The following is a 60,948-nucleotide window of genomic DNA, read 5'->3' as shown; positions in this document are numbered from 1 at the left end:
GATGGTTAGGTCAATGATGACACAAGCAAACCTGCCTATATCATATTAGGGGATGTACTTTTGACTGCCGTCTACATTCTTAATTGAGTGCCCTTTAAATGAGTACCTTCCACCCCATACGAATTATGGACAAGTGAGAAACCCAATTTGAGTAACTTGTAGCCATGAGATTCAACTAGTTTAGATCATGAAACTTCTCATAAATATGGAAAGTTAGGCCCTAAATGAAAGAATTGTATCTTTAAAAGGTACCCAGAACACTCTAAAGGGTATGCGCTAGTAGGTGGAAAAACTAATGGAAGTGTGATCGAGATTGAGTGATGAGATGTAGATTTCATAGAGGATGAGTTTCTAAGTAGGGCTGAGGTTTATAGGAGTTTGGAACTCCATGAAATTGTGGGTCAAGAGGAAGGCACTTCAAGTGCTCTAGTTGAAAATGAGGAAGAAATTCCTCAAGCTTCTACAAATTGTGAGTGAGTTGTCTCCAAGTGGGAACACACCACTTGTTAATCAACCACAACAATCATAGCCTTGTAGAAGCACATGTGAAAGTATTCTTTGTCGTCGTTTTGAGATTGAAATGGAAGCTTTCATGGTAGCTCCACAAGATGATGATGAGCTTTGAAAAATTCATGAGACTCTCTCACCCTCTACTAAAGATGAGTAGATGAAAGTATTAAATGATGAAATATAGTCTATGAGGACCAACCAGGTCTGGGATCTGGTAGATCTACCATCAGGGCACAAGGCCATTAGGAATAAATGAGTTTTAAAGATCAAGCGCAAGTCGGACGGATCAATAGAAAGCTACAAAACTCACTTTGTGGCGAAATGATATACCTAACAAGAGGGTATAGACTATGATGAAACCTTCTCACCAATGGTGTGGCTTGTCTTGATTTGTCTCGATTTGCCTGATTCTAGCCATAGTAGCGTACATGGATTTGGAACTTTGCCAAATGGACGTTAAGACAATATTTCTCGAAGGAGAACTAGATAAAGAGATTTATATAGATCAACCCATGGGCTTTATAGTCAAAGTTCAAGAGCGCAAAGTGCGCAAGCTTAAATGATCTATATATGACCTAAAGCAATAATCTAGACAATGATATTTCTTTAGCTAGAAATGACAAAGAATTGATAATTGCCACAAAAGAGTGTTTATCCTTCAATTTTGAGATGAAAGATATGGGTGAAGCACAACACATTTTGGGAGTTAAGATCTACAGAGATCGATCAAAAAGACTTTTGTGTTTGTCCCAACAAACTTACATAAAGAAAGTTCTCGAGCGCTTCCAAATGTGTGAATGTAAACCCATGACACCTTTATTGCTAGAGGCGAAAGCTTGTCCCAAGATATGTGTGCTAAGACTCAAAGTGAAATGGAAAAAATGGCTTGTGTGCCTTTATACAAATGCTAAGGGTAGCCTAATGTATTTAATGATGTGTACTGAGCCAGACATATGCTATGCAGTTGGCTTGGTGAGTAGATTCCAATCTAACTCCGAACTGACTCACTGGAAAGCAATCAAGAGGATTATAAGATATCTTAAGGGAACTGCGGACTATGTGTTGTGCTATCAGGGTTTGGATTTACAGTAAAGAGGTTACAATGATGCTGATTGGGGTGGTGACTTAGATGAACACAAATCAACCACTGGGTTTTTTTTTTTCTGCTCAACAATGACACCATTACGTGGAGTAGTAAGAAATAATCCTGTATAGCTTTATCCAACATGGAGGCAGAGTACATAACTTGTTCAACAGAAGTTCTAGAAGATATTTGTTTACGAAGGTTCCTCAAGCATATAGAAATCGGCACAGATACTTCAAATCTAGTGACTATATTCTACGACAACATGGAAGCTCTCGTATATGCTAAGGACTCAAAGTATCATGGAAGAATCATACACACATATATATCAAATATCACTACATGAGACACATGGTAGTGCAAAAGGAAGTGGTCCTGAAACACATTTCTACGAGTTGCATGGTTGTTGATTCCCTAACAAAGCCTATAGCAAGAGATGATTTTGTGGCTCATGTTAGTGATTTAAGACTGTGCAGATTGTGAATGTAATTTATGTTTCTGTTGATGTTGAGATGTAAAGTTTCATTTAGGATATGCATATAATACGATTTTATTTAGTTCTTGTCTTTATCATATAAGGTGAGGTGAATTGGTTGACAAAAAAATATGTTACCTTAGTGGGAGCTAAGATGAGATCTATTGTATTGAGAGGTCCCTGCATGAATATCCCACAATCTATGTAGCTTGTGGCTAGCCAGATGCGAGACCCTCTTTGGCGTCTTGGAGGCGAGCAAATGGAGGGAGTCGGGCTTAAGGATCAATGATACTAACATCTGTATGGTATTGATATAGAAATATGCTCTTAGAGAAAGAAAAATATACCATAACATGTATTTCATAATACATGTGCTTATTCGACCAAATGATGAAGTGAGTAAATGGATTCATTTTTTCAAAAGATAGAGGTTGTGATGTCTGTTACTTTGGCATGCTGTCTATGACTATGATTGATACAGTCTAAAGAGATATTGCTGGGAAAGCGGTTCGACCAAAGTTGAATGACGTGAGGGCAAAGAAAAGACTATTCGACATTGTATCTTTGATGGAATTTGCTTATGTCAAACTATGACTCTACATTTTGGTAGGGACTAAGGTTGTGAACACATCAAAATGATTTAGAGGTGGTCAATCATTGTTCTAAGTCTTTTTTTTTTAAAACTCAAAAGATTTCAAAATGCTTCATCTGATGCGATCGATTAGTCTAGAGCATGACAAGACACTTTAGGGAAGTTAAGATATGCCAGATTCCACCAATGCAAGTATACAAATGGAACTATTGCTAGGGCATCCCATGCTCTGTTATTTTTTTTTAAAAAAAAGAGTGAAGTACACCATTTCACTAGCCTTTTACATAGGGGTGTAAGTTATTCAGTCCAGACCGGAAAACCCGACCAGATGGATTGGTTCAATCCCAATCGAATCGAACCAATCCATATATACTTTAGAATTTCAGTTTTTGGTCTGGTCCCGGGCTGTATTTTTTTGGACTGGACTGGACCAACCGAAGTATATATATATATTTTAAATAATATAATATTTATATAAGTTAATTATGTAATTTTCATCTGACTTATCACCATTGACCATATGTATTTAGAGTTTGGATGATATTACATTTTTCAATACTATTTTCTCTATTTTTTATTTTTAACTTTATTACGATGATTGCTAATTATCATGGATGGATAAGCATAATTTTGATAATTTCTTCAACTTTTTTTAAGCTATTTTCAAGTGCAAATAAAGATAAATAGTTGACATTCAAAAGTGCAAGCATTGTGGGCTTTTTGGTATTGATGGGCCAAAAATAGTCAAAATACCCATAAGAAGTGATTTTGGGCTTCTTGTATATTTGGCCTAATTTACACGGACTCAGACCAATAGCTAACGGTCTAGTCCGATATATAAGGGTAATTGGTCTGAAACCAAAACTTTTGGTTTGTGACGCTTCTGGACCGAACTGATTACACCCACTACTTTTATCTCACGCCTTTCCCTTCTCCTTCCTCACCTTTTCTTCTTCCTCTGATATTTTTTTGCTCTTTCTTTAGCCAAAACCCACATCTTCAATGACCCCCCCTCTCTCTCTCTCTCAACTATGGCGAGGAGCTCAAGTGTTTTTTGGCGCCAACTTCCATGACAAGGTTAGTGCCGCCGATCGAAACAACGCAAATTTCTCTTATAAATAGGCACAAATTGAAGCAAACAAGTTACACTAGTTCTCTATTCTCATTTCTTGTTCTCAACTTGGATCTCTCTCTCTCTCTCTCTCTCTCCCTCTCTTTCTTCACGTTCTGGTATTCTCCTTCCTAATTAGACCCTATTAATAAGACTGATGGAAGCCGCTGTATATTTTGTTTAGAATATTAATTTCCTATCTTTGGGGTATGTAGTTTTGTCTCTAATTAATAAGATTGAGTAGAAATTTGAAACTTGTTCTATGCATGTTTTAAACAAATGCCTTATATATATGTTTTCTGGCAGAGAATGTCACGCTTCTTTTGATTTCTAAACGATATGTATGTTTAATTCGTTCTCCTTTCAATTTCGGAAAGTATTGAAGTTGGTTTTAGTGTTGTATTTAGTATCCCATTTCCACATATATATATTATTTGCACCGGTGGAATTACGACTAAGTTGTAACAAGTCTTCATTGAAAAAGGATGCTAATGGGTGTTGAGTAAATATGTTGAAGTTGTTAGAATTTATAGTTATAGTCTGGTTAATGATTAGATCTTGTGATTTATAATGTGAAAAAAAAACTATTTTGAAATGGGAAAGTCGAGTTTCATCTAGCTAGGCTATATAATATCCTTGAGCATATGGTAACAAATTGAAAAACCATGTTGTCTTGATTGATGTTTAAATCACTGATTATTGTTGTATTGTTGACTTGTTATGGAGAGGTGATTTTTAGAATCTAACTATTTAGGAAATGCAAGGTGTTATTTCAGAAAATGAATTTATTTTGATAATTAGTCTTAGGACTATGCATTATTATAGTTTATGGAATAATTTCAAAAGGGTGTATTTGGGCTATTGCATAAATGTGTTGCAACCTCAAATTAGTTCTTTAAATACACCGATGTTAGATTCTTGTGAACTTTGAACAAGTCTGAAAAAGCAGTGGTTTTCCCAATCACTACACCTAGAGGGGGGGTGAATAGGTGTAGACACCAAATTTGTTGGTCTTTACAAATTTATAAACAAACAAACAGTTAATCAGATAACACAAATAATCAACACAATGATTTTGGTCACGAAGTGGAAACTCATTTGAAGAACGTCTTCAAAATCTAAAACCACTCCGGGTGTAAGCCACCACCTAAAATCCACTATAGAAAAAGTTTATTACAACCAATTTAGAGACACTCACAAAACCTTTGTAGTTCCTAAACTTGGCTTGCAACATCATGAGTGACCCACTCGATCTCTACACGCATATAGTGTCGAAACTCCGATCTTTCTATAGCATCCCACGAGAACCTCTCGATCTCTGCATCAACAGCAGCTCCGGAAACCTTCCGGCCAAACAAAACGTCCACTTCAATGGACTTTGAATAATATTTGATCTTGAGTGTAGTGTGGTGGAGATGTGTTTGTCCAAGAGAGATTCAACAATGTGGAAAAGTGTCTCTCTATGGCTCTTGAGGCAACTAGGGTTTTTACTCTATTTCTCCACACCAAAAGAACAGAAATAACTTGTTCTATTTATAGTCCCAGCAAGACACGGCGTTCAAAATTAGGTTGTCTTGAACATTGGCTCGAGCAAGGTGTCGAGCGAAGGTTGAGAGCACGTTGTCTTCTGAAACTGCTCGAGCAAGATGTCGAGCGCACATCGAGCGAACCTCTCTGGATGAGTTCTGCTCGAGCGCCACGTCGAGGTCAAATTGAGCAAACCTATCTAGATGGGTTCTGCTCGAGCATTATGTCGAGCGCACCTTGAGCGAACCTCTCTGGATAGATTCTGCTCGAGCGCCACGCCGAGCGCACCTTGAGCGAACTACTCTGGATGGGTTCTGCTCGAGCACCATGTCGAGCGCACCTTGAGCGAACCACTCTGGATGGGTTCTGCTCGAGCGCCACGTCTAGCTCACCTTGAGCGAACCTCTCTGTATGGTTCCGCTCGAGCGCTGCGTCGAGCGCACATCGAGCGAATCACTCTATATTGGTTCCGCTCGAGCGTTGAGTCGAGCGCACGTCGAGCGAACCTCTCTGGAAGGTCCCGCTCGAGCGCCAGTCGAGCGCCAATCGAGCCATGTTGAGCACACTTCAATCTTTTTCATATTACACTGCTTCAACACTTGTTACAACTCAATTTTACACAGGTTTTCACAAGAATATGCCAATCAACTAATTTTTCCCTCAACAATCTCCCCCTTTGGCATTTCTGTGACAAAACCTCTAACCTATACATAGGACCTAATCCTGACACACCCCAAATAGGATTCCCATGATTTAGACAAAATCTTGAACATGTTGAGAAATTTCTGCAAACACTTAGCAAACGGTTAAACGAACCACCAAAAATATGCAAGAAATAATCTCATAAGCATAAACAATGTTAGTTGCATAGTTTTCATAAAAAAAACTTTTCATTAAGAAATTAATCAGACATTGAGTTCAAGAGACAAACAATAGCAGCATGCAATTAACAACAAAAGCTGCTCCCCCACAAAAACAATGTGATACTATTACTAACAAAACAAAAACTGCCCTTACAGCTTTCTTGCTACTCTCCCTATATCTATACCACTCTCCCTGAATATGTACTACTCCCCCTTTTTGTCAGGACAAGCCAAGGGTCTCAAGTATCACCATGAGGCTGACTGCCATCATCATCAAAGTGCTCCTCTATATCCTTGAAGCGTTGAGTCACAAGCTGCTGCAGGCTGTTAACTTTAGCATCAAGGCTATCAAACCGTGCATCAAATCGGGCTTCAAGACGGGCAAGGTACTCAACGACCTGCTGAAGGCTGGGCTCGGTCAAACCAGGTGCCGATGTGGATGGTACCGAGCTATGTGGCTGTGAGCTTGAAGGCCGAGAGCTCGATGGCTGAGAAGAGGGTGGTGGAGGATGCTCAACATCCAGAGGTTGAGGGGCAATGTGAGCCCGACTCAATTGCATGGTCCTACGACCAATAGGAGCTTTAAGAGAGACTCTAGGCTCATGTGGAAGAAGCGCAACTGACCGAGAGAGGGCTAACCTAGTGATGAGGCAAGCGAAAGGCAAACTAGTCCGTGTTTTAGGGGAATTAAAAGCCTCAAGCATAACCCGGCACAGATGACTCCCCAGGTCTATGGAGACATCGTTGATCAGTGCATACAAAAGAGTGGCACGGTCAAGACCCACATCACTCTGATGACCAGTAGGATAGAGATTTGTAAGGACTATCCTACTGAGAATGAGAAAATCAGGTGGAAAACGTGCCGTTAGAATGGGTGACTTACCATCCCAACTAGAAAATGGACCAATTAGACACTCAACAATGACTGACGGACTAGGAGGGGAAGTCCGTGTATAGGGATACACAGGATTTGCCACACGCGGGGCATTTAGCAAGTCCGCTAACATGCCCGGAGTCACTCGGAAGACAATGTTCCGGAGACTAACATCAAAAGAGCCATCATCAGAGATGGCATGAGTGTTGGAGTAAAACTCCTTAACCAACTCCATAGAAGGAGTGGTTGACCAGTGGTCAAGGCCAGCCACTGGCGAGACTCAAAAATATGTGGGATAATAGTCTCAGAAAGCTCACCGAGGGTGACTACCCACTCGACAATAGGAGAACGGTTAGAAAAGTTCTGAGCGTAGAGTTCTCTTGCACGAGCATCGTGGAAAAGTGCTTGAGCGGGGGCAGGAGGATTTTGGCGTGGACGAACACGTCGAGACATGCTTTTGGCTATGGACATAATCAGTGACCGTTAGACAAGACTAAAGGAAAAGTGAAATGTCCAATGCATGTCTAAAATGCCCAATGCATGATTCAAACCAATGTATACTTTGCCAAAATTAGGTTATAAAAACCCATTTCAAAATCAAGGCATGAATGTTGTCAAAAACTATTTTAACATGCACAATGCACATGCCCAATATCATAATTTAACAGCCCATTTCACTACCCAACAAAATAAAATTTCAAGGTTGGGTTTTAAAAAACCCAATGGAAGTCCCATGACCCTCCTAACACTAGGATAGACATGAAATGAGTATGGGAACAATGTTATGTTGATGCATGATGAAAATGAGAAACCAAACCTCATTGAGGCATTTCACCGAACACTTGGTGTGCATCCAAGTAAAAACCAAATGAAAAACTCCTAGGGAGTTCCATGATCCTCCTCAATACAAGAGTGAGAGAATCATTCTCTACACCCAAATAATAATCAACAAACACCCCAAAAGAAATTCTCCATTTCGAAATCCAAAACAAAAACCCTAATTTCTTAAATACATGTTTATGGAAATGCATGATGGAAATGGAAAATAAAAAAACCAAAATGATTGAGAAGAAGTAAGGATGAGAGACTTACCGTGATTAAAAATGGATTTCTTGAGAGAAATCAAGTGAAATGCACAGGGAGATCAAAGAGGAGAAGTCGCACGAAGTGGGAAGAGAAAAAGTCGCAGAGGAGAGAAACGGGCTGGGGAAAAGAAAGTGAAGCGGGGGTTTTGAAAACACTTTCGCTCAAGCGTAGTTTAAGTTCGCTCGAGCGGAGGACCAAAATTTTCAATCTCTGCTTAAATCAGTGTGATCCAACTATTAATGGAGTCAATTTTCAAATCATAAGTACATGTCAAATGTAGAAGAGCATCATATCCTCAAAAACACGCAGGTAGTAAAAGCAAAGTACCACAAGTAATAAAGACAGGCGTGTTAACAGGGTCCTTGCTCAATCAAGAAATTTCAACCGAAAGGTGTGAGCGGGGTTGGGCTGTACAAGAAACCATAAGTGTTTGAGAAGCTCTTCCAAGGCGCAGAAAGTCAAACCAAATGCTGCTAGAACCTGGGTTCTTCTGTTTGATTACTTGTATCAATATCAAGATATTTGTTTTCCCCCCCTTTTTTTATTTTATTTTATTTGCAACAACATTCCTTTTTCTTTTCAATGATATACATTATCATCTCTTTTCCTTTTTCTTTGCACAAGGGAACAATAATTTGCAACAACATCCTTTTTTTTTTAAATGATATGCACTATCATCTCTTTTTCTTTTTCTTTTCACAAGGGAACAATAATGAGGTTGTCTAGCCCGGGGTCAATTCTGTGTGTAGGTAGAGCTTCCTAACACTTTTGATTGCCTCCCCAAAACTCACAGTGGTGAAACGTCGATTGACTAAGTAGGGAGTGAAGTGTGTGATGCTAGTCACAAATTACAAAAGATACACGTTTCAAATCTTTGTAAGCCATAGATATATGATACAATTCTCAAAAGACGCATGCACCTAGATTTTTAGAATTAACAGCACCAACAACTAATATCACAACCATGGAGTGCATGTATAGGCAGCAATAACAAAAATGAAATAAGAAAATGAATAACCACAAAACAATAAAAAATAAATGCATGTTACGCATGTTTCAACCCTCAGGTCAATGCACAAATACCAATAACCTTTCTAAGTAATTCAAACCGAAGCCCATCCAAGGGTTTAGTAAAAAGGTCGGCTAGTTGGTGTTCGGTGGGAATGTACTCAAGAGTCACAACATGTGTTTCTACCAGCTCTCGAATAAGATGATGTCTAATGTCAATGTGCTTGGTCCTAGAGTGCTGGACAGGATTTTTTGAAATGTTTATGGCACTGGTATTGTTACAATAAATGCTCATCACACCTTGAGTAATGCCATAATCACATAGCATTTGCTTCATCCACAACAATTGTGTGCAACAGCTGCCTGCAGCAATATATTCAGCCTCAGCCGTGGACAGCGATATGGAGTTTTGTTTCTTGCTCATCCAGGCAACAAGGTTTGTGCCAACATAGAAACATCCACCAGAAGTGCTTTTCCTGTCATCTGCATTACCTGCCCAATCAGCATCTGAATAGCTTGCAAGCTCAGTATTAGAGTCTCTAGAATACCAGATCCTATAATTGACTGTCTCATTTACATAGCGAAGTATGTGTTTGACAGCTACCAAATGAGATTCCTTGGGATTGGCTTGAAATCTAGCACAAACACCAACACTAAAAGCAATGTCAGGCCTACTTGCAGTGAGATATAGTAGACTCCCAATTATGCTCCTATATAGGGATTGCTCAACATTCTTGCCTGACCCATCAGTGCTAAGCTTAACACTCGTGCTCATGGGGTTCTGGCATGACTTTTCCCATCTAATCCGAATTTTTTGATTAATTCCTTTGCATATTTGGATTGAGATATCAACAACCCATTATCTAACTGTTTCACTTGGAGTCCTAAGAAAAAGGTTAGTTCACCTACCATGCTCATTTCAAATTCATTTTTCATTTCTTCAGCAAATTCAAGAGCTAGGGCATCAATAGTTGATCCAAATACAATGTCATCCACATAGATTTGAGCAACTGTTATGTCTTTTCCAACTTTTCTGATGAACAGTGTTCTGTCAACACTTCCTCTCAGAAAATTGTGATCTTCTAGATACGAAGTCAGCCTCTCATACCAAGCTCTAGGAGCTTGTTTCAAACCATACAAGGCTTTCTTCAACCTATAGACATGATTAGGATATTTTGGATCATAGAAGCCCTTTGGTTGTTCGACGTATACTTCTTCTTGGAGGATCCCATTCAGAAAGGCACTCTTGACATCCATTTGATACAGCTTAAAACACATGTGGCATGCAATGCTTAACAATATCCGGATAGATTCAAGTCTGGCAACTGGAGCAAAGGTCTCGTCAAAGTCTATTCCTTCCATCTGGGCCTACCTTTGAGCAACCAATCTTGCTTTATTTCTCACTATTGTACCATTCTCATCCGACTTATTCTTAAAAATCCACTTAGTGCCCACCACATTGTGATTCTCTGGTCTTGGCAACAAATACCACACATTGTTCCTCACAAATTGGTTTATTTCTTCATGTATAGCATTCAACCAATTCTCATCATTTAAGGCTTCTTTGACTCTTTTTGGTTCAATTTGTGAGATGTAGCTTGAGTAAGCCAATAGATTTATCACTTTCCTCCTCAGCCTCATCCCTTCATTTATGTTTCCTATGATGTTATCCTGAGGATGATTTAACTTTACTCTTGAAGAAGGCTCCTTTTGGTTACTCACCTTTTCATTTGAAGAAGTCTCTAAGTTCTCATTTAGTGTACCACAATCTTCTTGTCCAGTCTCACTCGGTGGGTGAGTTGGCTCTTCCTTGTTCAACTCCTCTCCAGGAGCATCGTTCACCACTACATTTATAGACTCCATGACGGTTTGGGTGCGTAGATTGTAGCTCCTATAAGCACGACTGTTTCTGGAATATCCAAGAAATATCCCCTCATCACTCTTAGGGTCAAACTTAGCTAAGTTTTCCCTATCTCTCAAAATGTAGCATTTACTTCCAAACACCCAGAAGTATTTCACATTAGGTTTCTTTCCTTTCCACATCTCATATGGTGTTTTGGAAGTGCTTGGTCGTGGATAGACTCTATTCACAATATGACATGCCGTGTTCACAGCCTCTGCCCAGAAGTGAGTAGGAACATTTTTACTGTGTATCATGACTCGTGCCATTTCTTGAATAACTCTGTTCTTCCTTTCGACCACTCCGTTTTGTTGTGGAGTGATAGGGGCAGAAAATTCTTAACAGATACCTTCTTCATCACAGAAACTCTCAAGATTTGAGTTTTCAAACTCTCTTCCATGATCACTCCTAATTCTGACTATTGTTTTCCCTTGCTCATTCTGAAGTTTCTTGCACAGAGTTCTAATCACATTAGGAGCTTCACCTTTTTCTCTCAGAAATTCTACCCAAGAGTATCTGGTGAAATCATCTACCATTACCAGTATGTATTTCTTTCCCCCCAGGCTCTCAGTTCTAGAGGGTCCCATAAGATCAATGTGTAACAACTCTAATGGTCGTTCGGTCAGGATAGTCGTTGTTTTCTTGTGAGATGTTCTAACTTGTTTTCCCAACTGACATTACCCACACATAGGAGTCTCTACTTTACCCAGCTCAGGCAATCCTACCACCATCTCTTTCTTGTCAATCTTAGACAGGTTTTTGTGATTCACATGTCCAAGTCTTTGATGCCAGAGGTCAGTAGCCTCACTCTTAGCACTATTGCAACTATACTGAGGTCTAGGGCGATGCCATAACAATTATCGGAGGTCCTTGTTCCCTGCATCATGCAATTTTCATTATTATCTGAAACAATGCACATATCTTTTGAAAAACGGACTTCTGAACCATTGTCACACATTTGGCTTATACTGAGGAGATTTGCTTTTAATCCATCAACAAACAGGACTTCTCTCAAGACGGGCAGTCCAGGTATTTCAATCTCACCCCTTCCTAATATGTTAGCTTTTCCACCATCTCCAAATGTTACTGTTCCACACTTGTACTCTTCAACCGTTTTAAATAGGCTTTTATCACCTGACATGTGGCGAGAACATCCACTATCAAGGTACCATATATAAGTATCTCTTGTCTTAAGAGCAATGTGTGCCACATGGCACTTGTGTCTTTCTCTCGTTCTGACCCACATGTTTCTAACTTTTGGAGAGCTGCCCTTTTGCTAGTTGATAGTTAGTCTATCTTGACATTGAGCATCTCATTTTGTCTAGTTAAGGCCCTGACTTGACTCCAAAGATTCAAATGTCCTCTTTTCGATTCGCTATTTCCATTTCTCATGGGATTCCTCCTAAGCTCATAGCAGTTTGGTCGAATGTGACCAACCTTACCACAATTATGGCACACGTAATTCTCTTTGCGATCTCTTTGTCCCCTGAAAGATGAGGCATACTTAGGGGCAGTTATGAGATTTTTACCCATTTTTGGAGAGTACACACTTCTACTTTGAGAGCGTGTATGCTCATACGTGGTGTATCTCTTCAACTTAAAACAATCTACTGCAACATGACCAGTCTTGCCACAGAGATGACAGATAGGGCTTGTATTTCGAACTTTTGACTTTTCATGAGACTGAACATCTATTCTTAAATGTGAGGATTTCTTACCCTTGTCAGATGGGTTAGTATTCCCATTTGTGGTTGATTCAGGAACAAACACAGTTTTCCTCCCATTTTTATAGGAGATTTTTGAGGTAGTAGCTCCATCAGATTTCTTTGCATCATATCCTAAGCCACTCTTGTCACCGGAAGGCTTTCCTGACCTCAGGATTTTATCCAATTTTTCTTTTCCAGTAGACAAAGATTTTAGTATATCCTTCAGCAAAAACATCTCACTTTCTTGTTTTTTAAATCCTCTTCCAGAGAAACATTCCTCGTCTTCAACTGATCAACTAGACCAATGGCCTCAGTTAATTTGCCTTGAAGCCCTTCATTTTCTCGTTTGCTGAAGTCTATCTCCTCAATGCGCGCTTTGTTGCGTTTTTTCAATTTAACACATTCCTTGTATAGCTTCTCGTAGATTTCTTGCAACTGATCTTCATACCCAGATTCATTTCCAGATATGCACCCATTATCAGACACTGGTTCACTACATTGACTTTTATTACTAACAGAGGCAGTGAACGCCATGTAGTTAATATTTCTTTTTGGAGAAGAGTTATCTGATGCACTCGACTCTGACTCACTCTCACTTAGAGATGCAATCTTAGCTCTTTCTTTTACCTTTTTGTAATTTGCACATTCCAAACGAATGTGTCCAAATCCGTGACATTCATGACACTGCACCCTTGATTGTACCTTGTCTTTATTTGCTCTAGTGTACTTCTCAGTGCTTCTCTCCTTGTTCCCTGAACTTGAGCCTCTATTGTATCTTTCAACCTTTTTCTTCTCTGGCCTTTGGTTCTTGTTGTTTCCAGCCACAAACATTTTCCTGAACTTCTTAGCATAAAATGCTATTTCTCTATCACTCATAACTGACTCATCGGATGACTCATTTGACTCATCTCTAATGGTATTGAGGTCTATGGACTTGTGTTTCTTATCCACAGGATGAGTATGTTCATATGTTTGTAAAGAGCCCACCAACTCTTCAATTCTCATACTGTCTAAATCGTTACTTTCTTCAATAGCAGTAACTTTAGGGCTAAACCTCTCAGGAAGAGATCTGAGAACTTTTCTCACAATTCTGTTCTCAAGAATTCTGTCCCCTAAGTTAAAATGAGAATTGACAACATCATTTAATTTGGCATAAAAAGCATCAAGTGTTTCATCATCCTTCATTCTAAGTTCTTCAAAACTAGTGGTCAGCATTTAAAGCTTAGAATTCTTTACAGCCTTGGTACCTTCATGGGTGACCTCAAGAATATCCCAAGCTTCTTTGCAATTCTCACACATAGAGATTCGCTTGAACTCCACCTGAGATACAGCCATGAAAATCGCATTCAGGCCTTTGTTATTCCAACCACACTCATTTAATTCATCCCTAGAGTAGTTATCCACATTTTTGGGGATTTGAACTCCTTCAATAATAGTAACTGGTTCTCTCCATCCATTTGTTATGGAAACCCACACTCGTTCATCCACAGATTTTAGGAATACTCTCATTCGAACTTTCCAATAAGCGTAGTTGTTTCCATCAAAATATAGTGGCGATGTGAGAGATTGAGACTTATCCATCTGAACCACTACAGCAGGATCACACTCAGGAATTTAATCCCAGCGGAGTGAACCTTCTCTGATACCAACTGAAAAAGCAGTGGTTTTCCCAATCACTACACCTAGAGGGGGGTGAATAGGTGTAAACCAAATTTGTTGGTCTTTACAAATTTATAAACAAACAAATAGTTAATCAGATAACACAAATAATCAACACAATGATTTTGGTCACGAAGTGGAAACTCATTTGAAGAACGTCTTCAAAATCTAAAACCACTCTGGGTGTAAGCCACACCTAAAATCCACTATAGAAAAAGTTTATTACAACCAATTTAGAGACACTCACAAAACCTTTGTAGTTTCTAAATTTGGCTTGCAACATCATGAGTGACCCACTCGATCTCTACACGCATGTAGTGTCGGAACTCCGACCTTTCTATAGCATCCCATGAGAACCTCTCGATCTCTGCATCAATAGCAGCTCCGGAAACCTTCCGGCCAAACAAAACGTCCACTTCAATAGACTTTGAATAATATTTGATCTTGAGTGTGGTGTGGTGGAGATGTGTTTGTCCAAGAGAGATTCAATAATGTGGAAAAACTTCTCTCTATGGCTCTTGAGACAACTAGGGTTTTTGCTCTATTTCTCCACACCAAAAGAACAGAAATAACATGTTCTATTTATAGTCCCAGCAAGACACGGCGCTCAAAATTAGGTTGTCTTGAACATTGGCTCGAGCGAGGTGTCAAGCGAAGGTCGAGCGCACGTTGTCTTCTGAAACCGCTCGAGCGAGACGTCGAGCGCACATCGAGCGAACCTCTCTGGATGAGTTCTGCTCGAGTGCCACGTCGAGCAAAAATCGAGCGAACCTCTCTGGATGGGTTCTGCTCGAGCGTTATGTCGAGCACACCTTGAGCGAACCTCTCTGGATAGATTCTGCTCGAGCGCCACGTCGAGCGCACCTTGAGCGAACTACTCTGGATAGATTCTGCTCGAGCGCCATGTCGAGCGCACCTTGAGCGAACTACTCTGGATGGGTTCTGCTCGAGCGCCACGTCGAGCGCACCTTGAGCGAACCTCTCTGGATTGGTTCAGCTCGAGCGCTGTGTCGAGCACACATCGAACGAATCACTCTGTATTGGTTCCGCTCGAACGCTGAGTCGAGCGCACGTCGAGCGAACCTCTCTGGAAGGTCCCGCTCGAGCGCCAGTCGAGCGCTAGTCGAGCCATGCTGAGCACACTTCAGTCTTTTTCATATTATACTGCTTCAACACTTGTTACAACTCAATTTTACACAGGTTTTTACAAGAATATGCCAATCAACTAATTTTTTCCTCAACAAAGTCTTAAGTAAAATTACAAAACATAGCATGTCTAAATCTTATAAATAGTGTTACTCCTTTATTTAGGTTCTAAGTGATACTGTTGCTATTATCATGGTAATTGGTGTATTCGGGTAAGTGGGTTTAATTAATTTGGTATTTTTATTAAAAGTTTTTGAGCACTATATTTTTATTAAACATGTTATGAAATGTTAATAGTTAGAAATTATTTTTGCATTGCATAATAATTTGTTGGAAAAACTCATGACAAAATTGTATTACACGAAATGTGACTTTAGCCTACAAGAAGATAATGCTTTCATAGCATGAAATTTTACGTATATTGTCATGGAATATTCATAGAAGACTTTTGTAACGTTATGTGAAGTATGGTACGGTTATATTTACATGAAAAATATATGCTACATTTTTTTATGGAATTAATCACATGATAGGATATGTGATGCTTATATTAGTACAGTACTGTTACTATATTATATTGTGGAGGATAACTACACCGAAAGATTTTGAGAATGTGTAGACCTGCACAATGAGAAATGTATGAGGATAACAGCTACACTGAAAGGCACTGGGAATGTGTAGACCCTAAATAGAGAAGTAAATGGGAACGATAATTACACCGATAGACATTGAGAAGGCGTAGATCGCAAATGGAGAGTAGTTTATAGGAATGATGGCTACCATTGGAATGGGTATTTTCTGATATGGAGAAATTTTTGAAAGTGCTTCTTTACATGATATAAGATTTTCAATTTACGTTCAATATTATGATTTCAGTTTTCTTTTTTTGTATTCAACATTTTTTTTTTTTAATTTAAGAAATGAGACTCACATGTTACACCTAACTTGTTTAATTGTATTTACTGAGCTGTAGACTTACCTTCCACTTGTAAAATTTTTTATTTTATATATATTAAAGAGGTGCATGCAATTGAGAAAGCTTAGAAGGCTCATGGGAGGTTTAGAAGGAGAGCTATACATTAGTGCCATCTATGGAATAGTCTAAGTTGTTGTTGTTGTTATTTATTTATTTGTTTTTTTTTTTTTAAATTTTTATTTTCTATTGAAATTTTATGAAAGAACCATTTGAGTTGGTTTGATGGTTTGAACTCAATTTATTATATCTGAAGGGTTTTGGCTATTATTTTTCTTTTTATTATTTTAGTCACAATTGTGATGTCAATAGATTCACCTTCAATATTTAGAAAAAATTGGGTTTGAGATTCTTGAGATTTGGGTTTCGGTTAATGGCTTCGAATGGATTAGATCTTGGCTAAAAAAATATGTCTTTCAGATGTTTTCGGTTTCTAGTTAACAGATGGTTTTGTTTGGATCTTTAACTCATTTCAACTCATAATTATAATTTTTTTAAATTTTAACATAAAATATAATAAATAATTTAATTTTTTTAAATTTTAAAATAATAATAATATTAAAAAAATAATATTTTAATAATATTTTATCAATTTAATTTAACTCAATTCAACTCAACCTAACATTCTAACGTAGCCTTAGGCTCCGCTTGATTCCCTCACTGCATTGAGCGCAATTCACTTTTAAACATCTTCTGCAATCCAAACACTAACGTAGACTGCATAGTAAATAAATTCAGTGGTCTATATTCTATATAGATGTAACCGGTCCAGAGCAATGGCAGCCTTTTTGTAGTGGCATCACCGCATCATTATGCCTGCAGACCGTAGGTTGAAAAAGAAAACTCATGTTTTATCCATTTTGCCCTTATCTAACTTTAGGTGGATGCACTATAAGAAAAACAGATTTTTGTAATTAATTTATTGTAATTAAAAGATAATTCGTAACTAATTTTAGTTACAAATAATCATTTCGCTGAAATTAACTTGTCACAAAAGTCCATTTTTCTTATAGTGATGGTTGTCGGTGCAGCTTAAAAGAAATAATTGTCCTTTTAAGGATTTGACATCTACAGTTCATTTTTAATATGTCGGATAAATAGTTGAATTTAACGAAGAAATTTATTTATTTTATAATTTTTTATAAATATATTTAAATTTATTTTAATATCTAAACATATTTAAATTTATTTTAAATAAATTTCATAAAATTTACTTAATTATCTCAACATTACGATTGATATAAAATTTAACTCAACTTAACATCATTAAGATTTTTGTAAGAGTGGATTTTCGGGTGACAGTTTAGGGCCGGTTTCAAGGCGAGCAGATTTCACCCATAAAAAACTTTAGTTTTTTTATTTTTTTATATGGAAAGAGAGAAAGTGAGAGAGCATTGGTGAGACGGTTATGAGAATAATATATATATAGAGAGAGAATGCAAGACTCAACCATATATATATATATATATATTTGAGAGCGGAGTTAATTGGTGGCGGCAATATCAAGGTGCGGTGGTGGGCGGCCCCATGTGTCGTAGGGGAGGGCCGTCTGGGTAGACGGTTTTGGGGAGACAGGTTGGGCATTTTGGTTTTGAAATGGGTTAATTTGAAATTTTAGAACTTGATATTTTGGAGCCGACTCTCTTTTCTCAAAATTTTCAAGTAACGTGGCAACGCAACGTAGATAGGAGGGTTACGTGATAATAGGTCGTATAAACTAAGCGTTGTGGGACTATATATATATATATATATTTCCGTTATCTTAAAAGTGGCTATAAATTACTGTTTACAGTGCTACACTAATAAACAGTGCAGAACGGTGTTACAGCAAACAGTACTACATAAATGAACAGTACAAAACAGTGCTACAGGATCAACCGCGTTGAACAGTGCTACAATGTGCTACAGTATAAACAGTCGCATAGTATGAACAGTGCTACGTGCATCGCATCCCTGCTTCTTTACAGCAAAATCACCGTACAAATCACAGCAAAATCACCAAATCACCACACAAATTATAAAATCACTACAAAAATCATCACACAAATCACAAAATCACCACACAAATCACCACATAAATCTCAAACCTTCATCTTTAATATACAGATTTGATCCAACAGTAGATGTTAAACTAACTTAAAATAGATAATTAAAATATAAATTCAACTTTAATTTATAAAATCAGACAAATCACCACATAAATCTCAACCATTCATCTTTAATCTATAAATTTAATCCAAGAGTAGAGATTAAACTAACTTAAAATAGATAATTAAAATATCAATTCAACTTTAATTTATAAAATACTAATCTTTTATCATTAAATAAATGATAAGATTTTTGTTAAATATTTTTAAGAGAATAAAATCATATATATAATTAGAATTTTTAATATAATTTAAATCTCATAATATTCTTAATTAACTAAAATCATTTAGATAAAATGATTTTCTATCATTATAATATTTTTGGAGTTTCTAAAATAGAAGAGACTTACTTTAATGATGAAAAAATATGAGAGCAATATAAAAATAAAAGATTATGTATTTTTTCAATGCTTTCTAAGTCATTGAGTATTGTAGTTGAATTCTACACAATTCATGTATTTTGCTAAGAAAACTATTGTTAAAATATCTAAAATTTTTTAATTTTCATACTACTCATATTACTGTAATGTTTTGTTATCATTATGATGCTTGTTAAAATTTATTTTCTTATTCCTGTGCATTAAATTATTAACTAATTAATTTTTTTAAAAAAAAAACATATTATTTTTACACATCATATTATTTTTTTAGACACATCATTTTCAATTAGATAAATAGGCAAACGTGCTTTGTACGTTATATAACTGGTAGTATATATATACACACGTATATATATTCTCTTTCATTTATACAAAAACTATAAAGATATCTCCACAATTCCGTATACTACTTTGTCCAAGACAGACAATTGATGAAACCAAGGACTTAAGGATTCTTAATTATTATATATATATATTTATATGTAAAGGATTCTTATTATATTATATATATGTCAATGAGTCTTTGTTTCGAGCTTCCCTTTGCTGTACTTTATATATTCCACCAATATTTGTCCATATTTAAACAATGAGAAATAAAACTTATCCAAATTCCTACATATAGTAGTAATCCAAAGTTTTGGTTATCTGACTCATGTAAATTAAGGAAGTCATGTTTGAGTGCTTGGTACGCATACAGATTGTCAATCAAATTAGGTGAAGATTTAATTTCCAAATCACAAAAATGAAGCCATCATAGTGATTAAACTATAATTAATGAGTCAAAGCACCATTTCCAAATCATATTTGCATCATGTTGCATGTAATCAACACGTTATTAGTTATAATCACCCTAATCAATAATTATATGCAAGACTTTTTTTATTCTCTCTATTTAATTAACCATGGACGTTTTGAACTTCTTATGTATATATGTTGTCATGCCGTGTATTGCAATTCGAAATAATCTGATCGGAAGAATATGCTCGTATGAGATTGTATTTGCCGAAAGAGATTGTATACATAATCTATTGTATATTCCTTTTATACACATGGAGTATACTCTTTTAAAGTGCTATTAATTGTTACATCATGTGTTGCTCTATGAATATTGGTGGTCTGTGGACCGTTAACAGTAGTAATTGTCTTATCTTTTGTCTAGGTATTCCTTTACCACCCAATTCTTTCATTTTGTGGATTGAGTTATTTTATTCTCAAGCAGCTAGTTATGTGTAGAGTACATCATTCAAATCACTTAAATATTTGTAAGATTCAAGTTTTAAAATTACTTTTTAAATCAAATTATGTCATGTAAATATTTGACTAGGTGTGCTAGCTCTACACACTGATGTAATTGCATGTGAAATGTTTCTAGGTGGGTACTCATGACGGCCTTTAGTCTTAGGAAAAATCTAATTGTAAGCGATTCTGCGCACTAATACGTGCACCCATTTAATATGATTGGTCAGAAAGTAAATTTTATTGAAAACAGTGCTAATTTGAATTTAGAATATGAATGCAACAATATTAGTACACAGATTAGTACGCAAACTTGCTTGCACATAGCAAAACTCTTATTCTTATTAGGCTTACACCACAGCACCGTGGTCGAAAAAGTGTGTTCCCTCATATGACACACATAGTAGGTCATCTGTTTTTGATAAAATACAAATAAAATCTAGGTCTTTGAAAGTGTTTCCCTTCATATTTGCTTAGTTATTATAGAATGTAACTTAAAAAAGTATGCACCATGTCTACAATACCAAAAGAAAGAAAAATAACAAGACTAGGGCAAGAAAATGCGATGCATATTTATACTTTAAAAAGAAAAAAAGAATTAGGCCAGTCCAATGTCCAAGAGGAACCCATTCCCAAATTTATTGAGAACCCTCACTTTTGGCAAATGAAAACCTTGATTATTATAAAAAGACACTTGGGTTTACAAATAAAAATAGAAAAACCACCCAAGTATCCAAAAAAATCAACCTGAGTAAGCAAAACACACCAAACGAATAAACAAAACAAACAAGTGACCCTAACAACTAGAATCCAAAAACAATGTAGCACCAAACAAATAAAAAGACGATGAACGCTGCATTCACAACTCATCAGAACTCCAGAACAAAAAAATTCATCAACATCTCAAATAAGGTAGACCCGATCTATCTATTCTCAAAATTCCTTTGAACAGGTGGGGTACTTTATTAAAATGTTGCCACACTCTTGAACAATTTCCAGCAGCCATACGAGCAAGAAAATCTGCCCCAGAGTTACCCTCTCAGAAAGTATGTTTAAATGTTACCTGCATTCCGACAATCATATCAACAATATCATCCCAATAATCTTCCAAATACAAAATACCACATCTCCCCTTCTCAAACCATTTTATTATGAGAAGCGAATCCATCTCCACTTCTACCATAAGGATTCCCAAATCTTTGCAATGCTTTAAACCATAATGAAGTGCCAAAAATTCAGCCGAGTTATTCGTCCCTTGTTCTAAATATTTCACAAAAGCCAACAATAAACTTTCGTCATCCCTCTCAACAATTCCACCAGCTCTCGAAACACCCGAATTTCCCAAGCAACTGCCATCAACATTTAATTTAACCCAGCCAGAAGCTGGTTTTTTTTTTAGCTAATCAAGCAACTTGCTTCCTTTTCAACAGCTTAAAAGGAATATCGAAAGCTTGCAATACACGTTCATCTCCCACCTTATAATTTTTTCCTGCACGAATTCGAAAATCCACCCAAGCAATGGCCATTTTAATAGACAACAATAAGGACTCAACATACTTTTTTATACCTTCCATACGTGCATTACATCGCCATACCCAAAGAGACAAACTTAAAATCACCGGAGTTACCCCAATAAGTTGACGAGCTTGAGATGTATTAGAGGCTATTCTCATCCCTAATTCCATTCTTTCTCTCCATGATCGACTTGAATCAAAAGGAATTCCAAGGTACATAGAGGCATCATACCATACTTCATTTGCTAAATGTCCATGTGCAAGGACATGATCCTAATCTTCTACACTGCCATCTACACAACAATCACACTTCGAGACAATTGGGATACCCAACTCTCGAACTTAGCTTTCCACACTAAGTCAATAATTCAAAGCTTTCCAGCAAGTAATAGAGTACTTTTTGGGTAAGGCTGAATTCCACAACCAATCATTCCAAACCATACGAGGTCATTTTATACGAAAACACTCCCAAGCTAACTTCAAACTAAAACCTCCATCTACATTTGGTTTCCATATCAGGGTATCTGCACCACTTTTATACTTGCCAAGACCTTCAATGATTTCTTCCAAATTACTGTCCCCCACCAAGTTTCTTAGAAGCCAAACGTCCCCGCCATTGTTTATCCTGCATTATTTTACTAACAATTTCAGACATCCATTACTAGGGAGCACCTCAGCCAATACACTAGACTTCAACCACTTATCTCTCCAGAAAGGGACATTTCCCTTTCTAAGACGCAAAATAGACTGATCTATATTAGCCACTGAAATATGCTGGTCTTTTAAATATTTTGCTTTGACAATAGAAGACCAAAGAAAATGCTGAGTTAAAAGCTTCCAACCAAACTTCATATATAAAGCTCATTGCACATCATCTAGCTATCGCAATCCAATACCCCATTCCTCTATTGGTTTACAAAACTTATGCCAAGCTATCCATTTACGTTTTGGATTGCCATTCATACATCCCCAAAAAAATAAAAAATAGCTAAAAGTCTTATTGAGATAACTAATAACTTTCTTGGGAGCTCGCATAACCGAAAATAAATGAATAGGAATACTAGCCAATACATGCCGTAATAACAAAAGTCTTGCACCATTAGATAACATTTTCGATTGCCACTCTTCCAGCCGAGATCTAATTTGATCCAATAATTCATCAAAATATGTAGTTTTCATGTAACCATATATCAAAGGAAATCCCAAATACTTTGCAGGAAAACAACCTTCCAAAAAATAAGTCAACCGTAACAAGCTTCTTCTTCTACTAAACGGCATGTTTTTAGAAAAGAAAATTGCAGACTTTTCTTTGCTAACTCTCTATCCAGACCAATCCTAAAAAATATTGAAGATATGCAAGATCCTTTTTATAGATGATCTTCCACCATTAGCAAAAACAATAATATTATCAGTATACAATAAGTGGGATATAAGAGGCACACCTCGAGGATGAGAGAAATAACCAATTTTGCCACTTTGAAAATTGTACTTCAGCAACCGAGATAGCATTTCCTCCACAAGAATAAATAAATAAGGCGACAAAGGGTCCCCTTGACGCAACCCACGACCACTCAGAAAAAATCCTTTTGTCGTTTCATTCATCACAATTGAGAACCAAGAATTTGATATGCATTGTCTGACCAGGTCGCAACTCTGCTTAGAAAATCCAAAGGATTTCATTACATGTATCTAGAAACTCGATCAATACAATCATATGCTTTTGTCATGTCTATTTTTAATAAAACATTTCCCCCATGACAAAACATTTCCCCCACGACTTGGTTGATTAATCATATGCACTATTTCTTAAGCCAAAGCAATATTCTAAAAAATGCTTCTCCTCGGAAAAAACGCACATTGTTCTGGGGATATAATTTTCTCCAAACTTAGTGACATCCTTTTAACAAGAATCTTAGAGAAAATTTTATATATCACATAACAAAAACTAATTGGATGGAATTTGTCAAAGCTAGATGGCTGAGACACTTTTGGAATCAAAACTATGCATGAGGTCGAATAAAACCTAGGTATACGAGTACCTTGAAATAAATCTTTGATAGCCTGCACAACATCTGCTTCAACTATATCCCAACAAGATTGATAGAATCCGGATCCAAACCCATCCGGCCCTGGGCTACTATTTAAAAGAATTGCAAACAGTGATTCCTTAATTTCTTGGATTGAAGGGAGCTGAATAATAGCTCTGTTTTCCTGCTCCACCTCATCACCTTCAACATATAGAGAAAGATCAGGAAGATCTCTAGGAGGCCTGGTAGTAAGAAAAGATCGAAAATAATCAACAGCACCTTCATGTATGGTTTCGGGAATGGCTAAAACCGTACCATCCGCCATCTTCATCTCCTTAACCATAGGCTTAGACAGAGAAGCAAAAGTCTCAAAAAACAGACTAGAAGCCTTTCCTTTCTCTAGCCAATTCAGCTTAACATGTTGTGAGAGGCGAGTATTTTCTCTTTGCTGCCACAAATCTAATTCCTTTTTTGCAAGAAACAAATCAGATTCCAAAGAATCTGGAAAACCTCATTGAAGTTGTAACTCAATAGCTTCAATTTTGTTTTCCAGCCTTTGGATATTCACATCCGTGCACCCAAAAACTCGAAAATTCCATTCTTTAAGCTCCAATTTCAATCTCTTTAATTTAGCCGCCAGACCAAACAGCCCCACCTCACAACTGATTCCTGCCAAGACTCCTTAACCACATCTAGGAAACCATCATGAGACACCCGCATTTGTTGAAACTTAAAAGAAGAGGGCCCATATCGAAAATTATTCGAATTCAATGAAACAAGTAAAGGAGCATGATCCGAGGTTGTTCTTGGCAATAACCTATAAAATGCATTAGGCAGCATTGAAACGGCTTCTAAATTCCACAAACCACGATCAATACACGACCACCTTCCCGCCATTCCATTTTGTCCATTACACCATGAAAATTTACTCCCTAATGCCTTCATTTCACACAAACCACAAGACTCAATGAATGAATTAAATTCCTCCATAGCCTGTCACAAGTGAGGCCTACCACCACATCTTTCACCATCTTCACGTATAGTATTAAAATCGCCAATACAAACCCAAGGCTTGTTTTGTGGCATATCATTAATCAACGAACTCCACAATCTTCTTCTCTCAATGTGACTGCACTTCGCATAAGCCACAGAAATAAACCAACGCCTACCTCCAAAATTCGGAGAAATCGTGATATGTCACACTAGAATTCAGAATTGCCAACTGAAGACCATTTCTCCATAATAGCAAGAGTTTACCCCCAAAACTTTGATTCGAATAACAACCTTCAAAATTCAACTGACTTTTCAAAACTTCCAATCTAGATTCCTTAACAAATAGCTCTGCTAACATAATATAATCAATCTTAAATTGTTTAATTAACTTCTTCAACCTTCTTCTAGAAGAACGAAGGCCACGGATATTCCAGAATAGTGGACAACACATCAATAATTAAACCGTACGGTTTTGCTAGGAACCGGAGAAGAACTATGAGTAACAATTACACACTTACCATCTTTAGTTTTCACTGGAGAATCACAATCAGAAGCACACACCTTCTTTTTGCAAAGATGATCACTGTGTATGCCATCAAGAGCTGAAACATAACTCTCTTGAATCGCAGGATCTTCATCCTGTATCTGCACTTTTGTTTCAACACTACCCAAATCCACCACAACTTCATTCATATCCTCTAACTGAACATTAATCTCTTGCCCAGGATCAACATTAACAGGAACTAAAACAAGAGATTGTTCCCCAACCAGATTTAAACATTTCTTTTTGTTTCACAAATTTCCCCTTCCTCAATCAATGGCCTCTCTATATCTTCAACTTCCTTCAAACATATATCCTTTGGAGCATCAATCTCTTTCGTGTTACTAGGACCCGCCTTATCCACATTCTTCTGTTCTGAATCAATATACATTTTCGGAGCCTTCTCAATCTCAATCTGAGGTATGACATGATCAATCACAACAGTATTTTTTTCCTTCCAAACTTTCATTTTTTTCTCCCCTTCAATCTTCTTTTTTTCCACCTCCTTTTTCTCTAAAATCTTCCATCTACAGGTTTTCAAATTATGTCCTTGAACATTATAATTGGAACAAAAAGCAGGCAATGTTTCATACTGAACCTCCACATAAATGCTCGACACCTGGTGGGGATTACCAATCCATATCCCACGAGCAGGTTTACGCACAACATCAACCAACAAACAGACCCTCGCCCCATCTATTCTTGTAAAGCATCTGGTCGCATTGTCCCGGTGTAAGAAAATTCCAATCGGAGCAGTGATATTTGTGAGAAACGATTCCTGATATAAATGTGGGGGTAAACCAGGACGAACAATCCAAATTGGTACCAACGAAGGCTCTTTGTCTTCATTAAAATCCGGTGACCATTGGAAACAATCATAAGGAACTCCATCTACATCAGTGGCTTCTCTCGATAGTGCCTTCAAAAACTTAGGTTCATTCGAGAACCTCAAAAAAATATTACGCGGCCTTCGCATCGTTGAAACAACTGGCTGCTTCTCCAATCCCTATCGATTTCTGATAAATAAACGAATAGCATCCAAAGATGGGGGTTGTCGGATGAATTTCATCACCATTGAAAATTTGAGAGGCATTGCAGATCTATCAATTTCTTCCTTAGTGAACAAAATACATAACTCGCCATCGATGACTTTAGGAGGATGCAGGGGAACCTCCACCAGAGGGATCGGTTGAGGCGATTGTGCAACCAAATCAGCAAAAGTCCTCTGTCTATTCACCGACGTCGAAGAGCCAGAAGGGCCCCAACAACAGCCATAGCTTCTCCACAAACTCAGCAAACCAAAACCCTAGTAGAGCCTAAGACTTAAGATTCAGTTGCAATGCATATTTATACTTAATATTATATCTCTAATTTGATATTCTTAGCATTATATATAATAATCAATTGACATTCGACCTTGTTCTTGTGCAAATACCAGATCACAATATATGAATATATCCAAGAAACCAACGTCTATTTACATGAATACTTAATTATAATCTCCCTATGTTCATTATATTCTAAACCAATGTACCTATTATATATTAATTAAATCATGATTTAGAAACTCTCTTCTTACTTACGTACTTAACTAAAATATTTATACTGCACACAAGAGAATATATATATATATATATATATATATATATATATATATATATTAAGAATTGAATCCCACCCACTTTTATTGATAGGAATTAAATGATCGATTCATGAGAAGTACTAGATCGATCATCGCTAGGAATGACCATCTTTTATATTTTGCAGCCTAATTTACATGACCTTTTTAGAGTCGAGATAACAATGAAAAAGAAACGTGATAATCCCCACTATTTATGGCCAATTGCATCCCTCTGATGATATTTCTGACCACTGGATCGATGGATAAGGTTAAAAAAAAAAATAGTAAGTTATTAGCAAGAGAGTTGTGTGCATATCAAAATCTTTTTTCTTTTCATGTCTTAGACTGTGTGCGCATGCTGCATGTAACACTGCATTAAGATTAGAAGTTGGATGGTCGATCTAATTTTAGAAAGAGATAAATACATCAATGAGTCATATAACAATATATTTAATGTTTTCAAATAGTCATGTGAATCCCGAATATATAAGTATTTAATGTCGTATATATATCTTTCTGTGCATATATAGCGCACCGTCCAACTGGATCAAGAAATTAGAAAATCTCAAAAGATGGCGCATTTGATGTTGTTCATATATATAAATTGAAAATGAAAGCACGAGAAAGCTAGCGTTTTTATCTAGAAATTAAGTAACTAGACATTTACACACGGACATCTTGCAGTACGTAACAATATAGCTAGCTATCTCCCTCATCCCTGCAGTGTATTAGTCATGCATGGCATGATCGTCAGAAAGCAAGCGCCGTACGTTGACAAACACGAGGCTGGCAAAAAGGGGGGAAATAACAACACTGATAGAGACCGTCTTCATATGCATCCTGCAGTGTTGTTTCCGTGGGCAAAATTAAAATGCCACTAAAGATTAATTCCCACGCAACATGAATGCATGCATGCATGGCTAGCTAGCTGGCTGCAGATGCAAGTCTGAATGGATCAGGAGCCTTGAGTTTTCGTGGCCGACCATGATTCCTATTATTGTAAATATTGGATCATTGAATAGAGTCACATATTGAGACAAAAATCTGCATCATGCCAATCATCTTTAACCAACGATCTATTAATTTGGTATATTTGTGACATTTTTTATGGCAGAATAAATATCATGTGTGCATGGTGGGTCATGTCGCTTGATAGCTAGCCATGCCAGGCTATCAGACATTCAGCTCAAGACAAAACTCCAAGTATTCTGCATACATGCATACATATATATATATATATATATATATATATATAGAGAGAGAGAGAGAGAGAGAGAGAGAGAGAGAGAGAGAGAGAGAGAGAGAACAAGAATGAGAATAAGATCAATAACGTCTTAGCCTCTCCTATTGTCAAGTACTCACAGTGGACAAATGAAAGTCATCGATTATCCTCTACAATGACATTGTTATAAATTCTTAAAGCAAAATAACTTAAGAATATTGGAAAATTTTCTAATTTAATTTATTAGCAAAATGAGAGAAATTTATTCCACCTAATTGTCACTTTAATTATAATTGCATACGCATAAGATTATATATAGTGTTATATTTGTGTACAAACTCGATCCCTCCAGCTAGCTAGCTATATATGCAAGGTACCTGTCACCACAGTAGTTTATCCGAACTGTGATACACTTTGAAGATTTTCTATACGATGGCTAGCTAGCTCTTTAAAATTCAAAATTATATCAGTCAGATCCAAATTTCGGGTTCATGTGAAGTGCGATTGTTAACTTTATTTAGACAGTACCCTTTTGCAAGGGTCATGTGATTGTTCAATAAAGAAGATCAAAGCTTTTATATATATATATATATATATATATATATATATATATAGGAAAATGCTAAATAGACCGTTGATTTTGTCACCTCAATTTGACCACTTGTGTGTTTTATTTTTTATTTTATTTTTTTATTAATGGTTAAGAGCACTCTCATTAGATTAGCTAAAAGTTAAATCCATTGAAGATTTAGCTATTAAACCATAAAATGTGATCACATTAGAATAACTACAGTCACTTCTAAAATTATTTCTAAATTTGAAAGTAACTATTTATTCATCAAATACATTTTATATTAATTATTTCTCTCTCCCTTTTATATCAATTACTTCTCTCTCCCTTTTAAATGACAATTGAAAAAATATAATTAAAATATGATTACTAATTAATATATAATATTATGAAAAGTAAAATATGATAAAATAAAATAAATTCATAATTAAAAAAATTAAAATATTTTTGAAATTATTATTTACTCATTACTATTATATAATGAATAAATGAATAATCTAATGTGGAGATTTGATGTGAATAGCTAAAGCCAAATTCATCTTATATTATTTTATTGTCATATAATGAAAAAATAACTATTCCAATGTGGAGACTTATGTGAATGGAATAGCTAAAAACTAAATTTATCTTAAATTCATAAAAAAAATATACTTTAACTTTAGCTAATCCAATAAGAGTGCTATAAGAAAGTGACTACAAATGAATGTGTGTATTTTTTTAAGTGTTTAAAATATTTGAAAGAAAAAGGAAAAAAAAATAAAAATGCACTAGTGACACGACTAGCGGTAAATGCTTGGCGACCCCTAGCATTGTCCTGCATAATATATATATATATATATATATATATATATTAGAATTAGACATTCTAATTCTGGCCATGGTGGTGGTTAAAAACCTAAACTGTACATTGGTCATCCTTTGGGGGAAAAAGGTACAAAATGAATAGTTCTAGATAAAAGTTTTCCTTACCATTTCAATAATCCAATATTGCATCATAAGTCAAAGTCAAGCCCAAAATATCAATGTTAATATTATCATTATTTGCTACACCTCATCATTTCTGAATCTTCAAGGTTTAAAAACGTATGCTATATATGTATTCAGCATAAGATATGAAAATTGAGATTAAAAGAAAACTTTTTGGTGGAATAGTCACGTTGTGTATAATATCTTCACTCTCAATAGTTACATACAAGTCTATATAACATAGAAAAGCGGGATGCCCATGACGTGTATGTGTGGGATGAACCAAAATCTATATATTAATCAGACATGACTGATTATGTCCATCCATCTTGTATATAAATTTTATACAGACAACCTTAAATATTATAAAATTCACATAACGTGTCTATATCTTTCCATAATTGTAATATTTAATTATTTAAATTTTGATAAGAAAAAATGATCTCTAATATTAAATATATAAGAAATATTTTATTTTAATCATTATATTCTTAAGATAAAGTAAATTAACTTGTGAAATGATACACATTTTATAATCACCCTTCAGCATCCCTTGTAGATTATATTATATATAGCCTTTCCGAGCAGCTTCTCAACACGTGTCACATAGATGTGCTTGTACGGCTTTGAGGTGTGCGCCGCTTCGGTTGACCAGCTCGGTTTTTTTTCACCCTCAATTAGCAGCCTCGACAACGTGGACGTCGACGAGCCGGTGGAAGTCAAAACGTCCACATGCACCGAAATGACCGATATGGCCTCCGATCCCACTGTATCGAGGCAAATTAAAAATGTGCTCTTTCTCGCCAGTACGTAGTTATTTGTTTATTGGGTATATATGGATATGTCATTTTGAAACTCACAAGAGAGTAAGGAAAATGTAATCATAATTTTATAAGGAGACGTCTTTGAACATTGAAGCAAAGACAACCTTAATGTCGATTACTTCTATGAAAGGAACTTTACCGTTGAATTAATGCATTCTTTTTATTTTATCGAAAAGTTATAATTTATTGATGAGATGACATAAAGGAATATGCAATGATGATAAACAATATTACAATGTATATAATAACGAGATGAAGGTAAGATAATAGTGTGATTGGTAACACTCCTTATTTGTATATACATATAACTGTCCGAGACTTTCCTAAAGAAGTCAACTAGCATTATCTATTATCTTATAATAAGTGTTATCTAACTGTGAATATTAACTTTTGTTATTTTTTCGTTAACTTTTCTTTTTTTTTGTTAAATCCTATTTTACCAAAAGGCGATTAAAACTCTTGACCATTTGACTTGTAGCTCTTTTGTAGAATTTAATGAAAGATCTTATTTTACCAAAAAGTTCTTAAGACTCTTGACCATTTGACGTGTAGCTCATTTGTAAAATTTAATGAATGATTATGTTTTACCAAAATGTTCTTAATAGCTTCGTGGTTAGATATTTTGCTGAAGTTTAATTTTTTTTTAATCTTGATCTATTGTCTTTCTTTAACCTTATATTTTATTTTTCCAAACAAATAAGTTATTGACTTTTTTATTTTTTTTATTTAAATTATTATGTCAGGTGCATCCCGGGACTAACGCATCCGGAGCAGTTCCCACGCGTGTGTGTATAAATATATATATATATATATAATTATCTTGGTACATGGTCATCTTGGATTTACATGACATGATTTGCTTTGGGAAACCGATATTTGCTCCTGATTAGGAAGTTCATTTTACAAAATGATTATAAATCGAGTTCAAAACTAATCTGATTATTGGTGGCACGTCACTATTATAATAAATATACTTTGAATTTGTGTTTTGTCCGTAACATATATATGATGATCAGTATGTAAAATTCACGCAATTAAATTTCAAATATCACTGCCATATATAACATACCTGGTTAGGAAAACCTTATTAATGCATGAGATTAGTGATGATCACCGTGGGCAGGGGAAATTTACACACGGCATGCCATCTTGCATCTATATATATATATAAATTTCAAAATGTTTTATCCAGCTAGCTAGCTGTTCCGGGCCTTTTTTCGTTGGAAAAATACCCACCGTCCAAAATCCAAAGAATCCTGTCCGTACTCTTTCAATTAAATGAAGCAAAAGTCAAAAGCAAATTATCAACCCCGCCCCATGAGAACTCAGCGGTATGGCCATTTAGGAGACTGGCTTTGACCATCATCACCTCCGGACTCATCTTCTATAAATTAAGCTAATACCCACTGTACTACTCTGATCTGTAGATTGCTTAGCTTAGCTCCTCTCTCACCTTCTTTCTGCGCTGAACTCCGATCCATTGATGAAACAGAGAAGAGAAAGTGATAGCTAGCAATCTAACTTTATATATATTGGGTAAAGAAAGAAATTAAGATGGTGGTCAATATAACTTCCATTAAAACCTCATCAAATGGAGCCTGGCAAGGGATAATCCCCTCGACTATGCCTTCCCTCTTCTCATTGTTCAAACCACTTTAATTCTCGTCGTTAGCCGCTTCCTCGCCTTTCTCCTCAAACCCCTCCGCCAACCCAAAGTCATTGCCGAGATTGTCGTACGTCTCTCTCTCTCTCTCTCTCTCTCTCTGCTATATATCTGATCTCTGATGCACACACAACACGCATACGTGCAAACGCACATGCATATCTGTATGCAGTATGAATTTCTTCTTCATTATCTGAATTATTCGTGTTTCAGGGTGGAATTCTGCTTGGACCGTCCGTTTTGGGAAAAAACAAGCACTACTTGCACCGAATATTTCCCTCGTGGAGCACCCCGATATTGGAATCTGTGGCAAGTATCGGTCTCCTTTTCTTTCTGTTTCTTGTGGGTCTTGAACTCGATCTGAGCTCGATTCGTCGGAGTGGCCGAAAAGCCTTTGGCATAGCAGCCGCCGGAATTTCTCTCCCTTTCGTTTGCGGCATCGGCGTTGCCATTGTCCTGCGAAAAACTGTCGACGGAGCGGATAAAGTCGGTTTCGGCCAGTTCCTCGTCTTCATGGGAGTGGCGCTCTCCATCACTGCCTTCCCCGTACTCGCGCGCATTTTAGCAGAACTCAAGCTATTAACCACCGAGCTGGGCGAGACCGCCATGGCCGCGGCTGCGTTCAACGACGTGGCTGCGTGGATCCTGCTGGCGCTAGCCGTGGCACTCGCCGGTGACGGTGACGGTGGGGCCACAAGAGCCCCTTGATATCAATCTGGGTTCTCCTCTCAGGTGCCGCATTCGTTACTTTCATGCTGGTCGTCATCGCACCCGCGATGAAATGGGTCGCCCGCCGGTGCTCGCCGCAGAATGACGTCGTTGACGAAGCCTACATCTGTTTGACTTTGGCAGGAGTACTAGTTTCCGGATTTATGACCGACCTGATCGGCATCCATTCTATTTTCGGAGCATTCGTGTTCGGTCTAACAATCCCAAAAGGGGGACAATTCGCAGACAGATTGATAGAAAGGATCGAGGACTTCGTTACGGGTCTGCTTCTTCCTCTATACTTCGCTTCAAGCGGGTTGAAGACGGACGTGGCCAAAATACGCGGGGGAAAGGCATGGGGTCTGCTGGCGCTGGTGATATCCACAGCCTGTGCCGGAAAAATCCTGGGAACTTTCGTGGTGGCGTTGATGTTTATGATCCCAGTGAGGGAATCTCTCACGCTGGGTGTGCTTATGAATACCAAAGGCTTGGTGGAGCTCATTGTTCTCAACATCGGCAAGGAGAAGAAGGTTAGTTTGTTCTTTCACGCATATTAATTACTTTATTAATTATTCTGAATTTTTATCTTCCATTAATTGATGGGTAATTATTTTTTAAAAGATATTCTATTTAAATGATTGAGTAAGAAAATTATTTAAAAAATTTTATACCCTAGTTTGTCTTTACAATTATTATCATCTTATCGCGTTTAATTATTATAATTTTTTTAAATTCTTATATAAAATAAAATAAATAATTTAATTTTTTTAAATTTTAAAATAAAAATAATATTAAAAATAATATTCTAATAATATTTTATTTAATTTTTAATTTTTTTTTTTAACTCAACTCATCTGTTCTCTCGTCTCCAAAACCAACAGGCCTCAGTGATGAGATGAATAAATAATTAGATCATTAATAATATTGGGCTGATATTAGGTAGCAGTTAGTTGGCAAGAACGTAGTACAGGCGATAGAGCTAGAAGTCATGGCCCGGGCTGCTATTTTCAACGGTAGTAGGGGAAAAGAAGTTTGTGCTAGGAAAAATCAAATATCTTGTCCGATCTCATGAAAAATGAATGATATCTAGCTACCCAAATTTTCAAAAAACAAGAGGCCGGCAGGTACTCAATATCAATAAGATTGCAGGCAGTTTTTGACTGATGATAATTAATCTGCAGTCTGATTTTCTTGAGTCATGAATTTTTAGGTCATCCTGTAAGACTTGGGGGGTGGGACCGTGGGAAATTGCAATTAAAGAGCTTAATATATTATATATGCATACCGCGTACCGCGTACGCGTACGTAGCTTATTTGATCGATCTATCTGAAATTTCCCCGTCCTTGCCTCATTTTTCTCAATTTAATTTTCTGGTCAACAAATAGGAAACAGGTCCATTGTGTCAACTAATCCAAAGAATCCTTTGATAATTCATGATCATCAACCTCGTTTATGTCATGATCTCTCGTTTTAAAGTAATATATATCCAATTACTAGCTTGTCTAACACTCAATTCTACTAGAATTTCAACAACTATCAACTTAAAAGTCATTTTCAATTTTTACAATAAAAATAATTTTACAATATGATATATCACGTTGAATTTATTTTTGTAAAATTCTTTTGTTCTCCTTAATTAACCAAATCGGATTCATCTCACAGTTCACCAAATCCAACTTCCAAGATCTAGCTCATGATCATCAGAAATTCTTAATGTGGAATAACATGCAAGTTGTGTATTATTTGAACAGGTGCTCAATGACGAGATGTTTGCTATTCTAGTCCTCATGGCACTCTTTACCACCTTCATCACAACCCCAACAGTCATGGCCATCTACAAACCAGCACGTGGCAATTCCGCCCACACGCACCGCAAATTGCGTTTGACCACCAGTACCCAAGACATCACGGATGAGCTTCGTGTTCTTGCTTGTGTTCACGGCCCAGGAAACGTACCTTCACTCATCAGCCTCATTGAGTCGACTCGCAGCACTAAGAAGTCCTTAATAAAACTTTTCGTCGTGCATCTTGTCGAGCTCTCTGAACGATCTTCCTCCATTGTCATGGTCCAACGTGTCCGAAGGAATGGTTTTCCCTTCTTTAACCGGATCCGTCGAGGCGAGTGGCATGACCGAATGGCCGGGGCATTCCAAGCCTACAGTCAACTTGGCCGAGTCAGGGTCCGACCGACAACAGCAATCTCGGCGTTATCTACTATGCATGAGGATATTTGCCATGTTGCAGAGGATAAGAGGGTGACCTTGATCATCCTGCCCTTTCACAAAATATGGAGAGGGGAAGGCGATGAGACGGTGGAGAATGTGGGCCATGGCTGGAGAGGAGTAAATCAGAGGGTGCTAAAGAATGCACCGTGCTCGGTGGCTGTGTTTGTGGACCGCGGACTCGGTAATGGCGCCCAAACTCCAGTGCCGACGACGACCACCGCAGCCCAACGGGTTTGCGTAATCTTCTTTGGTGGACCAGACGATCGTGAAGCCTTGGCACTGGGTGGTAGGATGGCGGAGCATCCCGCAATTAAAGTTACGGTTATAAGGTTCGTAGAGAAGGAAGGGAAGGAGAGTAGGGACATGATGCTGCGGCTCTCATCAACGACCAAGTATAGTGAACATAATTATAGCTTCTCCACCGCTAAAATGAACCGTGAGAAAGAAAGGGTACGTAACCTCTTCTACTCTCTCTTCCTAGTTTCTTGTCATGTTTATTTTATACAAAATCAATTTAATTATTTTTTTAAGCAATTGTTCATGTCTTGTTAATAGCTAATTCATCGCAGCAGCTTACCTTTCATTCAACATTTTATCATACTCGTACAAGTAATTTTATGTATTTGTTGCATAAATAATAACTACTTAAAATATAACTCAATGACAAACGGGATACAAAAAAAAAAACATATCTCTTAATCATATATACATATATATTGACATTAGACTATAATCATTTTCTGTATAAAACAGGAGCTAGATGAAAATACAGTTGCTGAGTTTCGAAGCAAGTGGGATGGGATAGTGGAGTTTTCGGACAAGGTGGCTAGCAATATTGTTGAGGGGGTTTTGACAATCGGGCGAAGTAGGGAGTACGAGCTGATAGTCATAGGCAAAGGGCGTTTCCCATCAACAATGGTAGCAGGATTGGCAGGGCGCCAAGCGGAGCATGCAGAGTTGGGGCCTATTGGAGACATATTAACGTCGTCAGGGAGTGGCATCGTGTCTTCAGTGCTGGTCATTCAACAACATGATCTTGCCCATGCAGAGGAGGCTCCTGTGTCAAATATTGTAACGCACGCGAACAACACAACTAATCATCTCGGCCATGATCAGCCGTCGAGTAGTGTTAGAGAAATTACCAAGGATTTCGTGTGATCAAAACACATGCAATTTGGCCGTACGTAACAATAAAACATGTACGTCGCTGCAACCAACGAGCTTCGCTTTTAACGATTTGGGGCTAGCTAGTCATGATGTAAAACTATATTAGATGTGTGATCTCTTGAGTATCAATCGTCGATCTTAGGAGGAGGGCTTTCGATTGGTCTAGATCAGCCTGTTTATAAGGATAAAGATCATTCTGTTAAGGATAAAGCTCAAGCAGGATAAAGTTCAAGCTGTTCAACCCTCTCCAGTCTTCTAGTTCATCACGCATGGTTCTATTTGATTTCTATAACAGCTCTTATCTAGATGTTGGTTAGAAATCTGTAGCTAGCTTTTCTCTTATAGTTTATCTCTTGTAACAAACATGTAAATCCTCTCATACGTTTGTAACAATTTTGTGTATAAATATGATAATGCATACACACGTGTTTCTGGTGTGAAAAACCAGAACAGTTTCCCATTCTTTCTAGTACTAAAGACCTCTCAACCTCACGCTTCATTCGTTCCTATGGCTGCTTTAGGTTCCTCATCTTCCTCTTCTGCTGCCTTTCATCACCTAGCACAAGTTATTCCCATCAAGCTCGATGGTACTTTCTTAACTGGAGTGCTCAATTGCTTCCTCTTAAGCTATGCTTTGATGGGAATCGTTGATGGTTCCGATCCCTGTCCACCTTAATTTTCCAGCAATGATCAAAAGGCCCAGGGTGTGATCAAAAGGCCCAGGGTGTTCTTAATCGTGCTTATATGGTTTGGCAGTCTAAGGACCATATGGTGCTTGGCTAGAACGTCTCCTCTTTATCTCCTTTGGTGATCTCCACCATTTATGGTCTTGAGACCTCACGGCTTGCTTGGCAGGCCCTTGGTTTGCATTTTGCTGCACCTTTTACCTCTCAGATTCCTCTCATCAAGAGAAAACTTCAGTCCCTCTAGCAAGGTTCTATGTCTTGTCAGAGTTTTCTGGATGAAGTCAAATCTCTCTCAGATGAATTGCCGACTGTTGGAAAATCAGTTGAAGATTCGGATTTAATTCTCTCTATTCTTAATGGGCTCAATTCCTCTTTTCACTCATTTGTAACGACCTACATGCTTCTTGCTAAGGAGGAATCAATGCCCTTCTCTGACTTCCACGCTGAGCTGCTGAATTATGATCTCATGTAGAAGTTTCATAATCGGTCTATTCAACCCAAGACTGGACCCTATGCTCTTTATTCTCACAGACCTGGTTCCAAGGCAGGATCCTGCAACAACAACAAGTCTCGGTCTTCGGGATCTTCAAAGCCTAGTGGGCCGACCTCCTCTTTTTCTTAGTTTCGGCACTCACTACCTCACTTGCCCTCTTTGACACCTGCATCTTTGCCATCTGACTCTAACCCTCAATCTCCTTGTCAAATCTGTAGGAGAGAGAATCATCAGGCACTTGATTGCTTCAATCGCATGAATTATGCTTATCAGGGACGCCATTCTCCTACAAAATTGGATGCCATAGTTGCTGAGGCCAATACCACCTATCTGAATCGACACCAATGGTATGTTGATTTTGATAGCACTGCCAATATTCATGTCATTTCGGATGTTGCCAATCTTGCAACTTCTCAACCCTTTGAAGGCGATGACTTCGTGGGTGGAGGTAATGGGGCAGGTTTGATCATCTCACGCACTGGCAATGCCTCCATAAACAACTCTCTCTTCTACTCTTGCCTTAAATGATGTCGCTTATTTTCCTCAAGCTTCTGTGCATCTTCTTTCCATCAATAAATTTTGAAAAGGAAATAATATTCTTTTTGAGCTCATTAGTTCTAATTTTTCTGTGAAGGACATCACGACAGGGGTCACACTCTTAATGTGACCAAGTGATAATGGATTGTACCCGATCAATCTTCATCAACTGTCTACGTCTAAGTTCCATGCTCTCACCATGACCATTGGCGTCAAGGCTCCTACCTCCACTTGGCATTATCGTCTGGGGCATCCATCTACAACAACTCTTCATCGTGTTCTCACTAGTTTCTCTCTTACAGTTAGTGATTCGCTTAATAAACAGTCTGTCTATGTGTCCTGTCAGCTAGGAAAGTCTAAGCAGTTTCCATTCTCTAATTCTTCACAAGAATCTACTGCTCTTCTAGAGTTAATTCATTCAGATGTTTGGTCCACTTCCACTCCTTCCTTGAGTGGTTGTCGTTACTATTTAATTTTTATTGATGATTTTACTCGTTTTTGTTGGTTGTTTCCCATTTCTAATAAATCCGATGTTTTCTCCACATTTGTGAAATTAAAAGTTTTAGTGGAAAAACAATTTACTCATCCCATTAAGTAATTTCAAAGTGACAATGGTGGTGAATATTATTCCTATACTTTTAAGCAGTTTCTTAGCTCCAGTGGGATTTTTCATCGCCTATAGTGTCCTCATACCTCTTAGCAAAACGGCCTTGCAAAGCGAAAACACCGCCACATTGTTTAAATGGAACTCACCCTCCTTCCGCAATCTTGCTTACCCAAGAAATTTTGGGTTGATGCCTTCTTAATCTCTGTCTTTATCATTAATCGTTTACCCACCCAGGTTCTTAATTTTTCATCTCCTTTTGAACGTCTCTTTCATTTCCTCTCGATTTTAGTTATTTTTGGTCCTTTGGTTGTTAGTGTCTTCCCTTCCTTTGTCCCTACATGCCTGATAAACTTTCCTATCGTAGGACACCATGCATTTTGGTTACTGTTCTAATCACAGAGGGTTTCGGTGCTTTGACCCCTCCTCCCGGCATGGCTATATCTCCAAGAATGTGATCTTTGACGAAGTTGTATTTCCTACTCGTGTACAGTCCCTTATCACTGACTTTGGCAACCACGTGACCTCCTCAGGTATATCTCAACCCTTACTCATCTCTCCTCCTTCACATATTTTGTCTTCTCCCTTTGAACCTTCTCCAATTCCCAATCCTTCTCCTCCTCCCCTACAGCCTACTACATATGTCCCCTCTGCCTCACCCGAGCCTTTCTTAGACTCTCCCCCTCCTACTACACCTTCCGTTCTCAACGCCTTTAAACCTTAGCATCCTGCCTCTCCTTCTCCTGCCACTCCCTATCATGTTGTCACTAGGTACCGGACTAGTCACCTTCAACCTCGTTCTTTTCCTGATTTCCGTTGATATTACTCTACACGTCACCCTTTTTGGGCCTTGCATGCAGGTGCCATCATCTCCGAGCCCTGTATCTATGCTCATGCGGCGTTTATGCCTACGTGGCATGCAGCTATGGAAAGTGAGTTTTAGACGTTGTTGAAGAATGAAACCTGAACCCTGTGTCCCCATCCATTGGGTAAGAACATGGTTCCCAACAAATGGGTTTTTAAGCCCAAATGCAGGCCTGATGGGAGTATTGAATGCCTTAAGGTGCGGCTGGTTGTTGTTGGCTATCTCCAACGTAGTGGGATTGACTACCATGAAACGTTCAGCCCAGTCATCAAACCATCCACTGTCTACATGGTTCTTGCTCTTGCCGTTTCTTTCAACTAGGACATTCAGCAACTGGATGTTTCTAATGCTTTCCTCCATGGCATTTTAGAAGAGGAGGTTTATATGGCTCAACCGAAGGGGTTTGAGGATTATGCGCATCCAGAATTTGTGTAAGCTTCATAAGTCAATCTATAGTTTAAAACACGCCCCTTGGGCTTGGTTCAATAGATTGTCCACTGGCCTTTTGTCTCTTGGCTTCCAGGGTTCTCAGGTTGATCCTTCTTTGTTCACCTATCACCATGCTACTGTGCATGTTTTATTGCTGGTGTACGTGGATGACATCATTATGACCTCTAATGATCGGTCCTTTGTTACTTCTCTAATCTCCAAGCTGCAGCTAGATTTTGCTATGAAGGATCTCGATTAGTTGTCTTATTTTCTAGGTTTTGAAGCCACCCATGATTCCTTAGGTCTGCATCTTCGCCAGACAAAGTATGTCATTGATCTCTTGGACCATGTCATGCTTTTTGGCATCCGTCCTTATCATGCTCCCTGTGTTTCCAACTCCAAACTGTCCAAATTTGATGGTGAGGTACTTTTAGATCCTTTCGAGTATCGCCACACTATGGGTGCCTTACAATATGTCACTCTCACCCGTACAGATATAGCTTACTTCATGAATCAGCTATGCCAACACATGCAGACCCCAACTATTGCTCACTGGACAACATCCAAACGAGTGTTGCGTTATTTGAAGAACTCCCTTGATTATGGCTTCTTCTACACACCTGGTTCCTTTTCGATTAATGCCTGCTGTGACTTTGACTGGGCCAGTGATCCTGACGATAGAAGATTGATGCGTGGTTATGGTGTCTATGTTGGTCCCAACCTCGTCTCTTGGTTTGCAAAGAAGCAACCTGTGGTCTCCAAATCTCGTATTGAGGCCGAATATAGATGCTTAGCATTGGTCACGGCTGAGGTTCATTGGCTACATATGCTTTTATGTGAGTTGCAAATTTCTCTTGACTCCCCTCCTGTCGTTTGGTCTGATAACATTAGTACCCTTGCCCTTGCTTCAAATCCCATCTTCCATGCACGGTCTAAACACATTGAAGTGGATTACCACTTTGTACGTGAAAAAGTGGCCAATCGAGACATTCTCCTGGAACACATCTTCACTTCTCTTCAACCTGTTGATTATTAAGGGTCATACTGCTAATCGGTTTTGTTTTCTTTGTGACAAACTGTCTGTCTCTAACCTCCCTGACAGTTTGCGAGGGGATGTTAAGGATAAAGATCATTTTGTTAAGGATAAAGCTCAAGCAGGATAAAGTTGAAGTTGTTCGACTCTCTCCAGTCTTCTAGTTCATCACGGCTTGGTGCTATTTTATTTCTATAACAGCTCTTATCTATACGTTGGTTAGAAATCTGTTAACTAGCTTTTCTCTTATAGTTTATCTCTTGTAACAAACATGTAAATCCTCTCATACGATTGTAACAATTTTGTGTATATATAAATATGATAATGCATACACGGTTTTTGGTGTGAAAAACCAGAGTAGTTTCCCATTCTTTCACAGCTTGCCACCTCGGGTACTTTCAATTAATCAGCTCCTAAAAAATGTAAATAAGGTGTGAAGGGAGCATAGAAAATTGGGTTTGGGGCATATGCTTAATTGCTTGCAAAGTAAGTGGGCTTGATTCATAGCTTCTACATTATGTAATTAATTGGGGAAAAAAAAAAAACAACAATTTACTGCAAAACTTCTCTATTTTACAGTTTTTGCCAACAATTTTCTTTTAAAACTTATTCATGTAATGCTAAGGAACAAGACGTAATTAATTGTCTGTAAATAAATATAATACTAGACAATTCCCTCGAGATTATAGCCTTATCAAATTTGAGTGGGAGTCACGTGCTCACGTATTGTTTGGATCTTTGTAATAAATATAAACTATATGCATCTTTAAACAATGTAAAAGATTCTGATTCCATCCAATATCATGAATCCCTATATCCATTATTGTTTAAAAAATCCAAAGTTTTTTTTTATAGATACGATTATAAGATATAACGTAAATATATTTGTTTTATGAAAGTTTAGTACCTCATGATCAATAACTTTGAACTTGGTCGAAAATTAATAAACTGATTGTGAATAGAAAATGTAACTCATTGAGAAGCTCGAACTCAACCAAACATACAAAATTTGCTTATCCACAACTTGCTTAGAACTAACTAATTTATACCGATACATATTATCTTTGAAATTTCGAAAATTTGTGTGAGAAACTAAATGCCTGGTAGATTGAACATAGCTAGCCCATATTTGGATTTATTATGGGCTTATGTCGTTAACCATGCACTAGAAAGCTTAGCACGTACAAAGAAATATTACATGTCAACTCGAGAATCCTTGATTGTTTTTAAGTAATCCTTGGATCTCAGTTAGTCTAGGCCTTTGAACGTTGGCTGCCGAATACTCAGATCGAGCATTTGGTAAGCGTTTTAAATCATTCAAATTGAAAGAAATTTGTAGGATTTAAGGAATTCTAGAGAGTGATAGAATTGCCTGGTTCCAGCATTTTTACTCCCACACCACACAACCTCTAGACTTGAGCATTCACTTTTCAGCATGCACCTAACCTATATATATATATTTATATATATATTTATGGCTGGTTTAGCTCCACCGCAGTTAAATAAAACAAAACCAGCCACAGGACAGATTGATGAGATTTTTTGAATGAACGACAACTTCTCATACCAGAGAATACGACGCACAAAAATGATAAATAAAAAATGTTGAGAGGACAAATCAAAAGATAAGTTGAGTTTTCAGGTCACAAATAATGTTTCCTCAAACAGAGTAGACCCCTCGTCTGATTGGCAAATGGCAATCACCCTTCCCTGATAACAGTTGTACAGATATAAACTATTCTCAAACAAATAAGATGTTCCACAGAAATTACATTTTAAACTTTTTAACAGATTTAATACAGAAGAAAAAAAGAAGAGTTTATGAAAATATGCGAACCTTGAAAAAAAGCATCACCTATCCATATTGGATTTGATCCAATCGCAACCAACAACTTTCTTATCAGCTGCATTCTAATTTTCACGTTCATTTTTAGAATCGTCACGGCAAGCCACCAGCTTTCGTGCTACTATAATTTTTGTCCACCATTTACTTAAAATGCAGGAATTCGCTAAAACCACGACACAATTCCACCTAGCCACAAAAGTGAGCATAAATTCAATAAAAGCATAAAAGTTTCCCCATGGTGATGTAAACATATAGAATCAGGCATTTGTTCATACTATCTTACTAAAGAACAATAAAATTAAGAGATAAACCCCCATTCCAACAAGGTAGAGAGAGAGAGAGAGAGATAATTGTGAACTACCTTAGAGAAAACCTCCCCCAGTCCATGATGCATCTGATTTCCCATTCTGACCAACGGCTTTCTTATCCGAGGCACTCTGGTAGAAATTATCATATCCATCATCTTTGGCATCATCCCAGCCAGCCCAACCATCACTGTTATGGGATGCTGCTCCCTTTGTTGATTCTTCCTTTCTGTTGTCTTTGGTGTCCCAATCATCCCAAGAACTTGAACTGTAAGAATTATGCCCAGTTGATGATGACTGCCCTCCTCCAGAAGATGAATTCCATCCTTTGTTCTCCTGTTTAAACTCTTGATAATATCCATTTGTCTCACCATCATTCCGTTGCCAGTTATCAGTCTTCCAGTTGATGCCTTCTTTAGTGTACTCTTCAACCTTCTGTGAAGCTATTGCCATGACTCCCTTCATGATCCCCCATGTCTTATGTCCAATCTCTGATGTCTTTGCAGTGACAACGTTAACAGTCTCATTTACCTTATAATCATAGCCACCCTCCTTCACCTGTAACAAATGTTTAGTCACACCTTGTTTGTCTAACATCGTGTATAAAAAGCCCTTAAAATTGCTAGTAAGGAGGGCCGGGTCGGGTTTTCTTTTTTTCTTTTGTGTGTGTGTGTGTGTGTGTGTGTGTGGGGGGGGGGGGGGGGGGGGGGGGGGGGGGGGGGGGGGGGGGGGGGGGGTTTGATACAATTTAATCCCAAATGGAACATAAGTTTTGAAATATTCTATAAGAAATTCAAAATTTTGGTTCTAAAGATTTTTGAGAAGTCAAAAAGTATATATTAAAAACTCATAGATTGTAATCTCTCTGCATTCTTCTTGGAGTCATCTTCAAGAATTTTCTTTGTTGTTATATTTTATCTTTTCTATGCATGATTTTTCTTCATTTTTTTCTCACAAGTTTATTTTATCTTTCTTTGTAAAAATATACACATTGATCGCATCATTTTTCTGTTAAAGAAAGAAAACTTATATCTATCTTTTATTATAATGTGTCCTATATCACCATAATCAATAGATCTATTAACAATCTTTTGTATCTCAAATCATTTTTATAATACCTTTATATTGTATATAGTACAATATATATTAAGGAAAATATATAAAACAAGAAAAAAATAAATTCTCGGATTCACCACAGTAAAACAAAAAATGAAGCAATAACAATAACCACAAAACTAAATGCTGCTGCACAAAAAAAAAAAAAAAAAAAAAAAAAAAGTTCTAATGTTAAGCAAAGCAAAATTATTTTACACCGCTAACAAGAAAAACTTCACCCTGAATGCAACAACAAGAGGCATGGATATAGAAATAAATCAAAAGATAATTCCCTTTGTTTTGCGTACTCCAGAGGATGCCTTCACGACGTCATTGTATAACTACCCAAAATTTACCCTCCATTTAGATCACAAAATAGAGGGACCCATAGGAACACCACTAAAATACTAAAGATCAGAAGCTAATTACTTCAACACATCATGATTTCCCTTTTAAATAAAAATACTTGAATAACAACTAAAAAAGCACCTATTCAAATGAAACAGAATCCACAATAGAAGAAAGTTGATAACTTCTAGAACCAAACAGCCTTTCACCACCAATTCAGCCAGAGTCAATTTTTTTTTATAAGTGACCAAAACCAAAAATAAAGTTACTAAACAATCATTGTCTATTATCAGTTGCCGTTCCCCAACGGGGTAACCCTCAGCTAATCCCCTAAGTTCTCATAATCACCATTATTTCAAAGAAACAAAAATAGTGTTGCTCCATCAATGATGCTAGTAACAACAAACTCCAGGTACCTGCAACTCTCAGACAACATTATCCAAATCAGTTCGTTATTTCATGGACACCACTTCCACTAATTATTAATAACGGTAGTGTTCTAGTCCCACTTATCAGAAAAAAAGAAAAAAAAAAAGAAAAGGGTAGTGTTCTAGTCCCACTTATCAAAAAAAAAATAAAAAGGGTAGTGTTCTAGTCCCAGTCACTGAAGTTCACCTGATTAATCCTTATCAGCATGTCTAGAAAGGAATAATGATTCTTATCACTGAGACATTATTACGCTCTCCTTAATCACAAGCTTGTTCTTGTGAGACAATTTTTTTTTTTTTTTTGATAAGTGATGAGACAAAATTTGTTCACACAACAAGTTCCAAACTCTTCTGAAAACCGACCAGTGAGTGATGTTTAAAACTTAGATTATTTTAGGTCATCACATATGATCTTGTAATCACTCTGTTATCTAGATCACCTCACTCAGCCAGCCTCTTACTACGGCTCTTATCTTCTCTCTCCTTTTAACTGCACCCAGAGCAACCCCACCCCCAACAAAAAATTAACAAGATACCACCAATAATTAAGATCAAAACTGCTATATGAAATGAAATAAGTAATTTCCATCAAAGGAATGATACACAAACTTTTTTTTACAACTCTATTTTAAATGCAGGGCACTTCTGTAAAATTTGAGATTCAAATTGGGAAAAAAAAAATCAGTAGTTTTCATGAAGTGGCACTATAACATTGATTGGTCCTAAAATGTGCTGTAAAATAATTATATGAACATCATTATTCTTTCCATAAACTCCAGTACATTGGACAACATACTGAGAGAGGCAATTTGAAATACGTCTGATTTAGAGGATACATTGCCGCAATCACTAGTTTGTGTGAAATGCTGTAAACGGACCCATAAAAGTATAATTTATCTGGTATTACTTTTTAAGTCTTAAGTGATGCTACAGCTTTATGTGGATGGCCATGTTAGTTCGTTGAAAAAAGAGACAACATAACCCTCTGTACGAACGACATTTCTTTTAAAATTAAGGTATGATTTACTATAATGACGCCGAATTGGTGTGGCCAATATGAGAATTAGACATCATAGAACCGAAAATGAATAAAACAATCAATTACTTGGTGAATGACCATTCCTGCAAAGAGAATTCATTCCAAATACCTTAGAAGTGAGCTCTTTTGTGCCAGCTTGGACAACATTCGCAGCTGAGTGGGCCGCAGAGGCAGCAACAAAGGATAGCTTACCAAACCCCTATACAAAATTGATAGAATTATTAACATTCACATCCAGTTGTATTATAAAGACGGAAAGGTAATGTAAAGCATCAGAACTGTAACCTGAGAAACAACAGAAAGGACATCGCTTTGCGGATCATTCCTCTGAGAAGGCGCGGGAGTCGATCCGAAGCCAACATATTTACCACCTTGCGAGGGGGGGAGGCCTTCCGGGCGCGAGTCGTTCTCCGCCAGCTTTCGCGCGAAAAAGCTCTCCTTGTTCGCGGCGGAGGCCTCCAATTGCGACCGCGTGTGGATATCCTCGGTCGACTTCGACCTTACCGGCGCGCCGCCCGCTCCGACAAAACCTCTAACATCGCCAGTGGATTGGTTTCGCCTAATATCACCACTGGAGGAGGACTTGAACCCGTCATCATTGTCCCAACTATCCCACCCTCCATTGCTGCTCCCATAATTACCGTTTCTGGTTTGCCCCAAAGGGGGCTTCGACTTCCCACCCCCGAGGTTCTCCTTGACGACAGTTGGATCCCGCCAGGGTCGGCCCTCGGCTAGGGCTTGAATTCGATCCCTATAAACACCGGCGGCTTTGGTGTTGTATTTGGTGACGATATCGGTCTCCTTAGGGATCCCATACTGGGCGAGGAAGGCGTTGAGCTGCTCATTCCCACCGGCCTCCATTTTCTTGATCTGGATCTCGGACCAGGAGTCCATGGTCACGGATCGGACGAAGGAGATGTGAACACCGAGGCCGCGGTGCTTGCCAGAGCACTCTAAGCACATGAAGATTCCGTAGGAAACCGACGCCCATTGAGGGTTCTTTTGGGAACAGTCGACGCAGACCTTGTTCCCAGTTTGCGATTGAAGGTCCCGCAGCCGCCTCGATGCCGCCATTAGGGGTCCGATCCGATCGCTCACAATCGGAATCTGCGAAAACGGATCGAAAAATTAAAAAAGTAAAAGGAATCAGGAAACAAGTAGGAATGAGAGGAGAAGTTTGGAAATTTTTCTCGAATAGGTTGGGGTAATATAAAATGATAAAGCTATATTAGGAGAGAGAGAAAAAGAGAGGTTTGGGCATACCTCTCAGTTGCTGGTAGAGAAACGGAGGCTCACCGACACCGTCTATTCGTTCAAATAAGTTTTAGGGGTCAATATTCCATGACTTTTTGGGTCAGGGCCCGGTCAGCCCCCTTCTCTTTGGGCCCATTTAAGAGTATTCATCGCTCATAAGAGTAACGAAAATAATTTTTTTTTTTAATGAAAAATAATTTGCTAAGCCTTAAGATTTAGTTCGATTCAGATTCTTTTAAGAAAAATTTTATTAATATCATTTACGTGATATAATTTTTTTTTTTTTTATATACAAGGAGAGATTCGATCCTTAATTTTCTTAATAAAATCAAAATGTTACGAATTGATCCAAAAATCTTTACTATTTAGGTAATATAATTTGATTTGAAATATAAGTTATAAAACTTTAATCTCACAGATCATGTTTATGTCATATAGATGGTTTGTAGTGTAAATATTTTTTAATATCATTTCCTTTTTTTAAAATGATCTGTATAAAAGTTTATACCCTAAATTTATATATAGCATTTCTCACAATAAATCTGCATTATATAACCTTTTTATATAACTATTCTTTTTCAATTCTAGTTTAAATGGATGGCATTTTTGTAAAAAACATGGTTTTAGAGTTGTCATTATTTTTTAAAAAAATATTATTTATTTAAAAGTGAATTGTAAAAAAAATTATAAATGAATTGTCTCGCTACCACTTGTCGTGTATGATTTGGTGTTAGCATTTTTCGGTCAAGCTTCATACTATAATACCAGCCAACATTCAATGTACCAACGTTGATGTGATAGATAGTTCAAAAATAAAATTTTTAAATGTAAAAATATCATAAATGCAAGGTCATTTATAAATTCATGTGAATATTTTACGTTATACGTTAATTTTAATTTTATATTAAAAAAATTTACAGTCCAATTAATTATATCAAATTATATTAATTTAAATTTATAAAATTTCTTTTGTGAATGGAACATTTTTGAAATATTTGTCATGTTAATAATATTTAAGTAGGTGTTAAATTACATTTTCACTTAACAATAACAAAACTAGCTAGCAGGTATATGCAAAATATTAACTAAGATGGAGATAGGTGCCTCAAACTTCATGAATTCTTCTATTTACAAACTAAAAATTACATTCTCTTACGAATTTAATCTGCATTTTTCTTAATAAAGAGACGCCTTCTCAAGTTGGTTCTCAGAGTCAAAGCTGCGTTTAGATATTGAACTAAATTGAGTTAAGTTAAGATAAAAGTTAAAAGTTGAATAAAATATTGTTAGAATATTATTTTTTAATATTATTATTATTTTAAGATTTGAAAATATTAAATTATTTATTATATTTTATATTAAAATTTATAAAAATTATAATAATGAATTGAGATAAATTTAGATCCAAACTTACCTTCCTCGAAGCTCGTGTCCCATTCTTACGCCCATGGTTGGAACGCTGCTATTTTTGTTGAATTGGATGTACAATCAATCCGAGGATGAAGGTATTCAATTTAAGTCAAGGGCTAGATGGAGTTATGGCATGCTTCGATATTATAAAAATTCTTAAAATTTTTAAAATTTTTAAAAAATTTCATAATTTTATTTTTAAACATTACTTAAATATAAAATATTTTTAAATTTTAAATTTTTAATATTTTAAATTTTAAATTTTTAAATTTTAAACATAAAAATAATACAATTTTTATAAACTCCAAAATAAAAATAATATTAAAAAATAATATTCAAATAATTTTTTAACTTTATAATAATTATATTTAAGTTTTTTTCTTTAATTTCTTAAAAATTAATAAAATATCTTTACTCAAATTATTTCACTACTTCTCACTCTGAGAGTTTCACTTATGACCATCATTAGTTAGATAACAAAAGAAAATGCCTTTGAATTTTTTTTTTCTTTATCTCCAGAAATGTTTGAGGACCAAATCCCTGAGACTTATGAACTTGTGACCGACTCACAGGCCACAGCCTCACACCATTCATGTATATTTATAGAGCAATACTACATACAGTTCTCATTTGAAAACTGCATTACAAGTCTAGTTAATTTTATCTTTAAATTTTTTTAAAATTACAATAATATCCTTATCAAAATAATACTTTTTTATTTAATGAAGGACTTGCACATACAATCTCCATTTGAGAACTACAAATAGAATTTCTCATGTTTATATATATATATATATATACAAATATATGCACAGACGGCACATATAATGAATACAGATTGGTGTGTGTTTCATGTTGGTATTTTCATCATGGGAAGTGTTGGGAGATAAATTCTAGAGGGAGACATCCCATGACCCACGTGCCATGACATTAGTCTCTCTCTCTCTCTATCTCTCTATTTATATTAATTTTATCCTGTAATTATTTTTGCCACTATTTTTATGTTTGATGAACTTATTTGTGGGGAGATGGGACTCCTAACTACAATTTAAATATTTATCAGATTTAAAATATAGTACACTTGAACCGTCTTCATTGACAAATTAAAAGACAAAATTCAAAAGCAAACTTCTTGTGTTCCCAACTTTTTGAAGCCACAATCACTTCAGAAGCAAATTTCTTCTGTTCATAGCTTTTAATATTCAACCATTTCAAGAAGTTATCATCCACACCTCAAATATTCCCAACAATTGATTAATATAATTAATTGTCCCGCGTAGAGCATGTATATTAATGAGAAAATAAAATAAAATAAAAATATATAGACACAACTTTTACATGACTCTTTAATATATATATATATATATATATATATTAAATGTATTATTGTGTAATAGTTGCGTCCTATCAATATCACAAAATAAAAATAAATTAAAATGGTCCACTAGATATATCTCTTGCCTGCCATCCATTCATGCTTTGGTGATCTACACATGCAAAATAGGTTACTTACATTTGGATGCATCATTCTAAATTTTATAGAAAAATTCTATACACCACACTACCATCCTACTTAAATCTCACTAAGTAAGATGTGGCACATTTATCACTATTGAATGATCATTTATTAAATGTATCTTTACTATCCAATGACGATGTATCTTTAAGTAAGAGTCCCCACGCATCCTACGAAGGTTGGAGCGTGCACACCACACGCCAAACGCAATCCAGAGGTAGACGACACGAGTCACACTCCCCCACGCGCTCCAGAGGTAGACGATGTGTGAGTCACACTCTCCAATGCGCCCCCCCCCCCCCCCCACATGCCTGTTGATCTAAACCGTTAAAATCTCACATCTGTTTTGGGCTAGATCTAAGCCATTTGGAGTACAATTTCGACGATCAAGTAGTGCTTTCCTACTATTTGGATCATTCCGAACTCATCCATACGGTTAGATTTCTCGAAATTCATCTCAAATTTCATATTTTTGAACGTTTTCAAAAACTCCATGGCTATGCCACCCACCTAAACTTCATCTCAACTAATCAGTGATCTCACTTCACCATATTTCCTAACTAGTGCCGACAACTCTGGAGCAACCTTGGTTCCAAAACTCCTCACTGGCGACAATTATCCCTCGTGGCGACGCTACATGCGTATGTCTCACAACGCCAAAAATAAACTTGTTTTCATTTATGGCACTCTAACAAAACCTACAGATTCTTCTATCGTTACACTGTGGGAGAGGTGTTGTGACATGGTCCTTTCATGGCTACTAAATTCCATCAACAAATCTCTAAGGCAAAGCTTGATCTATTGTCAGAATGCCTCTGAAGTATGGAAAGACTTAGATAACCGATTCTCTCAAAGCAATCACCCAAGGTTGTATCGCCTTAAGCGCGATCTCATCAATCTCCATCAAGATTCCATGACCATTACAACCTACTACAACAACATCAAGGGGCTCTAGGATGAGTTACAAACTATAGGAACCCAATTCTTGCACATGCGATGCTCGAGAAAATGCCTCAGCAAGAGAAAACACAGAACGTTTATTTCAATTTCTCATGGGGCTCAAAGATTCCTTCAACAACATCAGGAGCCAAATTTTTGCTATGGACCCTCTACCCTCCATCGCCAAAGCCTATGCTAATGTTCATCAAGAGGAGACCCATCGTCATCTTCATCTCCCGCTCCTACCCACACCCGATAGCACAACAATGACTATTACTCGTCCTTCACATCAAACTCCCAATAGAGCAAGAAACAAAAAAAGGTGTGCAAAATGCCGCAAAGAATGTCACTTGATTGAAAGCTGTTATGAAATTATTGGGTACCCAACCCACTGGAACACCTCCAAGCCCAAGCAGAGGACCAACGCCACCACTATCCTACTAATCTCAGCCAATGTAGTCTCTTGGGCATCCTCACCTTCAACTGCAAGGGTAATATCTGGGCTTTCTACTGAGCAATATCAGTAGTTGATGGGTCTTCTTCAGCCCAGCTGTGCGGATGATTTCTCTGGTTTTTTTTCTTTCACTGCTTCTATGCCTTCTTTGCCTTGGGTCATTGACACAGGTGCCTCAACACATGTGGCCTCTATGAAATTTTTACCACATGCTACCCACGTCACACCTTACTCACAGTTTCTTACTTTACCCACAAGGACCACGGCTCAAGTCACTCACATGGGCAATCAATGAATATTCATCTAACTCTGCAAGTATTTGAAGATGTGGTCTTCAATGAATATGCCACATCTTATTTAGTATGATGAAAATACGATGAGGTGTATAGCATTATTCTTATAGTATAATATGCCTATTTTATAATGATCCCGTGAAAGACAAAGGACAGTACATGATATTCATCTCTTGTCTATTTCCTTGGAAAACTTATGTTCTTTAGTGTGACAAAGTGCTATATTCTTCGATCACTTGAATATCCCGTATTAATCTTCAAGGAAAGTCTCTTCATTGCACCATCTTACTCCTTAACTTTGGCGGCTTTTATCTATTCTATGTTGGTGGAGCGCAATTTTTGGATGTTCGACTCTAATCCATATTAGATTATATGTATAATATGGATAATTTCAAATTCCGATTGAGAGCTTGTGTGGCATGTTAAGCTTCTTTGGGTAGTTAAATTAGAAGTGAAGTAATTTTGGAAGCTCAACTGTATCAAATTAGACTCAAGCTAGAATGGTCTGAACTTGAGAGTTTGGAGGCACTCTAAGAATCTGCTGCACACGAGTGCTCTATTGCTAGTTCTATTTGGAATCATTTCTCCACTGTGTTTGGTGAATCACTTCCAATTGTTGGTGGATGGAGAGAATGTCTAATAATTTGGCAGACTTTGTTTGGTGGTTTAGATAAGTTTCATTTGTTAGCACAGTTGGTCCCAATTTTGATTGTTTGGGAGCTATGGCTGAATCGAAATGCTGCTAGATTTGATGCTAAAGTTAAATCTGCATCCATGGCTACTGGAAAGGTAAAAAGATGGTTACAAGAGTTGAATGATGGGATTAAGCCCTCAAAAGTCACTGCAGAAGCATTGTTTACTTATACAGCAGTTGCTGAGTATTCCAGTGCTTAAACTAATTGCTATAAATTAAGCCAAGTTTGGTTCCTTGGATGCCCTCTTCAAGAGGAAGATTGAAGTTGAACCTTGATGGAGCTTCTAATGGGGAATCCTGTCCCTGCTGGTTATAGAGTAATATGTGATTATAAAAGGGAGTTTTCTTTGTGGTTTTTCAGTTAGCTTGGGTATGCATACTGTTGATATTTTTTAATAGATTGTATTTGATAATAAGATTTTTTTTTTTTTAATATAACCATTGCATTCCTTAGATTTTTTTTCGTTGAGGAAGTTTTAAACCAGATCTGTCGAAGTGCACATTTTAAAAATATTCAAAGTTGGTTTTAAAGGATGAGTAAAAACTTAGCTAGTTGTTTGTATCTTTTTAGTTTCTAGAATCTAGGAGCAAGATATGGCTATAGACTTTCTGAGAAACTCTATCTCACGAGATGAGATTAGAAGTATCATTGTATTTCCTTTTATAATAGATACATAGTGTAGCTATACAAGGTATCTACTAATTACAATAAAATAGCTAACGTATGGACAGCTATCCAGTATAACGTATACATCAAAAAGTATTAACAACAGAGTTTCCTAAATTACTCCATGCTTGATTTCCTCCCCATCAGTGATCATGGATGTTCTGCTGTCACTCCCCCTCAAACATGGTCGAGGATCAGCTAAAAGGCCAAGTTTGATGCGTAGATCTTGAAATTGTTTCTTGGGAAGTGGCTTTGTGAAGATATCAACGAGCTGTTTGCAGATGAGACAAACCATGTTTGAAGTGAACCAAGTGCAACTCTTTCTCAAACATAATGATAATCAAGCTCTATTTGTTTGTTTCGAGCATGTAAAATGGGATTGACTGTCATATACAAAGTACTGAGGTTATCATAGTGCAGTGAAGGGGCATTTTGCAAGAAAATTTGTAAGTCTCGTAGAAGATTGGAAAGCCAAGATAATTCTTCTGCAGTGGAGGCCATTGATCGATACTCTCCTTCAGCACTCGGCCTCGCAATTGTTTTATGTTTCTTGGCACTCCAAGATATGCAATTCCCTCCAAGAAAAGTGTAGAATCTTGAAGTTGATCTTCTCGTGAATGGGCAGCCTGTCCAGTCTGTGTCAGAAAATCAATAGAGATCAGGTTGGTTGTTTGCATGTATATAAATTCCAAAGTTAACTGTGCCCTTTAGATATCTTAGTATACGTTTGAAAAGCTTGAAATGAGCTATTGTAGGTGATTGCATGAATTGACAAGCAAAGTTGACACAATTTGACAAGTCTGGTCTTGTAAAGGAAAGGTACTGCAATCCTCCTACAATGCTTCGATACTTTGTGGGATCATGAAATGGTTTTATACACGAGTCAAGCTGTCGTCCTTTGGAAGGCATTGGAGTTGCAATTGGTTTGCAATCAACCATATCAAATTTTGTTAAAAGTTCCAGAGCATATCGATGCTGACTGAGAAACATATCTGATCCGAGACTATGCACTTCAATGCCAAGAAAATGGTGAAGTTGGCCAAGGTCTTTGATTGAGAACTGTTGACTAAGCTGTTGAATGAGCCAATCAATTTGAGTCGAGTCTTCACCTGTTACGACCATATCATCAACATAGAGTAATAGGATGGGTACACCCTTATTTGAATGACAAATAAATAAGCTTGGGTCAACTTTACTTGAATAGAAACCAAGTTGAATTAGAAAATCACTTAGTCTATCAAACCCATACAAAGCTCTCGGTGCTTGTTTAAGCCCATACAAAACTCTATTTAATTTGCACACATATGTAGGATGATCTTGGTGACATAACTAGGAGGTTGTTGCATATAAACAAGAGTATCCAAGTTTCCATGAAGGAAAGCATTTTTAACATCAAGTTGTCTTAGTGGCCAGCTTTTGACAACAACTATTATAAGAACTGTTCTAATAGTGGCTACTCGAATAACAGAAGAAAATGTCTTAGAAAAATCGACCCCATCAATTTGAGTGAAGCCTTTTGCCACAAGCCGAGCTTTAAGCCTTTCCAAAAACCATCAGCTTTCAATTTTGCTTTATAGACCCATTTGCAACCTACCACATTAATGTTTGGATGTCTTGGTTCAAGAGTCCAAGTATTATTTTCAGCAAGAGCAGTAAGCTCTTCTTGCATAGCTGTTGTCCATCCAGGATGCTTTTTGGCTGAGATAATTGACTTTGAATGTCTGGTATTGGTGAAAGTGTATGTAGGTTTGCATATTTGGGATTTGGTTTTCTGATTCCAGCTTCAGACCTTGTAACCATAGTATGTGGTGCTGGTGGAATCGCAGTACCTGATGATGATTCTCGTGTAGAAATTTCCTGAATAACAGGATCATGGATGAGCTACTGTCAGCATTGATTAAGAGGCTCACTAGTATAAGCAGGCAGTAGGATTTTAGGTACTGGAGGAGGAGCAAATGCTGAAGATGGGATTGTTGAAGTTGTTTCAAATGATGAGAATTCTCCCTTAGCTGATGTGGAGCCATACAATAGATCTGGTTTGCAAAAGGGAAGCACAAATTCATCAAAAATAACATGTGTCAAAATATATATTTTACCTGTTGGTGGATAAAGGCACTTGTAGCCTTTGTGCTTAATGTTATATCCAATGAAAACACACGCTAGAGACTTTGGATCCAGTTTGTTCTGTCTATAAGCATCAAGATATGGGAAGAATCTTGAACCAAGAACTCAAAGCACACTGTAATTAGGATGTTGTTTGTGCAATCGATAATAGGGAGAATCATATGCAGACTTTGAGCTGACGATTTATTGAGTAAAAAGACTACTATGAAGAAGCAATCAAGCCAAAAATGTTGAGGAAAGTTGGCATGAAACATCATGGAGAGGCCTAACTCAGTGATGCTACGATGTTTTCTCTCAGCTTTCTCATTCTGCTCTGGGGTTTTGGGACATGAAGATTGGTGATGAATGCTATGTTTTATTAAGTAATTTGTCAAAATATTACTTGAGAATTCTCCACCTTCATCTATTTGAAATACACAGATTTTCATATCATATTGGCATGTAACATATTGATGAAATTGAAGAAAGCAAACAAACCAATCTGATTTCTGTTTGAGAGGAAACAACCAAGTAAAGCTAGTGTATTCATCAACAAACATTGCATATAATCGAAACTTTTCTCTTGATAGAGTAGGAGCAGGCCCCCAAAGATCACAATGCATCTTATAGAAAGGAACATTAATGCTGCTATCTCTAGATAGAAAATGTAATTTTGTGGATTTACCCATTTGGCAGTTAGTACAAATTTCATTTTCTTTGGACTTGGAATCAGAAACAATGAAATTTTGCTAACAAAGATAATCTAAAACCTTTGCATTAGGATGTCCTAAACGCAAATGTCAATATTGTTTATTTGTTTTTCGAAATCTATTTGAGAAATATGCAGCAGCAGCAGGTTCTGAGTGGTCTTCATCAAAAATATATAGGTCATTCTTCTTCTTCCCCGTTGCTATCACTCTCATTGTGATCCTATCCTTAACCATAAAACCAGAACCAACAAACTCAATTGTGAGAGGTAAACCATCAGTTAATTTGCTGATTGATAATAAGTCTTTTTAGAGTTTTGGAACCACAAGAACATCATTGAGGTTGATTTTGGATGAACCAGTTCCAACTATGGCTTGACCTATATGTGTAATAGGTAATACTTCTCCACTTCCAACCATAACACTCTCAGAACCAAAATAATTTTTAATGGAATGAAGATTACCTGTATCATTTGTCATATATCAGTGGCACCTGTGTCGGGATGCCAAGTTGGTTCTTGCCATGTTGTTTCTTGTGATTCATCCATCTTGAGAGTTGCAAAACCTTGAGGAAGATTGTCAATTGTAAAAGAATGATTAAAACGATTTCTACATTTTATAGTTGTATGGTTCCTCTTGTTGCAAATTTGACAATAATTGTATCATCCTTGTGTGCAGTCTGATTTTGATGTTAAGGCTAGTTGGAACTTGATCCTTGAGATTGATTGTTGGAAAACTTGGAAGCAGAACTTTGGCCTTGATATCCTCTCTGCTATCCTTGATTGCCTTGATGAAAGCCACGACCCTTGGAGTTGAATGAATTTGAATTCTCTTAACTCCGTTTGTTTTTGCTGCCTTTTTGTCCATAGAAAACCATTGGAGTAGATGAAGATATGTCCAACTTGTAATACTCTGTGTAGCTTTCTAGAAGTGTCACAACTTTAGGATAGGATGGAACTAGAAGTCGAAACATTGTTGCTGTGAACACCTCATATTCCTCTCGAGACCATTGAGAAGTCACCATGATTTTTTATGATCAGAAACTGGTTTTCCGATGGCAGCAAGTTCATCACAAATTGTTTTGAAGTGCCACAGATAAACACTCAAGGTATCTGTTCCTCGAGTGATTGAGGTAAGTCTTTGCTTAAGAGCAAGACTCCGATCTGAAGAAACACGTGCAAAGGCATGTACTAGAGCATGCCAGACCTCGGCAGCAGTTGTTAGACCAACTACAATTCCAAGAACTTCTTCAGAGAGGGTAGCTGTGAGCCATCCCTTCACAAGACGATCTGTCTTGCGCCATTTCACAAATGTTGGATTTTGTTGTTCTGAATTACCATTGGCAATCAGTTGTGGTGGTGCTTGTGTTTTACCAGTCACAAAACCTTGCAAGTCATAGCTTTCAAGGATATTTAGCATTTGTTTCTTCCATAGAAGGAAGTTTGTTGATGAAAAACGAAGTGACACAAAATTGGCTATATTTTGAGTCACAGGATAAGGGTATTCAATGATGGTATTGTTTATGGAAGAGTATGAACTGGAAGTCATAGCTGTAAGGAAACAAGAATTCTCTTTATCTCCCCGTTAGCTCTGATACCATGAAGACTTTCTGGGAAACTCTATCTCACGGGATGAGATTAGAGGTATCATTGTATTTCATTTTATAATAGATACATAGAGTAGCTATACAAGGTATCTACTAATTACAATAAAACAGCTAATGTATAGGCAGCTATCCAGTGTAACGTATACATTAAAAAGTATTAACAACAGACTTTCCTAAATTACTCTATGCGTGATTTCCTCCTCATTAGTGATCATGGATGCTCTGTTGTCAATGGCATGCATTAACGACACATGATCTGATGGTAGGATTTGTAAAAAGCAATGTATAGTTTTTGAAGGAAAAAAAAAAAGGCTTTAAGAAGTGGTACTAGGGTGTACAAAGGAGAGAAAAAAAAAGTTGAAGATATTTTTTCATCATTATACAAATAGTGAGAAAAAAAAAATAAGGTTGTGCTTTGAGATTATTGAGAGTTTTTTAGACAAAATAGTGGTATTATTTTTAAAGGAGCTTTGGGCTCAATAACTTGTGCATACTTGATTCGAGTTTTGGGTCCTTAGAAACAAATTTAGACCGGATAGAATAGTTGAAAAATTTAAGGCCAGGCTTGTTGCAAAAGGTTTCAAACCAAAAACTGACCTTGATTTTTTTTGACACATTTTCTCTGGTTATAAGAATAACATTCATTAGATTATTGATTGTCGTTGCAACAATCTATAATTTAAAAATTTATCAAATAGATGTTAAAACAACTTTTTTGAATGGGGACCTAGATGAAGAAATTTATATGGATCAATCCAAAGGCTTTGTAGAGCTTGTGACAAGAAAGCAAAGTGTGTAGGTTGACAAAATATCTATATAGCTTAAAACAGGCCCCTAAATAGTGGCATGAGAAATTTGACTCTTACATGATCGAAAATGGTTATAAGCCAAACGAGAGTGATAAATGTATTTATTATAAATCTTGAGATAATTCTCTTAGCTTATATGTGGATGATTTATTGATATTTGGTTCTAATTTACATATTATAGATGGAACAAAAAACATGCTTAGTAATCATTTTGAAATGAAAGATATTGGTGAGGCAAACTTTATTTTGGATATGAAAATCACCAAAACATGTGATACTATATTTCTTGATCAATTGCATTACGTAGAAAAATTATTAAAGAAATTTAATTATGTTGTATGCAAGCATGTTGTTACTCCTTTTAATCATAGTGTTCATTTATTTTCCATTGAAAATGATGATGATATGATTACTCAAAAGGAATATGCTAGTATGATTGGTAGTTTATGTTATGCGACTGATTGTACTAGACCTGATATTACTTATACAGCAGGAGTACTTAGTAGATTTACTACCAAGCCAGGAATAGATCATTGTTATGCAATGAATCGGATAATGAAATATTTATCCGATATAAAATATTATGACTTGTTTTATAGAAAATATAATGATGTACTCAAATCTTTAGTGATGCCAATTAGAATACTTTTTCAGATGATTCCCTTTCAACAACTAGTTATATTTTTACCTTGGGTGGTAATGTTGTATGTTGGAACTTTAAAAAATAAACTATTGTTGGTAACTCAACAATGGAAGTCAAGCTTATAGCTTTGGCTTCAGCAAGTGAGGAAGCAAATTGGTTGAGAGATCTACTACATGAGATTTCATCGTGGGAAAAACCAGTTCCACCCATATTCATTCATTGTAATAGTACTGCTACTAGAATACAAATCGCTATTATAATGGTAAATCCAAACCAATAAGAAAAAAACACAAGATTGTAAGATCCTATTTAAGTAGTGTTATCATTAATGTGGATTATGTTAAATCATGTGATAATCTAGCAGATCCACTGACCAATGCCTTGATAAGAGAAAGAGTTTAGAATACATCAAGTGGAATGAGATTAAAGTCTATACAGTCATGACTCACATATGAGGATACCCAACCCAGAGATCAGAGATCCTGAGAACTGGATTCAATAGAAAGAACGAATCATTTGGTGGTTGTATGTGACGCCCCTAATCCTTACTTGGGATGGAACGGAGACTTAGAGCGTCGAAACATGCAACACAAGGTTACATACCCCCGTTCATGACAGTTAATATGCAATGCATCCTAGTATGCAACTAGCAGTATGTAATAATCGCTGCGGAAATAAAAGGTTAAGGTGAAAAACCACCATCATTTCCTCACCACAGTAGCTGCAAGGGTCCTGTAAATGACTCCAGGTCGTGGGGCATCATTTGGATAGCAGAATATCCCTCAAACCACTCTTGAAAACAGGTGGATGAAGGTGGTTTTGTGGTGGCAGAAAATCAGTTCGGTTTTGGATCTGTTTGGGCAGGAAAAATGAGTCAAAATCCTTTATGATGGTCATGGGACTTCTTGGTGATTGGGTGGAGAAGGAGGTGGCATGGGGTGGGGTGGTGGTGCAAACCATGGTAGGAGGCTGGTCCAAACTCAATCCAATTGGTTCTTACACAAACTAGACCAAGGTACACCCGATTTGGTTCTTTGAGTTGGTTGATGCAACCAATTTCGTCCAAGGCTCAAACTGAGTTTTGGAGGGTCTCATAAGATGTTTAAGGACCATATTACCCTTGAGGATAAACCACAAAAATGTTGGACCCAAGGGCAAAACAGTCCAAGCATTACAAAAGGCAATGCACAAAACCGATTGAAGCATGGTTTGGGCTTGTTATGTCATTTTTCTTAATGACATGTGAAATGATTTAGCTAAGGTATTAACATGGTCTAATCATGGTTTAAGGGAGTATTAATTCAAGAAAATTTGAATTAAAAAGTTTAAGAAAAGATTAAGCATGATTAAGCTTCAAAGCATAACTTAAAGTGCACTAACCTCAAGTATGATGGTTAATGGCCATAGGAAATTTTCAAAACTTAATTTGGGTACTTTGAGTGTGATTTGGGTTTAAGAAAACCAATGGTATGTTGTATTGAGCCTTTGGTCTTTGAATGATAAAATAAGTCTAAACATGGCTTTGGGCCATATAGGCTTGAAAAGGGCCAAGAGTCCAATCTACACTAAAGGCTTTATGCCTTCCTATACTTGGGCCATGACTAGCCTTCATTTCCTAAGGGCTTGGTTCAAGATTTTTCTTGGACTAGGCCCATGAATGCACTTGTGTCCTAAAAAGACTCACCAAAATTACTAATGGGCTTGTCTCTCTAATTCATAGCTCATTAACACTAAATACCAACATTAATGCTAATTACACTATCAACCTTAATGAAAGTGATTAACCAAAAATAAAAGCCTAATCTAGAGTACTTAAGGGTTAATC

At 36.9% G+C, this 60,948-nt stretch overlaps 2 protein-coding genes and 1 long non-coding RNA gene across 3 annotated transcripts; 2 read left to right on the top strand and 1 right to left on the bottom strand.

Annotated features, from left to right (window-relative positions):
- Nucleotides 1-5,718: 5,718 nt before the first annotated feature.
- LOC121263983 lies at nt 5,719-15,520 on the top strand. Its single transcript, XR_005940427.1, has 3 exons — nt 5,719-5,833; nt 7,280-7,281; nt 15,458-15,520. It is a non-coding gene; the product is annotated as an uncharacterized LOC121263983 (long non-coding RNA).
- Nucleotides 15,521-31,966: 16,446 nt separating this feature from the next.
- On the top strand, nt 31,967-36,787 carry LOC121266053 (cation/H(+) antiporter 20-like). The gene is given in 6 exon segments (XM_041169752.1): nt 31,967-32,159; nt 32,162-32,289; nt 32,433-32,910; nt 32,913-33,457; nt 34,680-35,603; nt 35,907-36,787. Coding segments are annotated over 6 exon segments (2,529 nt in total). The 5' UTR covers nt 31,967-32,110; the 3' UTR covers nt 36,312-36,787.
- Nucleotides 36,788-42,572: 5,785 nt separating this feature from the next.
- LOC121264792 (probable ADP-ribosylation factor GTPase-activating protein AGD6) lies at nt 42,573-47,402 on the bottom strand. The gene is made up of 5 exons (XM_041168091.1): nt 47,292-47,402; nt 46,314-47,135; nt 46,138-46,227; nt 43,175-43,676; nt 42,573-42,999 (listed from the first exon to the last, which is right to left on the bottom strand). Exons 2-4 carry the CDS (start codon nt 47,100-47,102, stop codon nt 43,176-43,178), a joined length of 1,380 nt encoding a protein of 459 aa, XP_041024025.1. The 5' UTR covers nt 47,103-47,135; nt 47,292-47,402; the 3' UTR covers nt 42,573-42,999; nt 43,175.
- Between the last annotated feature and the right edge of the window lie 13,546 nt (nt 47,403-60,948).

Source organism: Juglans microcarpa x Juglans regia, chromosome 5D, assembly GCF_004785595.1.
Source record: "Juglans microcarpa x Juglans regia isolate MS1-56 chromosome 5D, Jm3101_v1.0, whole genome shotgun sequence".
NCBI classification, from domain to species: Eukaryota; Viridiplantae; Streptophyta; class Magnoliopsida; order Fagales; family Juglandaceae; genus Juglans; species Juglans microcarpa x Juglans regia.
Note: the sequence above shows the minus strand (reverse complement) of the source record. Positions and strands in the feature narration are given on the sequence as shown.

What these genes read in the sequence shown, in the direction of transcription:
- LOC121264792 (XM_041168091.1), bottom strand. Translation starts at nt 47,102, where the DNA reads ATGGCGGCATCGAGGCGGCTGCGGGACCTTCAATCGCAAACTGGGAAC. An exon ending in TCCTTTCTGTTGTTTCTCAG is followed by an intron (nt 46,228 to 46,313) that starts GTTACAGTTCTG and finishes AATTTTGTATAG; the next exon opens with GGGTTTGGTAAGCTATCCTT. An exon ending in CAAAAGAGCTCACTTCTAAG is followed by an intron (nt 43,677 to 46,137) that starts GTATTTGGAATG and finishes CATTTGTTACAG; the next exon opens with GTGAAGGAGGGTGGCTATGA.